The 72,089-nt window shown below is 38.7% G+C and overlaps 1 protein-coding gene across 1 annotated transcript; it reads right to left on the bottom strand.

Annotated features, from left to right (window-relative positions):
• Positions 1-44,606: 44,606 nt before the first annotated feature.
• LOC138077687 (killer cell lectin-like receptor subfamily B member 1B allele A) lies at positions 44,607-68,243 on the bottom strand. Its single transcript, XM_068969810.1, has 6 exons — positions 68,171-68,243; positions 60,768-60,854; positions 58,804-58,902; positions 50,348-50,523; positions 45,600-45,706; positions 44,607-44,715 (listed from the first exon to the last, which is right to left on the bottom strand). The coding sequence occupies exons 1-6, from the start codon at positions 68,241-68,243 to the stop codon at positions 44,607-44,609; spliced, it is 651 nt and encodes a 216-aa protein (XP_068825911.1).
• Positions 68,244-72,089: the final 3,846 nt, after the last annotated feature.

Genomic DNA, 72,089 nt, shown 5'->3' with positions numbered 1-72,089 from the left:
AAACTTTTAATCAGTCCTATTCTAAAGATTTTGACTCCTCGGAAGCTCCTACATTCCTAGGATGTTTTAAGCTTCCTGTGCCTCCTGTGGTCAGGAGGCCTCAAACAATCACATGCGCAGCTGTACGAGTCCTGCAGGCAGGCTAGAAAGCCATCAGAGGGTTTTTTGGATTGAAACACTCTTTCAAATGCAGAAGACTAAAGCCCTGAATTGACTTTTCCCAGAAAATGTCAGAAGAGTGGAAAAGCAGAGCACAAAAGCTGGCAGATTTTTGTTGGGGTACATGCTTAGCAATTTCCAGAGGGGACCCTGAAGTCTGAGCACGCCTTGCGTATGTCAGCTTCCTTCCTCATGAGCTTGTCACGGGCGGGATTCCTCACACTGCCTCCCGGCATATTTGGATTTATCAGTGTTGTGTTTTATTTATTTTTCATATTTATTTTTTACTAAATTCTGTTGGATTGGTATTTTTTATGTCTTTATTTCAACACCTTTTTAAAACATTTTTTATTCTTTCATGATTACCACTGAATTCTTTAAAAAAATGCCTATCTATATATATATATATTCTAATTTTTAGATTGCCTATGTCTAAACAATTCTTTAAATAACTGTTTGGACAATTATTCTTTTCTTCAAGGTCTTCTAACTGGGTGCCATAATTTTTTTACATCTCCATAGTTTGTAATTTTATTTCTTAGGCTGAGTAGTCTTTTCTGCTTTTCTGTAATCAATCTTGTCTATTCAGAGAACCAGTTTTCCTCCTGTATATCCTCACTTATTATTTTGTTCTACTCTTTTTCTCTTATGCTTAGTCCATTAATTTAACAAATAAATAACAAAGCTTTTGTTCTGTTTCCATATCCATCTGATATTTCTCATTTCCCCCCTGCTTTAATTTCATAATTTATTATTCTATGGAATATAATGTATAACTTTGGATTTTTCCACCATTCTAATGTATTCATTTAAATATTTTTACCAGAATTTTCTACAAAATTAATGTTAATGTGGGTCAATTCCTTTTCTGTCTATTCCTAGTAGAGCAAATTGTCAGCAAATGTTAAATATGTCCCTATGCTCCTTAAGGTCTTTATCATTCTATTGCTTATCACCTCTGAAATTCTACATCTCTACTGTTTCTGTTTCAAGGCATTTCATATAGTACACTTTTGAATTTTTCTACTTTAGACTTTTTTGTACCCCAGAATTCCTAGATCATCTTGACTATAACAACTCATGTACTAATTATCTCCAGCATCTCTGACAAACTGTTGTGATTCTGCTTATCATTGCTTTCATATAGTCCCACAAAAGCTAACTTTTATTTGATATAAAACAGGTAGATTAATATCAGTTCATACTGAGAGTTTTATTATAACTTTTCAATTCTGAATTGTGAAAATGGTTTTAGTTTTTCTGAGTTTCATTGCTATAAATCCTTTTGAAAATGCTGTTGTTCTTATTGTTATTTAGTCACTAATTGGTTTCCAACTCTTTGTGACCCCCATAGTCTGTTGCCCTCCAGCTCCTCTATCCATGGGATTTCCCAGGCAAGAATACTGGAGTGAGTTGCCACTTCCTTCTCCAGGGGATCTTTCCAACCCAGGCATTGAACCTATGTCTCCCACATTGGCAGGCGCATTCTTTACCACTGAGCCACTAAGGAAGCCCTTGAAAGATACAGCCTAGGTGCTTATGTGGTTGAACTTCTTTGAAGAACAGTTGTGGTCTTTCTCATGGGCAGTAGTACTTAAATTGCTTTACATGGGACCAAGGGAAAATGCCTCAGAGTGTAACTTGTTTCTAAATAGGAAGGGAAAGTCATCTCCTAAATGTTGCCTGATAACTTACCATGAGGGTTCATCTGTGGTGACCTGTGACATGAATGAGATCTGACTTGATATGAGCTCTTTCTACGGTTTGAGTAAATATGAAAGTAGGACGCCCCTCTCTGCTTATCAGAGGGTCTTTTCTGGACCATTCTTATTCTGCACACCAGCTATAGGCTCTGAAAATATAATTATGGTTCAAAAGCATTGGCTTACCAGTTCTTTCGTGGTGTTGAATACAGCAAGAACTGCAGCATGAGAGGCACAGAAGTTCTGGCTTGCTTCCCAGGTGGTTGTATTTTCAGAAAAATAGAAGCGCTTTCCTAGGAAACCAATCCAGCCTTCCAGGCATGATATGTGTTCAGTGGAAGATTTTTATTTTTCAAATAAAAATGATTGAATAATATATTAAGTACTGAAGGGGTGGAAATCCCTTAATTTCAAACAGTTGTTCATTTGAATAAAATTCACCAGGTTAGCTCTTCTGTCTGAAGGTGTTAGACTTCATCATGCCTAAATATCTATACTCCTATTTTGCTAGGTTGAAAGAAAATCTTGATGAATGCCCCTTAAGTAGATGCTGTTATTGCTCAAACTGGGGCTTGATGTACTTCTCAAGTGATATTTCTTTCTAGGAAGTCACTCTCATTTTCATGAACTTAACTATTATATATGTACTGATATTAGCAAACTGATATGTCCAACCCAGGCCTCTCATCAGGCATCTCCTCCATATAACAACCTAATAGATACTCATTCTCTCAACAACAAATATTCAGGAATACACATTATTTAGTATGGCTATTATATTAGATGCATATTTTTAAAAGCATATTAAAAGTGTATAAAAAAGCATATTAAAAAGCAGAGACATCACTTTGCCAAGTGGTGTCTACAAAGGTCTGTATAGCCAAAGCTATGGTTTTTCACTAGTCATGTAAGGATGTAACAGTTGGACCATCGAAAAGACTGAGCACCAAAGAACTGATGTTTCAAACTGCGGTGCTGGAGAAGACTCTTGAGAGTCCCTTGAATTGCAAGGAAGTCAAACCAGTCAATCCGAAAGGACATCAAACCTGAATATCAATTGGAAGGACTGTTGCTGAAGCTCCAATACTTTGACCACCTGATGTGAAGAGCTGACTCATTGAAAAGGACTCTGATGCCGGGAAAGACTGAAGGCAAAAGGAGAGGGGGTGGCAGAATATGAGATGATCAGATAGCATCAACAACTCAATGGACATGAATTTGAGCAAACAATGCCAAAGAATGCTCAAACTACCGCAGAATTGCACTCATCTCACATGCTAGTAAAGTAATGCTCAAAATTCTCCAAGCCAGGCTTCAGCAATACGTGAACCATGAACTCCCTGATGTTCAAGCTGGTTTTAGAAAAGGCACAGGAACCAGAGATCAAATTGCCAACATCTGCTGGATCATGGAAAAAGCAAGAGAGTTCCAGAAAAACATCTGTTTCTGCTTTATTGACTATGCCAAAGACTTTGTGTGGATCACAATAAACTGTGGAAAATTCTGAGAGAGATGGGAATACCCGACCACCTGACCTGCCTCTTGAGAAATCTGTATGCAGGTCAGGAAGCAACAGTTAGAACTGGACAAGGAAAAACAGACTGGTTCCAAATAGGAAAAGGTGTACATCAAGGCTATATATTGTCACCCTGCTTATTTAACTTCTATGCAGAGTACATCATGAGAAATGCTGGACTGGAAGAAACAAGCTGGAATGAAGATTGCCGGGAGAAATATCAATCACCTCCGATATGCAGATGACACCACCCTTATGGCAGAAAGTGAAGAGGAACTAAAAAGCCTCTTGATGAAAGTGAAAGAGGAGAGTGAAAACGTTGGCTTAAAGCTCAACATTCAGAAAACAAAGATCATGGCATCCGGTCCCGTCACTCCATGGGAAATAGATGGGGAAACAGTGGAAACAGTGTCAGATTTTATTTTGGGGGGCTCCAAAATCACTGCAGATGGTGACTGCATCCATGAAATTAAAAGACGTTTACTCCTTGGAAGGAAAGTTATGACCAACTTAGATAGTATATTCAAAAGCAGGGACATTACTTTGCCGACTAAGGTCCATCTAGTCAAGGCTATGGTTTTTCCTGTGGTCATGTATGGATGTGAGAGTTGGACTGTGAAGAAGGCTGAGCGCCGAAGAATTGATGCTTTTGAACTGTGGTGTTGGAGAAGACTCTTGAGAGTCCCTTGGACTGCAAGGAGATCTAACCAATCCATTCTGAAGGAGATCAGCCCTGGGATTTCTTTGGAAGGAATGATGCTAAAGCTGAAACTCCAGTACTTTGGCCACCTCATGCGAAGAGCTGACTCATTGGAAAAGACTCTGATGCTGGGAGGGATTGGGGGCAGGAGGACAAGGGGACAACCGAGGATGACATGGCTCGATGGCATCACGGACTCTATGAACGTGAGTCTGAGTGAACTCTGGGAGTTGCTGATGGACAGGGAGGCCTGGCGTGCTGCGATTCATGGGGTCACAAAGAGTCAGACACGACTGCACGACTGAACTGAACTGAACTGGGCAGATAGTGAAGGACAGAGGAACCTGGCATGCTACAGTCCATGGGGTTGCAAAGAGTCAGACATTACTTAGGGACTAAAAAATAGCATTAACAAAGTTATTCTCATGTTATATAGGAGGAAACATAGGATTATTTCATGTAAGATGTCTGAAATTACCCTTAATTCTGAGCTAAAGTGTGGAAGGCACAAGTACTATGAAACATTTTAGAGGAGAGTTAATATGAACATATTTGGGAAATGGACCACCGACCTGCTAAAATTGTGGCCAGTGTACTTATTAGGATCACCAGAAAGATGATGTCTGTGATCATTTTAGTGACCAAAATTTCTTTTTATTTTCTTTTGAGTGTTCTTGTGATTCTATAATAAGATTGGAACAGATAACAGCTCCTATAGAAAAATTAATCAGTTCTTTATTACTTAGAATTTGAGATTAATGTATACAAAGCAACCACATTTCTATATACTAGCATTTATCAATAGGATATTAAAATATAGTTTACCATTTACAATAGCATAAAATATTGAATGCTTATGGATTTATGTCTGACAGAAGACATATAAAACTTGTACAATAAAGATACAAAACATTACTGAAAGAAACTGAAGACATAAATAAATGGAAAGATACTGTCTTCATGATTCAGAACACACAGTAATGTTATGATGTCAATCTCCTCAAACTAATCTATACATTATCACAATCATACACAAAGTTCTCAGCTTTTTTTTTTTTTTGAGTAGAAGTAGGTAAGCTGTTGTTAAAATTCCTATTGAAATGTAAAAAAAACTAGAATAGCCACGTTTGAAAGAGAACTAAATTTGAGCACAAGTATTACCTGGCTTAAAGACTTATGATAAAAACTACAGTTGTCAATGTAGCAGGAGTAGCAGCAGAAATAGACCCACACATGTGCAGACACCAAATTTTTGGCAAAGATGCAAAGGAGGATAGTCATTTTGATAAAAAGTACTGGAAATATTGGATATCCACATACAACAAAAGACTTTTTAATTTGTACCACATCCCATATGTAAAAACTAATTCAAAAAGGATTATAGAAATAAATGTAAAAGCTGAAGCTATAAAAAGTTTCAGAGAAAACAGGAATTTTTGTTGTTGTTGTTGTTGTTATTTTGGACTAGAGAGAGATTCAATCCAACCAGAAAACATGATGTTAAAAAAATAATAAATAAATTAGACTTGTAGTAAAATTCTGCTCCTCAAAAAACAGTTTTAACAAAATGCAAAGTCAAATCAGAGACTGGAAGAAATATTTCATGAAATGTCTGTTACACCTTGTTTGTATTTTTGTTATGTTGTGTGTTTTCTCAAGTATCAAGTTCTTTATATAATCTGGACCCAAGACCTTTATCAGACTTTGAATTTGAAAATAAGAAATATATAGATGAAATATATAGATGGCAAATTACCACATAAAAAGATGTTCAGCATTATTAGTCATAAAGAAAGTGCAAATTAAAGCTAGATTCAGAAACTACTACATATCTATTAGAATAATTAAAGTTAAAATGTCCAACCGTAGCCAAGTATTAGTGAGAATATAGAAGAACTGGAACTCTCTCATTCATTGTTGGTGAAAACAGCAAGATCATTTTGGAAGGCACTGTAAAAATCTCTTAAAAAGCTAAATATATACCTAGGATATGATCCATTATTTCTGCACATAGGTACTCCCCCAAGAGAAATGGAAGAGTATGTCCATACAGAGATAGGCACCTAAATTTTTATAGAAGCTTCATTTTAATAACCCCAAACTGTGGCTGAATAAATAAATAGTGTTTTATCTATATGGGGAACACTAGTCAGCTACAAAAAAGAAATGAACTACTGATACAAACAATGACATGGGTGAATTTTATAATAGTTATACTGAACAAAACAAGCCAAATTGAAATGAGTATATACTGTGTGATTCCATCTATATAAAATTCCATAAAATGCAAATCTATCTATAGTGTCAGAAATTTGATGTGTGATTCTTTCAAGGAATGCATGCTGAAACTAGCAAGAGAAAAATATAATAACAGGAAATGAGAAAATTTTTGGTGTTAATAAATATTTCAGTATCTTGAATGCATTTATGGTTTCTTGGATATTGTCATGTACATCAAAATCTATCGGGTTGTACACTTTAAATATGTGCATTTTAATGTAATGTCAGTTTTCTCTCAATAAAGCTGTTAAAATAATATGAAAATCAGGTATCTTTAATTCACAGTATGTATGTGTTTATAGTGTTTATAAGCTCCCTTAGATACACAGCTGGAAAAAAATTGGCATAGGTAGGAGAAATGAAATGCTGACTCCCTCTGGAGGGTTAGGATTCAGAATTGAAAGCAGAAACTCACAAACTGTAAATTTGTTTATTTTACAAATAGAGCATAGCGCCTGTCACACCTGTGCTTCTTACCTGAAGATTGGAAATCTCCTACACTAGTTAGCCTTTCGTGGTCATTCATGTTTCTTTCTGAGTAAGACAAATATACACACACACACACACACACACACACACACGCACACACACACACACACACAGACAGGCTGGAGTGAACAGGATTCAAGATTCCAGCTCAGTATCTGAACTTGCTTCAGTAATCTGATGGAAGACAATCTCAAATGAGAATGCAAGTTAAGGCAATCTAAGATGAGAATATCATGTTAGGGAAATCTCAAATGAGAATACAACGGTAGTGTATCAGTTCAGTTCAGTTCAGTCAATCAGTCATGTCCGACACTTTGCAACCCCATGAACTGCAGCACGCCAGGGCTCCCTGTTCATCATCAACTCCCGGAGTTCACTCAGACTCACATCCATCGAGTCCATGATGCCATCGAGCCATGTCATCCTCGGTCATCCCCTTCTCCTCCTGCCCCCAATCCCTCCCAGCATCAGAGTCTTTTCCAGTGAGTCAACTCTTCGCATGATGTGACCAAAGTACTGGAGTTTCAGCTTTAGCATCATTTCTTCCAAAGAAATCCCAGGGCTGATCTCCTTCAGAATGGACTGGTTGGATCTCCTTGCTGTCCAAGTGACTCTCAAGAGTCTTCTCCAACACCACAGTTACAATGCATCAATTCTTCGGCACTCAGCCTTCTTCACAGTCCAACTCTCACATCCATACATAACCACAGGAAAAACCATAGCCTTGACTAGACGAACCTTAGTCGGCAAAGTAATGTCTCTGCTTTTGAATATACTATCTCGGTTGGTCATAACTTTTCTTCCAAGGAGTAATCGTCTTTAAATTTCATGGATGCAGTCACCATCTGCAGTGATTTTGGAGCCCAAAAAAATAAAATCTGACACTGTTTCCACTGTTTCCCCATCTATTTCCCATGAAGTGATGGGACTGGATGCCATGGTCTTCGTTTGCTGAATGTTGAGTTTTAAGCCAACTTTTTCGCTCTCCTCTTTCACTTTCACCAAGAGGCTTTTTAGTTCCTCTTCACTTTCTGCCATAAGGGTGGTGTCATCTGCATATCTGAGGTTATTGATATTTCTCCATTTCAGAAGAAATGTAGTAGCCATCATGGTCAAGAAAAGAGTCCGAAGTGCAGTACTTGGATGCAGTCTCAAAAATGACAGAATGATCTCTGTTCGTCTCCAAGGCAAACCATTCAATATCACAGTTACCCAAGTCTATGCCCCAACCAGTAATGCTGAAGAAGCTGAAGTTGAACGGTTTTATGAAGACCTACAAGACCTTTTAGAACTACCACCCAAAAAAGATGTCCATTTCATTATAGGGGACTGGAATGCAAAAGTAGGAAGTCAAGAAACACCTGGAGTAACAGGCAAATTTGGCCTTGGAATGAGGAATGAAGCAGGGCAAAGACTAATAGAGTTTTGCCAAGAAAATGCACTGGTCATAGCAAACACCCACTTCCAACAACACAAGAGAAGACTCTACACATGGTCAACACCGAAATCAGATTGATTCTATTCTCAGCAGCCAAAGATGGAACAGCTCTATACAGTCAACAAAAACAAGACCAGGAGCTGACTGTGGCTCAGATCATGAACTCCTTATTACCAAATTCAGACTGAAATTGAAGAAAGTAGGGAAAACTGCTAGACCATTCAGATATGACCTAAATCAAATCCCTTATGATTATACAGTGGAAGTGAGAAATAGATTTAAGGGACTAGATCTGATAGAGTGCCTGACGAACTATGGAATGAGGTTCATGACATTGTACAGGAGACAGGGATCAAGACCATCCCCATGGAAAAGAAATGCAAAAAAGCAAAATGCCTGTCTGGGGAGGCCTTACAAATAGCTGTGAAAAGGAGAGAGGCAAAAAGCAAAGGAGAAAAGGAAAGATATAAGCATCTGAATGCAGAGTTCCAAAGAATAGCAAGAAGAGATAAGAAAGCCTTTCTCAGCAATCAATGCAAAGGAATAGAGGAAAAGAACAGAATGGGAAAGACTAGAGATCTCTTCAAGAAAATTAGAGATACCAAGGGAACATTTCATGCAAAGGTGGGCTTGATAAAGGACAGGAATGGTATGGACCTAACAGAAGCAGAAGATATTAAGAAGAGGTGGCAAGAATACATGGAAGAACTGTACAAATATATATATATTCATGACGGTAGTGTATAAATTATTATAAAAGTTCCTCAGAATCAACTGCTTCATTTTTAGCACATTCTATCCACAAATCATTATCAGTGCAGCTTGAGAAGCTACTAGAGAGGGCTGGCAGCTGAAATAATTCTTCCAATGGCTGGATTCAGTGTGAAGGAAGTGAGGTTCACTGGTTTATGAAGCCAACAGGTTACGCCTTCATACCATGATCCTGACCTTCACATACTTTTAGTTAATTTGACCATTATAGCATATTAAAAAACAGAGACATTACTTTGCCAACAAAGGCCCGTCTAGTCAAAACTATGGTTTTTCCAGTAGTCATGTATGGATGTGAGAGTTGGACTATAAAGCTGAGCACTGAAGAATTGATGCTTTTGAACTGTGGTATTGGAGAAAACTCTTGAGAGCCCCTTGGACTGCAAGGAGATCCAACCTGTCCATCCTAAAGTAAATCAGTCCTGAATATTCATTGGAAGGATGCTGAAGCTGAAACTCCGATACTTTGGCCACCTATTGCAAGGAGCTGACTCATTTGAAAAGACCCTGATGCTGGAAAAGATTGAAGGCAGGAGGAGAAGGGGACAACAGAGGAGGAGATGGTTGGGTGGCCTCACCAACTCAATGGATATGAGTTAGAGTAAACTCCGGGATTTGGTGATGGATGGGGAGGCCTGGTGTGCTGCAGTCCATGGGGTCACAAAGAGTGGGACATGACTGAGCGACTGAACTGATTATGGATCCCAGCCACAGATCCAAGCCCCAAAGTTTTAAGGGCAAAATAGCAAGTTGTGAAACTGAAAGTTGCTCAGTCGTGTCTGATTCTTTGCGACACAATGGACTTAGTCCAAAGAATTCTCCAGGCCAGAATACTGGAGTGGGTAGCCTTTCCTTTCTCCAGGGGATCTTCTCAACCCAGGGATAAACCCAGGTCTCCCACATTACAGGTGGACTTTTTTACCAGCTGAGCCACAAAATAGCAACTCAGACTTCTTGAAAAGAACATGATTTTGCTTTAGTAATAATAATAATAACAGGAAAAAAATCATATCTAATATTTATTGTGTTTCCTTGACAGTAAGTCTAGTTCTAAGCTTTTAACTTTTATGAAGTAATTTAAACTCACAATAACATCAAATAAGAGCTTATTATTATTGTTAATTTATAGATAACTTCTTTAATGTAGCAGAGAGGTTAAAACGTTTTCTTGAACTAATATAGCCAATTCCAGTTGAGCTCTTTCAAATCCTGAAAGATGATGCTGTGAAGGTGCTGCACTCAATATGGCAGCAAATTTGGAAAACTCAGCAGTGGCCACAGGACTGGATAAGGTCAGTTTTCATTCCAATCCCAAAGGAAGGAAATGCAAAAGAATGCTCAAACTACCACACAATTGCACTCATCTCACATGCTAGTAAAGTAATGCTCAAAATTCTCCAAACCAGGCTTCAGCAATACGTGAACCGTGAAAGCCCTGATGTTCAAGCTGGTTTTAGAAAAGGCAGAGGAACCAGAGATCAAGTTGCCAACATCCACTGGATCATGGAAGAAGCAAGAGAGTTCCAGAAAAACATCTATTTCTGCTTTATTGACTATGTCAAAGCCTTTGACTTGTGGATCACAATAAACTGTGGAAAATTCTGAGAGAGATGGGAATACCAGACCACCTGACCTGCCTCTTGAGAAATCTGTATGCAGGTCAGGAAGCAACAGTTAGAACTGGACATGGAACAACAGACTGGTTCCAAATAGGAAAAGGAGTACATTAAGGCTGTATATTGTCATCCTGCTTATTTAACTTATATGCAGAGTACATCATGAGAAACGTTGGACTGGAAGAAACACAAGCTGGAATCAAGATTTCCAGGAGAAATATCAATAAACTCAGATATGCAGATGACACCACCCTCATGGCAGAAAGTGAAGAGGAGCTAAAAAGCCTCTTGATGAAAGTGAAAGAGGAGAGCAAAAAAGTTGGCTTAAAGCTCAGCATTCAGAAAACAAAGATCACGGCATCCAGTCCCATCACTTCATGGGAAATAGATGGGGAAACAGTGGAAACAGTGTCAGATTTTATTTTTTTGGGCTCCAAAATCACTGCAGATGGTGACTGCAGCCATGAAATTAAAAGACGCTTGCTCTTTGAAGGAAAAATTATGACCAACCTAGATAGCATATTCAAAAGCAGAGACATTACTTTGCCAAGAAAGGTCGTCTCGTCCACACTGTGGTTTTTTCTGTGGTCATGTATGGATGCGAGAGTTGGACTGTGAAGAAAGCTGAGCACTGAAGAATTGATGCTTTTGAACTGTGGTGTTGGAGAAGACTCTTGAGAGTCCCTTGGACTGCAAGGAGATCCAACCAGTCCATTCTGAAGGAGATCAGCCCTGGAATTTCTTTGGAAGGAATGATGCTAAAGCTGAAACTCCAGTACTTTGGCCACCTCATGTGAAGATTTGATTCATTGGAAAAGACTCTGATGCTGGGCGGGATTGGGGGCAGGAGGAGAAGGGGACGATCGAGGATGAGATGGCTGGGTGGCATCACATACTCGATGGACGTGAGTCTGAGTGAACTCTGGGAGTTGGTGATGGACAGGGAGGCCTGGTGTGCTGCAATTCGTGAGGTCACAAAGAGTCGGACACGACTGAGTGACTGAACTGAACTGAACATAGTATGGGGCAGAGGTTGGCTCTGATCATTTAACCATTTTGCTCTCTTCTACTGCTTCTCTCTGTTTAGGAGTTTGCCACGAATGCGCTGATGTGCTAAGCTTCTCCTTCCAGATTTAGAAAGCAGACCTCCCTCAGGTTCAACAACAACAAAAGTACTATGCTGTGAGCATTTTGCTCAGATAATGATCACCAAGTTATATTATTTGACAGAAGTGAGGATGAAACCATGGCAACCTGGATTTCAAAGTCACCTCCTGGAGAGGCAAGCAAACAGTAATGGGTTGACATTTTTTCAAAGTTGGATTGTAAGGCATAGAGATCCCTCTAATTTTGTATGTTAAACTTTTTAATGTGTGAACATTATTTTACATCCCCCAAACAATTATTTCAGGAACTGGGCAGACTTTGTGTTTGTGTGCACATGTATTTGCATTAAAGAGAGAGAGAGATTGGGGAAACTGATGGCTAGATTATTTCAATCAAGACTTTACCTGGAGCACAAATTATTCCTCAACTTTACATGCTGTCTTATAACTATATGTTTTGCTGGAGTACCACTCAGCTATTGCCACATTAGTGCTCTATTATAAATCACACCCTAAACCCTAAGCACTTAACAGCCTGCGCTGCCTTGGTTGAGTACTGTCCCACAGAAACTGGCAACTCTGCGGCTCTGCCTCACACTGCAGCTTGTCTCTTGTTATCTTTGTTATCCTCCTGTGCAGGTTGAGGCAGCAACAGCTGCTCCAGAAGCACTTCTCCTGGAGATGTCAGAGGTACAAGACACTAATCCTAGCTGCTCACCAAATTATAAGTCACTTGTTACTATCCCATTGGCTGGTGCTCCTTTCTGGCTGAGCACAAACCCATGAGAAATACCCTTGACTTCTAGTGAAAGCCATACCGCATGTTTACAAGGGCTTTTTTTGGGACATTTGTGCATGCTAGGTCGCTTCAGTTGTGCCTGACTCTGTGAGACCCTATGGCTCCTCTGTCCATGGGATTCTCCAGGCAGGAATACTAGGGTGGGTTACCATGCCCTCCTCCAGGGGATCTTCCCGACCCAGGGATCGAACCCATGTCTCTTACATCTCCTGCATTGTCAGACAGGTTCTTTACCACTAGCAATATCTAGGAAGCCCTTCTTGGGGACAGTGATCCACACAATGCAGCTCGCTGGAGCACTTACGGGGCTCTCCTGCTCAAATCTGCTTTATCTGCCATTGGTCTGCTCTTGTGTTTTAAATCAGTCTTGAAACTTTTTTGTTTGTTTTTTAATTAAGGAGTTTACCTAAAGGATGAGGTGGTTGGATGGCATCACTGACTCAATGGACATGAGTTTGCATAAACTCTGGGAGTTGGTGATGGACAGGGAGGCCTGGCATGCTGGTCCATGGGTTCACAGAGTTGGACACGACTGAGCAACTGAACTGAACTTACATAAGAAAGCTGTTTTCAGCCTGTTGGCATCCTTTAGGGACAATAGTTATAGGCAGTTACTTATATAAGGTAAGGTTCATCTTTTTTCAAAATGATTTGCATATAAACTTTTCACATTTCTCCTGTATATTATCAATTTCCTTTCAAATTTATCTTTTGTTAAACAAAGAGTGACCAGAAACACTTAATAATGGGCAGATCACAAGCTTAATTTTATCACAGAATCATCCCATTACATCCCTCTGGTTATATAATTTTGTGTATGCTCATTTTGGAGAAGGCAATGGCAACCCACTCTAGTACTCTTGCCGGGAAGGTCCCATGGATGGAGGAGCCTGGTAGGCTGCAGTCAACAGGATCGCTAGGAGTCGGACACGACTTCACTTTCACTTTCATGCATTGGAGAAGGAAATGGCAACCCACTCCAGTATTCTTGCCTGGAAAATCCCAGGGATGGGAGAGCCGGGTGGGCTGCCATCTATGGGGTCACACAGAGTCAGACACGACTGAAGGGACCTAGCAGCAGCAGTATGCTCATTTGCTTCAGTCATATCTAAGTCATTGTGACCCTATGGGCTGTAGCCTGCCAGGCTCCTCTGTCCCTGGGGATTCTCCAGACAGTGAGTTGCCATCCTCCAGGGGATCTTCCTGACCCAGGGATCAAACCTGAGTCTCCTAAGTCTCCTGCACTGTAGGCAGATTCTTTACCCTCTGAGCCATCAGGGAAGCCCATATAATTTTGAAATTACTCCTTATTTTAACTTTGAAATTGTTTGCTAAATTGTCTTTAAACTTATTCAATCAACTCGGCAATCACTATTCTACAGGCAATTTAGGAGAAAACTAAGGGAACTCTTTTCTTTCCAAGTCCATTTCTTGCCTTCTGGGCTCATATAGTCACAGATATTCTCTTTGTGGTCCTCTCAAGTTCTATTCAAACTATTTGTAGCTCAGTGATACTTTTACAGGTATTTGACATGTATTAGATAAGTTTCAGAGCACTCTCCCTACAGAGGCAGGATGAGGAATCATAAAAAATTATGTTAGCTCTCCAATTTAATTCTCAGGGTTTCCTGTGCTAACATCTTACTGAAGCAATAATTAACAACAACAACAACAACAAAAACCCTCCCATTTACAGCTGTATGAGGGAAAGAGAGGCTTGGGACAATTATGAGCAGCCAAGAACCTCAGAGCCTAAATGCAATCAAACCTAACCATGGGTCTATATACTTGAGGATAAACAAAAAAGCAAACACATAATCTCCCAAAGAAAAAAGGCAAATGCGTGGGTGAGAAGTGTGGACACCGTAGGGGCTGAGCAAACTGGAAATACCTGGAAAAGTCAAGCACAGACCTTAACTCTCTTCCATATCCTCAGGAATGTCTTTCTCCTTATTTGTTCACATTCTAATCTGCCTTTAAGATACTTATTATCCCTTCTCAAAGTGCTGATAAAACTTACTTTGTTGTTGTTATTTAGTCACTCAGTCTTGTCCAACTATTTGCCACATCATAGACTGTAGCCCGCCAGGCTTCTGTGTCCATGGGACTTCCCAAGGCAAGAATACCAGAGTGGGTTTCTGTTTCCTTCTCCAGGGGCTATTCTCCACCTAGGGGTCAAACTCGTGTCTCCTGCATTGGCAGGCAGATTCTTTACCACTGAGTCACCAGGGAAGCCCTAAAACTTATTTGGAACTTTTCATGTATACATTTTATGAGCTTTGTTTTTATATGCGTATTCCTTCTTTCTTTCAATAAATATTGTTAGAAAGAATCAATGTATAAAATCCTCCAGGATAAAGAATTTTGTTACATGACAAAAGAAATGAAAGACCAGTGCTTCTCAAGTTCTTCATTGCCACCCACCTTCCTCTTAATGTTAAATAAAGTGTACTTGCTACTGCAGATGAGATGTATATTATAAAATGATAGAGGGGGTAGTTTTGCCACTTAAATTACATCACTTTTCATATTTTTAAAATAAATAATGTGAAAACTCACCATGACCAGTCATTGTTATGTGAGATATCTTTTTTCTCATGGAGAAAAAGTATTATTTATTTTAATACTTCTTATTTATTGAATAAATTATTTCATTTGTGCTTTTCTTTACTTCTTCTTTTCCAAAAGGGAAAGTGAAGCGTGAGGTTAAAAGTGTGGTATATAACCCATGGCCTAAAATAATTTGTCCAAGTTTTGGAAAAAATACATTTAGCTTGTTTTTCTCTTTTTAGAAATTATTCTCTGGGGACTTCCCTAGTGGTCCAGGGGTTAAGACTTCGTCTTCCAATGCAGGAGGTGTGGGTTTGATCCTAGTCAGGGGCCTAAGATCTCATATGCCTCTCGAAGATCTCACATTCCTCTCACCAAAGAAACAAATATAAAACAGAAGCAAAGTTGTAACAGATTCAATAAAGGCCTTAAAAATGGTCTACATCAAAGTAGAAAGAAAGAGAACCACAACAAAAGAACAAAAGAAAAAGAAAAAATTATTCTCCAAGTCTCATATCATGGGCTTTCAGCTACTTTTTTTCTTTGTGGGCATAGAAAGACTAACTGTTACTCTTTGCTACATAGTAATTTTTCATGCACAATCTTTGAAGCCACTTCTTTAATTTCTCTCTGCCCCATCTACTTAATTTTCTTATTTTTTCACAAGCATGTTTTGTCTGGTAATAGCTTCCAGCATTTTAATTTTCCTTTGAAGCAAATTCTCTCCAAGATCTAATCTGCACTCATTGGAATTGCCACATATGGGGCTCCCCTACCTGCCAAGGGTTATGCATATAAACTAGACTGATCTGTTAGAGTTTTTCATCTCTCCTAAACAGAAACTATTTCAGACATAGATATTGTCCTAAACTAAGTTTTTCTTAATTAACTTTTGTGTGTGTGCTTAGTTGCTCAGTCATGTCCAGCTCTCTGGGACCCCACAGACTGTAGCCCTCCAGGCTCTTGAGTCAATGGAATTCTCCAGACAGGAATACTGGAGTGGGTTGCCACTTCCTCCTCCAGGGGATCTTTCAGACCCAGGAATCAAAGTTCTGTCTCCTGCGTTGCAGGCAGATTCTTCACTAGCCTTCTTAATTAACTTACCTGATATTTAACATATGAACTCTGGGAGAGGAAAGGCATCTCTCTTCCTCTAGGATTAGGAAGCATAAAGAGTTAAAATGCAGAAGTTATTTTCCAGTTTCATGGAGAAAGCAATGTATAAATGAAGTCCAGATACATGGGATAAAAAACAAAAATATAGCGGTAAGTGCAGATCCCTGGAGAAACCAGTTGAGTTCCCACATCCAGCCAGAAGACAGAGTGGTGAAACAATATGCTTTCTTAGGTATGGCAGAGTTGATGTAACTCCTATGTTTTATAGGTAGGCCATATTTTAGTATATGCATTTTACAAATCAGAAATCAAAAGACTGAATAAGTTAGTTTCATACAGCTAAAAATAGGATATCTGTACCCATCTTATGTGTAACGAAGTGAAGCCTCTTTTTCCAAATTAAAAAAAAAATGCACTTGTATGTTTATTATAGTAAGTGTGTACTGGATAGATATCTAGTTCCTGTTTTACTTAAGAAAGAAAATAATGTCTTTGTAGATTGATCTAACCATCCAACCCTAGAGCAGTAGAATATAGTAGTGGAAATTAGAGATTTTTGAAGGAAGTGACTTTATTTCTACCAAACCAGAAAGCTGATTCATAATGAAAACAAATAGTGAGAAGAGATGGAATATTTTGGAAATAGATTTCTAACCTCAATTCTCAATATTGAAAGACAAACTTCTGGTTTCACTTCTTACATGGAAATGTGTGAAACTGCAATTTTCTTTCTGGAAAGTCCCTGTTCTACTGCCAGAAAGGAGTTGGAGGTTTGACTGGTTTCTGAGCACCTTAACATTGAGGATATTCACTTTATTCATTGACTTATTAATTCATTTATTTGAATGCCTCCTCTGTTCATAGCTTTGTGCTTAGTGCTATAGGAGATGCAAAATATACAATTCCTCAGGGGAGAGTAATAAATCAGGCTTCTTGTATTCAGTAATCTACTGTCAAAACATTCTGGAAGTACTCAGGTATAAATCCCAATCTAGATATCTGCTAATAGGAGAAATATCCTGGAGCTGACTTAAAAAAAGAAATAAATCAATCCCCACATTTATAATCACAAAATTTTATTTTAAAAGTTTTTGAGTTGATTTGAAAAAACATATACACTTAGAGAAATAGTTATTAATTATCAGGACCAAAGAATGCAGTTTGGTATACTGCCATTTAAAAAGCTAAGCAAACTTATATTAGTAAGTAAGGATTAAGTTTCAAGCTTTCAGGTAGTCAGATCTGAGAGGAAAACATGATTATTTCTATAGCTCTCATTGAAAACATTGAATATGTCAATTCCTTAGGGTTGAGAAATTTATTTTTCTAATATCTGAAAGTATATTTCCTACATGGAATTTTCTGTATTGAGATATAATAACATTAGACCACAAACTTTTATTTTGTTGTCATTCTGTCAGCAAAATGCAAATGGTTCCTCTAGGACTAAAATAATTGTTAATAATTGATGCTGTTAAGATTTGTGGATTAAGATGTATATATGATACATGTGATGAATTTGTGCAATGCTGGTCCAAGGCAGACTGCATACCAAGAATGGCCAGGATGTTTGATTTACAGAAACAGGGGTTTTGTCCTACAGGGGTTCAAGTAGAAAACAGCAATATTGAGTTTGAATATCCTGCACAAGTTCACCACTGTTCCCCAAACTCTCATCTTCTCTCAACTAAATTTGCCGTCTGGCCATTAAGCACGATATAATCAAATAGCTAAGGATAGACTCTGAAACCAGGCAATCCGAGTTTAAATTTCAGTCTGGCACTTTCTAGATGTGAGACCTTATAAAGTTTACTCCAATTCTCCAGAATGTTTCCTTATCTTTAAAATGAAAATAATAGGAACTTTGCTGGTGGTCCAGTGGTTAAGACCCTGCACTTTCACTGCAGGGGAAGTGGGTTCAATCCCTGGTTGGGAAACTGAGATCCCATAAGCCTGGTAGCCAAAAAATTGAAAAAATAATTGAAAATGAGAATAATAACAATGTCCCCTTAGTAGTTCCCCCCCACCATGAGGTTCAAATATATTTAAGATTTTTAAAGCTCTTAGAACTATGCTAAACAAATACTAAGTGCTATTGTAAGTGGTGATTTTTCAGTATTTGAGCTTGGGACCCCAGAGAGTGAGTTGTTGACAGCAAATATGGGATTATTTGAGTATTAATCTTCTATTTGTTCAGTTAACATCTGAATTACTGTTTATTTCAACTCTTCCAAGTATTCTGTAAAAATGAATTTCTACTTCATATTTCTGTGGTCGATTCTTTTTCCAAAAAGCATCAGTTTCTAGTAGCCATGTTGATTTTGTAATATCCTGGTCTTTCTGTCCTTTAGTTGGCATAGCTCTGACTCTCAATCCTCTTTCTGCTGCCACGATTCTTATTATAACAACCTAATTCTCACCTTCTGTGTGTCAGTTTTATAGTCCATGTCTGTATTTAGAGTCAGGTAGTATAATTAATTTCTGGTTAATTATAACTGTAGAACTGTGATGAAAAACTATCTTACTTACATGTTTTCACCGCTTTTTTTTTTTTCCTTCAAAATTTAAGACTAATTCAACTGTTTGATAGGCCTGTACAAGGAGTTAGGAGATTGGGTAGATGGACAAATGGTAATCTAACTAGTGGCGAATGAGCTCTATGTTCTCAACACTTCTGCTATTTGGGAACTCAGGATTACCTCCCTCTGTAAATCCTTGACTTGAATTTTAAAACTTGTAAATTGGCCTCAAATTTACTGAGGGATTGATATGTATGGATGTCCATAGTGATGTACGTTGATGTATATGGATTACATATAAATGATAATGACACAAATGGTGACATTTGTACCAAATTTGAGAAAAAGATTCTAATCTAATTGAATGAAAATTCCTTCAGAACCTCAAATTTTGTTGCTTTTGATTTATTCCACTAGATATTTGATGAATGTTCACTTGATCGTTTCCTAACATAAAAATCACATTGCCACTGGGAGATTAAAATTTATAAGCTTCTATAAATGCTTGACTCCTTCCATACATTTATTTATTTTTCTACTCATTCTGCCAAGCATATTCAGTGTATACAGTACTTGAGATGAAATTCATAATATTTGATTAAGCAGATCCTATTCTAAAGCTAATCTTCAGTTCAGTCAGTTCGGTCACTCAGTCATGTCTGACTCTTTGTGACTCCATGGACTCTTCCCTGTCCAGAACCAACTCCTGAAACTTACTAAAACTCATGTCTTTTGAGTTGGTGATGCCATCTAACTATCTCATCCTCTGTCATCCACTCATCTTCCCGCCTTCAATCTTTCCCAGCATCAGGGTCTTTTCCAATGTGCCAGGTCTTCACATCAGGTGGCCAAAGTAATGGAGTTTCAGCTTCAGCATCAGTCCTCCCTATTAATATTTAGGACTTATTTCCTTTCGGATGGACTGGTTGGATCTCCTTGCAGTCCAAGGAATTCTCAAGGTTCTTCTCCAACACTACAGTTCAGAAGTATCAATTCTTCAGAGCTTAGCTTTCTTTACAGTCCAAATCTTACATCCATACATGACTACTGGGAAAACTATAGCTTTGACAAGATGGACCTTTGTTGCCAAAGTAGTGTCTCTGCTTTTTAATATGCTGTCTAGGTTGGTCATGATTTTCATTCAAGGAGCAAGTGTCTTTTAATTTCATGGCTGCAATTACCATCTGCAGTGATTTTGGAGCCCAGGAAAATAAAATCTGTCACTGTTTCCAGTGTTTCCCCATCTATTTGCCATGAAAGTGATGGGACCAGATGCCATGAGCTTAGTTTTCTGAATGTTGAGTTTTAAGTCAACTTTTTCACTCTCCTCTTTCACTTTCATCGAGAGGTTCTTTAATTCTTCTTCACTTTCTGCCATAAGGGTGGTGTCATCTGCATATCTGAGGTGATTGATATTTCTCCTGGCAAGCTTGATTCCAGCTTGTGCTTCATCCAGTCTGGCATTTCTCATGATATATTCTGCATATAAGTTAAATAAGCAGAGTGACAATATACAGCCTTGACGTACTCCTTTTCCTATTTGGAACCAGTCTGTTGTTCCATGTCCAGTTCTAACCGTTGCTTCCTGACCTGCATTCAGATTTCTTAAGAGGCAGGTCAGGTGATCTAGTGCTGCCATCAATTGTAGGATTTTACAGCTTGTTGTGATCCACATAGTCAAAGGCTTTAGCATAGTCAATACAGCAAAAGTAGATGTTTTTCAGGAACTCTCTTGCTTTTTCGATGATCCAATGGATGTTGGCAATTTGATCTCAGGTTCCTCTGCCATTTGTAAATCAAGCTTGACCATCCAGAATTTCACGGTTAACGTAATATTGAAGCCTGGCTTGGAGAATTTTGAGCGCTACTTTGCTAGTGTGTGAGATGAGTGCAACTGTGTGGTAGTTGGAACATTCTTTTGCATTGACTTCCTTTGGGATTGGAATGAAAACTGACTTTTTCCAGTCCTGTGGCCACTGCTCAGTTCAGTTCAGTTCAGTTCAGTCACTCCGTAATGTCCGACTCTGTGAACCCATGAATCGCAGCACGCCAGGCCTCCCTGTCCATCACCAACACCCAGAGTTCACCCAGACTCACGTCCATCGAGTCCGTGATGCCATCCAGCCATCTCATCCTCGGTCGTCCCCTTCTCGTCCTGCCCCCAATCCCTCCCAGCATCAGAGTCTTTTCCAATGAGTCAACTCCTCGCATGAGGTGGCCAAAGTACTGGAGTTAGTTTTCCAAATTTGCTGGCATATTGAGTGAAGCACTTTCACAGCATCATCTTCAGGATTTGAAATAGCTCAGCTGGAATTCCATTATCTTCATTAGCTCTGTTCATAGTGATTCTTCCTAAGACACATTTGACTTCACATTCCAAAATGTCTGGCTCTAGGTGAGTGATTATACCATCGTGGTTATCTGGGTCATGAAGATCTTTTTGTATAGTCCTTCTGTGTATTCTTGCCACCTCTTCTTAATATCTTCTGCTTCTGTTAGGTCCATACCATTTATGTCCTTTATCGAGCCCATCTTTGCATGAAATGTTCCATTGGTATCTCTAATTTTCTTAAAGAGATCTCTAATCTTTCACATTTTGTTGTTTTCTTATATTTCTTTGCACTGATCACCAAGGAAGGCTTTCTTATCTCTCCTTGCTATTCTTTGGAACTCTGCATTCAGACGGGTATATCTTTCCTTTTCTCCTTAGCCTTTTGCTTCTCTTCTTTTCACAGCTATCCGTAAGGCCTCCTCAGGCAAGCATTTTGCCTTTTTGCATTTCTTTTTCTTGGGGATGGTCTTGATCACTGCCTCCTGTACAATGTCACAAACCTCCATCCATAGTTCATCAGGCACTCTGTCTATCAGATCTAATCCCTTGAATCTATTTGTCACTTCCACTGTATAGTGGAGTGGATAAGGAGTTCATGATCTGAGCCACAGCCAGCTCCTGGTCTTGTTTTTCCTGACTGTGTAGATCCTCTCCATCTTTGGCTGCAAAAATATAATCAGTCTGATTTCGATATTGACCATCTGGTGATTTCCATGTGTAGAGTCTTCTCTTGTGTTGTTGGAAGAGGGTGTTTGCTATGACCAGTGTGTTCTCTTGGCAAAACTCTATTAGTCTTTGCCCTGCTTCATTCTGTACTCCAAGCCCAAATTTGCCTGTCACTCCAGGTATCTCTTGACTAATCTTACAATCTCTTTTTATCTCACAGACTCACGTGTCTGTTTAGGCCATAAAATCAAGTCAGTTTTCTTCTTGGAGGTATTGGATAGAAATCATTTATGTTAGAAAACATGAAATTGAGACATTAATAAACTCATTGTTGTTAATAATGGAGGGACATGTATTTTGTTTTAGTTTCAATTTTCTTTGTGGTACAAAAAATTAGTATCAAACAATGTATCCAAAATAAATAAAGGGTAATATAAAGTTTGATCATTGTTCAGATAAGTATCTGATCTGATCAATATTCACTAAATCATGTTTGATTCTTTTGCGACCTCATGGACTGTAGCCCATCAGGTCCTCTGTCCATGGGCTTTCCCAGTCAAGAATACCATGATGGGTAGCTATTTCCTTCTCCAGAGAATCTTCTCCCAGAGATCGAACCCAGGTCTCCTGCATTGGCATGCAGATTCTTTACTACTGAGCCACCAATGAAGCTCCCAGAGAATATAATATAGCTCTAAGATTGCAAATACTGACACTGTATTTTATAGCATGTATAGCAACATAGAATAGGTCTATGAAATGTTGGGAAGTAAAGCACAGAACACAGAATTGTGTAGAAACACTGTTATTCTTCCACTGCATTGTCTGGGTATCATGGTGAATCCTCATATTTCCCAGCTTTTACAGTTTCTGGATTTAGGTATTGTTTCAGCAATACCAACAGTTTGCCTGACTGCCCAGGCCTTAATATCCCCTCTGTCCCTCTCCCTTCCCCAGTCTCTGGAAAATCCAGATATACTTTCTTTATTTCTGGAAATCACCAGAGATGTTTTCCAGTGTGTGGAATCACACAGTGTATGGCCAAGCTCTGAAGACAGATTAGGGCACACTCTTATGCTCTTGTCTCCGTATCCATTTGCCTGTCTTGAGGTGAGAGTTTTTTTTAGTTTTTTTTTTTTTTTCTCTTATTTCTTAACCTTCTTATAGGGTGTCAACTCATTGCCTTTCCCCCCTTTTCCTTTCTTATTACTAAGCTCTAGTAAGGAAGTCAGTTACCGATTGTTTTTAAATTTTCTGTTTTTGAAAATCGAGGTATACTTGTTGTACAACAGGATATTAGTTTCAAGTATATAGCATAGTGATTTGTTATTCATATTGAGAGAGTCATTTCCTAGGCAGGTTGATAAGAAGTCTAAGGGTCCCCAAGGAGAGAGGGGTCTGGACTTCTCAAGGAGGAAGAAAGGACAAACGTTTTCTCCTCTACATTCCTTAGGATTATATAACAATAATGTATCCTGCCTGAGGACAGTCTCTGGATTAAACCTTCTGGCTAATCCTGTTATCTTAAAATGTAAATTATGGGAGTAGGTCTGGTCTTTAAAGTGAAGTCACTCAGTCGTGTCCGACTCTTTGCTACCCCATGGACTGTAGCCCACCAGACTCCTCTGTCCATGGGATTTACCAGGCAAGAATACGGGTGGGGTTGCCATTCCTTCTCCAGGGGATCTTCTCAACCCAGGGATCGAACCCGGGTCTCCTGCATTGCAGGCAGATGCTTTAACCTCTGCACCACCAGGGTCTTTACAAGGATTATATAATAATAATGTATCCTGTATGAGGACAGTCTCTGGATGAAACCTTCTGGCTAATTATGTTATCTTAAAGTGTAAATTATGGAAACAGGTCTAGTGAGGTCTTTACAACCTCCAGACATTCTTTGGATTCATTGGAGAGTATATGACTCCATTGCTAACACTAGCGAGGGGGTACTCTTTCTACCCCTTTCTGATGACTATGTCAGAAGCTTTCTCTGTCTCCTTTAAACTTTAATAAAAGTTTATTACACAAAAGCTCTGAGCAATCAAGCCTCGTCTCTGGACCCGGATTGAATTCTCCTCTAGAGGCCAAGAATCTCAGCGTTTTTGCATGGTTCAGCAACAACCTTTCAATATGCACCATGAAACAATCACAAGTCTAGCTCACATCTGTCAGCACACAGAGTACTTTCTCTTGTGATGAGAAATTTTAAGATCCACTCTCTCAGCAACTTTCAAATATGCAACACAGTGTTATTAACTAGAGTTTCTATGCTTTATATGACAGCTACGGGATTTACAGAATGTATTTGCTTTATAACTGGAAGTTTGTATCCTTGACTTCTTTTACCCTTCAACTTCTTTTGCCCACCTTCCACCCTCTGCCCATGGTAGCCACCAATGTGATTTCTCTATCCGTATCCAGGAAATTTTGTTTTTTAGATTTTACATATGAGTGAGATCATATGGTATTTGTCTTTCTCTGCTCTGTCTAATTCATTTCACTTAGCACGATACTCTCAAGGTCCATCCAGTTTGTCACAAATGGTAGTTTCATCCCTTTTTATGGCTGAATTATATTCTATTGTGTATACGCTGCATTTTCTTTATCCATTCAGACATCAGTGGACACTTAGGTCATCTCCATATCTTGGCTGTTGCAAATAATTCAGCAGTGAGTATGAAGGTGCATATATCTTTTCAAGTTTCTGTTTTCTTTTTTTTTTTCAGTTGCACTGCAAGGCTTGAGGGATCTTAGTTTCTTGATCAAACATGGGCCTGTGGCAATGAACATGCAGAGTCCTAACTACTGGACCACCAGGGAGTTCCCTCAAATCAGTGTTTTCATTTTCTTTGAAGTGGGGTTGCAGGATGGCATGGCAGTTCTATTTTTAACTTTTTTAAAAAAGGGTTCTCTCGACTCTTTGATTTTATTTTTAATTTTTTATCTCAGTGTTCTAAGCCTTAGGAAACTAATTTCTGATATTAAAATTCTAGGAATTTTTTTTTTCCCCTGAAGGATAGTTGCTTTGCAGAATTTTGTTGCTTTCTGTCAAATCTCAGCATGAATCAGCCATAGGTATATGTATATATATCCCCTCCCTTTTGAACCTCCCTCCCATCTCCCTCCCCATCCCATTCCTCTAGGTTGATACAGATCCCCTGTTTGAGTTTCCTAAGCCATATAGCAAATTCCCATTGCCAGTCTGTTATACACATGGTAATGTAAGTTTCCATGTTACTCTTTCCATACAACCCACTCTCTTCTCCCCTCCCCATATCCATAAGTCAATTCTCTATGTCTGTTTCTCCATTGCTGTAAATAAATTCTACAGTACCATTTTTGTAGATTCCATATATGTGTGTTAGAATACGATATTTATCTTTCTCTTTCTGACTCACTTCATGCTGTATAATAGGTTCTAGGTTCATCTACCTCATCAAAACTGACTCAGTTGTGTTCCTTTTTATGGCTGAGTTAATATTCCATTTTGTATATGTACCATAATTTCTTTATCCACTCATCTGTCCATGGATATCTAGATTGCTTCCATGTTCTAGCTATTATAAATAGCGCTGCAATGAACAGTGGGTACGTGTGTCTGTTTCAACCCTAGTTTCCTCAGGGAATATGCCTAGGAGTGAGATTGCTGGGTCATATGGTGCTTTTATTCCTAGTTTTTTAAGGAATCTCCATACTGTCTTCCATAGTGGTTGTATCAATTTACATTTCCACCAACAGTGCAAGAGCATTTCCTTTTCTCCACACCATCTCCAGCATTTATTTGTTTGTAGACTTTTTGATGATGGCCATTCTGACTGGTATGAGGTGATACCGCATTGTGGTTTTGATTTGCATTTGTCTAACAATGAGCAATGTTGGGCATCTTTTCATGTGTTTGTTAGCCATCTGTATGTTTTCTTTGGAGAAACGTCTGTTTAGGTCTTTTCCCCACTTTTTGATTGGGTTGTTTGTTTTTCTGACATTGAGTTGTATGAGCTGCTTGTATATTTTGGAAATTCATCCTTTGTCAGTTGTTTTATTAGCTATTATTTTCTCCCATTCAGTGGGTTGTCTTTTCACTTTGCTTATAGTTTCCTTTGCTGTGCAAAAGCTTTTAAGTTTAATCAGGTCCCACTTGTTTACTTTTGTTTTTATTTTTGTTACTCTAGGAAGTGGGTCATAGAGGATCTTGCTTTGATTTATATAATCGAGTGTTCTGCCTATGTTTTCCTCTAAGAGTTTCATAGTTTCTGGTCTTACATTTAGGTCTTTAATCCATTTTGAGTTTATCCTTGTGTGTGGTGTTAGGAAGTGTTCTAGTTTCATTCTTTTATGTATAGCTGTCCAGTTTTCCCAGCACCATTTATTGAAGAGGCTGTCTTTCCCTGGTGGCTCAGACGGTAAAGCGTCTGTCTACAGTGCGGGAGACCCAGGTTCAATCCCTGGGTTGGGACGATCCCCTGGAGAAGGAAATGGCAATCCACTCCAGGACTATTGCCTGGAAAATCCCATGGACAGAGGAGTCTGGTAGGCTACAGTCCATGAGGTCGCAAAGAGTCAGACACAACTGAGCGACTTCACTTTGTCTTTGCCCCATTGTATATTCTTGTCTTCTTTGTCAAAAACAGGCTACCCATAGGTGCATGGATTTATTTCTGGGCTTTCTATCTTGTTCCATTGTTCCATATTTCTGTTTTTATGCCAGTACCATACTGTCTTGATGACTGTAGCTTTGTAGTATAATCTGAAGTCAGGAAGGTTGATTCCTCCAGCTCCATTCTACTTTCTCAAGACTGCTTTGGCTATTCAGGGTCTTTTCTGTTTCCATATGAATTGTGAAACTTTTTGTTCTAGTTCTGTGAAAAAATGCCATTGGTAATTTGATAGGGACCAAATTGAATCAGTGGATTGCATTTGATAGTATAGTCATTTTCACAATATTGATTCTTCCTACCCAGGACCATGGAATATCTCTCCATCTGTTTATATTGTCTATGATTTCTTTCATGAGTGTCTTATAATTTTCTGTGTGCAGTTCTCTTGTCTCCTTAGGTAAGTTTATTCCTAGATATTTAATTCTTTTTGTTGCAATGGTGAATGGGATTGATTCTTTAATTTTTCTTTCTGATTTTCCATTGTTAGTATATAGAAATGCAAGTGATTTCTGTGTATTGATTTTGCATCCTGCAAATTTGCTAAATTCACTGTTTGGCTTTAGTAATTTTCTGATAATATCTTTAGGATATTCTATGTACAGTAGCATGTCATGTGCAAACAGTGAGAGCTTTACTTCTTCTTTTTCTATCTGGATTCCTTTTATTTCTTTTTCTTTTCTCATTGCTATAGCTAGGACTTCTAGGACTATGTTGAATAATAGTGATGAAAGTGGACACCCATATCTTGTTCCTGATCTTAGGTGGAATGGTTTCAGTTTTTCACCATTGAGAATAATGTTTGCTAGAGGCTTATCATATATGGCCTTTACAATGTTGAGGTAGGTTCCTTCTTTTTTTTTTTTTTTTCAAATTTTATTTTTTTACTTTACAATACTGTATTGGTTTTGCCATACATTGACATGAATCCACCACAGGTGTACATGAGTTCCCAACCCTGAACCCCCCTCCCACAACCCTCCCCATATCATCTCTCTGGGTCAGCCCAGTCCACCAGCCCCAAGCATCCTGTATCCTGTATCGAACCTAGACTAGCGATTCGTTTCTTACATGATAGTATAAATGTTTCAATGCCATTCTCCCGAATCATCCCACCCTCTCCCTTTCCCACAGAGTCCAACAGTCTATTCTATAGATCTGTGTCTCTTTTGCTGTCTCGCATATAGGGTTATTATTACCATCTTTCTAAATTCCATATATATGTGTTAGTATACTGTATTGGTGTTTTTCTTTCTGGCTTACTTCACTCTGTATAATCGGCTCCAGTTTCATCCACCTCATTAGAACTGATTCAAATGTATTCTTTTTAATGGCTGAGTAATATTCCATAGTGTATATGTACCACAGCTTTCTTATCCATTCATCTGTTGATGGACATCTAGGTTGCTTCCATGTCCTGGCTATTGTAAACAGTGCTGCGATGAACATTGGGGTACACGTGTCTCTTTCAGTTCTGGTTTCCTCGGTGTGTATGCCCAGCAGTGGGATTGCTGGGTCATAAGGCAGTTCTATTTGCAATTTTTAAAGGAATCTCCACACTGTTCTCCATAGTGGCTGTACTAGTTTGCATTCCCACCAACAGTGTAAGAAGATTCCCTTTTCTCCACACCCTCTCCAGCATTTATTGCTTGTGGACTTTTGGATCACAGCCACTCTGACTGGTGTGAAATAGTACCTCATTGTGGTCTTGATTTGCATTTCTCTGATAATGAATGATGTTGAGCATCTTTTCATGTGTTTGTTAGCCATCCGTATGTCTTCTTTGGAGAAATGTCTATTTAGTTCTTTGGCCCATTTTTTGATTGGGTCGTTTATTTTTCTGGAATTGAGTTGCATGAGTTGCTTGTATATTTTTGAGATTCGTTGTTTGTCAGTTGCTTCATTTGCTATTATTTTCTCCCGTTCCAAAGGCTGTCTTTTCACGTTGGTTATCGTTTCCTTTGTTGTGCAGAAGCTTTTAATTTTAATTAGATCCCATTTGTTTATTTTTGCTTTTATTTCCAGTATTCTGGGAGGTGGACCATAGAGGATCCTGCTGTGATGTATGTCGGAGAGTGTTTTACCTATGTTCTCCTATAGGAGTTTTATAGTTTCTGGTCTTACATGCAGATCTTTAATCTATTTTGAGTTTGTTTTTGTGACTCCACCAGAAAATTACTAGGACTAATCAATGAATATAGTAAAGTTGCGGGATACAAAATCAGCACACAGAAATCCCTTGCATTCCTATACACTAATAATGAGAAAGTAGAAAAAGAAATTAAGGAAACAATTTCATTCACCATTGCAACGAAAAGAATAAAATAATCTACCTAAAGAAACTAAAGACCTATATAGAGAAAACTATAAAACACTGATGAAAGAAATCAAAGAGGAGACTAATAGATAGAGAATTATACCATGTTCGTGGATCGGAAGAATCAATATAGTGAACATGAGTATACTACCCCAAAGCAATCTACAGATTCAATGCAATCCCTATCAATCTACCAGCAGTATTTTTCACAGAGCTAGAACAAATAATTTCACAATATGTATGGAAATACAAAAAAAAACTCAAATAGCCAAAGCAATCTTGAGAAAGAAGAATGGAACTGGAGGAATCAACCTGCCTGACTTCAGGCTCTACTACAAAGACACAATCATCAAGACAGTATGGTACTGGCACAAAGACAGAAATATAGATCAATGGAACAAAATAGAAAGCCCAGAGATAAATCCACACACCTATGGACACCTTATCTTCGACAAAGGAGGCAAGAATATACAATGGAGTAAAGACAATCTCTTTAACAAGTGGTCCTGGGAAAACTGGTCAACCACTTGTAAAAGAATGAAACTGAGGTAGGTTCCTTCTATGCTCGTTTTTTGAAGAGTTTTAATCATAAATGGGTGCTAGCTTTGTCAAGGGCTTTTTCTGCATCTATTGAGATTATCATATGGTTTTTAATCTTTCAGTTTGTTAATGTGGTGTATCACATTGATTGATTTGCATATCTTGAAGAATCCTTGCATTCCTGGAATAAACCCAACTTAATCATGGTGTATGAGCTTTTGATGTGTTGCTGAATTCTGTTTGCTAAAATTTTATTGAGGATTTTTGCATCTATGTTCATCAGTGATATTGGCCTATAGTTTCCTTTTTTTGTATTGTCTTTGTCTGATCTTGGTATCAGGGTGATGGTGGCCTCTTGGAAGGAGTTTGGAAGTGTTCCTTCCTCTGCAATTTTTTGAAATACTTTTAGAAAGATAGGCCTTAAATCTTTTGATAGAATTCTCCTGTAAACCCATCTGGTCTTGGGTTTTTGTTTTTGGGGAGATTCTTGATCACAGCTTCAATTTCAGTGCTTATAGTTGGGTTGTTCATAATTTCTATTTCTTACTGGTTCAGTCCTGGAAGATTGAACTTTTCTAAGAATCTGTCCATTACTTCTAGGTTATCTATTTTATTGCCATATAGTTGTTCATAATAGTCTCATAATCCTTCGTATTTCTGCATTGTCTGATGTAACCTCTCCTTTTTCATTTCTTATTTTGTTGATTTGATTCTTCTCTCTTTTTTCCTCAATGAGTCTGGCTAAACGTTTGCAAATTTTATCTTCTCAAAGAACCAGCTTTTAGTTTTATTAATCTTTACTATTTTTTCTGTCATTTCTTTTCCATTTATATCTGCTCAGAGCTTTATGATTTCTTTCCTTCTACTATTTTTTTTTTGTTGTTGTTGTTCTTTTTCCAGTTGTTTTAGGTGTAAAGTTAGGTTGTCTATTCAATGTTTTTCTTATTTCTTGAGGTAGGATTGTGTGGTTATAAACTTCCCTCTTAGGACTGCTTTGCTGCATCCCATAGGTTTTGAGTTGTCATGGTTTCATTGTCATCTGTTTCTAGAATTTTTTTTAAATTTCCCTTTTGATTTCATCAGTAACCTGTTGGTTATTTAGAAACATGTTGTTTAATCGCCATGTGTTTGTGTTTCTTACAGTGTTTTTCTTGTAATTGATATCTAGTCTCATAGGGTTGTGGTTGAAGAAAATGCTTGATATGATTTCAATTTTCTTAAATTTACTGAGGTTTGATTTGTGACCCAATGTGGTCTATCCTAGAGAAGGTTCCATGTGTATTTGAGAAGAAGGTGTATTCTTCTGCATTTGGATGGAATGTCCTGAAGATATCAATGAGATCCATCTCATCTAATGTATCATTTAAGACTTGCATTTCCTTATTAATTTTATGTTTTTATGATCTGTCTATTGGTGTGAGTGGGGTGTTAAAGCCTCCTACTATTATTGTGTTACTGTCAATTTCTCCTCTTATGTCTGTTATTGTTTGTCTTATGTATTGAGGTGCTCCTATGTTGGGTGCATAGATATTTACAATTGTTATATCCTCCTCTTGGATTGATCCTTTGATCACTATGTAGTGTCCTTTCTTATCTCTTATAATCTTCTTTATTTTAAGGTCTATTTTGTCTGATATGAGGATTCCTATTCCAGCTTTTTTTTGCTTCCCACTTGCATGGAGTACATTTTTCCATCCTTCACTTTCCATCTATATGTGTCTTTAGGTCTGAGGTGGGTTTCTTGTAGACAGCATATATAGGGTTCTTGTTTTTGTATCCATTCAGCTAGTCTGTGTATTTTGGTTGGAATATTTAATAAATTTACATTTAAAGTAATTATTGATATATATGTTCCTATTGCCATTTTCTTAATTGTTTGGGGTCAATTTTGTAGATCTTTTTTCTTCTCTTGTATTTCTTGACTATATAAATTCATTTAACATTTGTTGTAAAGCTGGTTTGGTGGTACTGAATTCTCTTAACTTTCGCTTGTTTGAAAAGCTTTTTATTTTTCCATCAATTTTGAAGGAGATCCTTGCCAGGTACAGTAAGTAATCTTGGTTGTAGATTTCTCCCTTTCAGTACTTTAAATATATCCTGCCATTCCCGTCTGGCCTGCAGAGTTTCTGGTGAAAGATCAGCTGTTAAGTGTATGGGGTCTCCCTTGTATGTTACGTGTTCCTTCTCCCTTGCTGCTTCTTATATTCTTTCATTGTGTTTAGTCTTTGTTAGTTTGATTAGTATGTGTCTTCTTGCGTTTCTCCTTGGGTTTTGCCTGTACGGGACTCTTTGTGCCTCTTGAACTTGATTGACTATTTCCTTTTCCATGTTGGGGAAATTTTCAACTATAATCTTTTCAAAAATTTTCTCATACCTTTTCTTTTTCTCTTCTCCTTCTGGGACCCCTATTATTCGAATATTGGTGCATTTGATATTGTCCCAGAGGTCTCTGAGACTATCCTTGTGGAGGAGCTGGAAGGCTTTGAGCAAATACTGAAAATGTATTTGCTCCACTCATGACGAAGGTTGGAAGCTGGAACGAGCATAACAGAGGGTTATGAGCGTTCACCAAGTGCCTGAGGCTGCGAATGGATAACGAAGGGTTATACACCTGGCCGTGAAGTGTTCGAAGTCTTCCTTCTGACCACCTGTTTCTGAGAGCAAGGACTGCTGTTTCATGATAAGAGTCCCTTCAGAGTTTCGCCAAAGCTATGTTATGTCTTGGGCGATGGGAACTGTGTTTTATGCTTGAATACTTTAATGTTTATCTGGAATGGCTATATGCAAGTCTGCCTTATGCTCTATTCCCTGAGAATTATAAAACTGCACAGTTAGATAATCAACTTTGTCAGTCCACTAGAGGCTGTCCCTGAGTGTCCTTTTCAGAGTGCGATTCTCCAAGCCTTACATATCCTCAGTTCTTTTCACTCTTTTTACTTTATTCTGCACCTCAGAAGTTATTTCCACCATTTTTTCTTTCATCTCACTGATTCGTTCTTCTGCTTCAGATATTTTGCTTTTGATTCCAGCAATTGTGTTGTTTGTCTCTGCCTGTGTATTCTTTAATTCTTCTAGGCTTTGTTAATGGATTCTTGCATTTTCTCCATTTTGCTTTCAAATTTTTGATCATCTTTACTATCATTATTCTGAATTCTTTTTCAGGTAGTTTGTCTATTTCCTTTTCATTTATTTGTATTTCTGTGTTTCTAGTTTGTTCCTTCCTTTTTGTAGTATTTCTCTGCCTTTTCATTATTTTTTTAAACTTACTGTGTTTGAGATATCTTTCTTCCAGGCTTCAAGGTTGTATTCTTTCTTCTTTTGGTTTCTGCCCTCTAAGATTGGTCCAGTGCTTTGTGTAAGCTTCCGTCAGGGTGAGATTTTTGCTGAATTTTGTTTGTTTGTTTGTTTGTTTTTCCTCTGATGGGCAAGGCTGAGTGAGGTGGTGATCCTGTCTGCTGATGATTGAGTTTGTATTTTTGTTTTACTTGTTGTTTAGATGAGGTGTCCTGCACCAGGATGGTATTGGTGGTTGGGTGATTCTGGGTCTTGTATTCTAGTGGTTTCCTTTGTGTGAGTTCTTACTATTTGATACCCCCAAGGGTTAGTTCTCTGGAGTCAGTGCTCCCACTCCAAAGGCTCAGGGGCTGATCGCTGGTAAGGAACGAAGATTTCACAACTGGCTTCTTATGATATTAAGTGAGATTAAAACAAATATCCAAAAATGATAAACCAAATATGAACCCCAGAAAAATGGCAGTTACAAAATGCAAATAATAATTAAATTAATGGAATATACACATATACATAAACACCAATAAGCAAAATCAAAACAGTTCAACAAAAATAAAGTGCAATAGATTGACCCAGTGAACAAAGGAAAGCAAAAATTATATTTACTAGTTAAGAACAAAACTAACTAAAGCACAAACTGGAAAACAATACTAAAGCAAGGTACCAAATGGGGAATAAAGCAATGAAAACAAAACTAACAAATATATTGAGAGGAAAGGAAAGAAAGAAAAGAAAGAATGGATATGCAAAGCTAATAGAGGTAGATGAAGAAGATTTACATACATTAAAGATTAACTGCAAAGGGGAAAGAATATTAGGAAAGGCAAACAAAGGAATAAATGTAGAAAAAATATAACAGGTTAAAAAAAACTAGAACCTAAAATTATGAAAAAGAGAAAAGAAAAGAAAAATAAACAGAAGAAGATAGAAGAAAGGAAAAAAAAGGGAAACACAACAGAACTGCAAAAGTCCAACATAGAGGCAGAGGTTTATAACAACAATAAAAAATGTGACTGAATAAACACATATATACCCATAAGCAAAATCAAAACAGTCCAACAACAAAAAAAAGTACAATAGAATGACCTGGCGAACAAGGGGGACCAAAAATTATGTTTACCAGAACAAAAATAGCTAAAGTACAAACTGGAAAACAAAACTAAAGCAAGGTGCCAATAGTGGAATAAAGCAATGAAAATAAAACTAACAAATATGTTGAGAGGAAAGGAAAGAAAGAAAAGAAATAAAAAATAGATATGCAAAGTTAAACAGAGGTAGATAAAGAAGATTTATATACATTAATGATTAACTGCAAGGGGAACAAAATTGTAGGAAAAGCAAACAAAGGAATAAATGTAGAAAAAATAATAATAGGTTTAAAAACTTATAATTAAAAAAGAGAGGGGGAAAAAAAAAAAAAAAAGGGAAAACTCCCCAGAGCTGCAAAAGCCCAATGTAGAGGCAAAGGTTTATAACAGCAATAAACATGTGATTGAGAAAAAAAAGAAAAAGAAAAAAAAATCTCAAAAGCTTAATTAGATTTCATAGTGCCAATAAAATCAATAACTATAATGGAGGGGAGTTTGGGAGAGGGAAAAATAAAAGAAAAAAAATCCAAAAGAATCTACAGAACAAGTCAAAACATAAGAATAATGAATGTTTTTCTTGAGTCACAGCTGTCAGAGTCCTTTCCCTCACGGGGAGTCACAGTCCACCTCACCTCCCTAGGATGCCCTCCAACACTGTCCTTGATCTCTGAACCTGCTGTAGGGGCAGCTCAGATTCTAATCTGGTCCTACTCCTGTGTGTTCTTGCCTCCATGTCCACAGCTATCAGAACTAGTGCATTTTCTTTTGTGGGAGTTCTCAATGACCTTTTATGTATTCCATAGACACAGGGTCTGCCTAGTTGATCATGTGGATTTAATGTGCAACTTGTACAGCTGGTGGGAAGGTTTTTGGGTCTTCTTCCTTAGCCACACTGCCCCTGGGTTTCAATTGTGGCTTTATTTCCACCTCTGCATGTGGGTCGTCCACTGGGGTTTGCTCCTGAGGCTGCCCTGGAGGACTCGGGCTTGCCTCTGTGAGGGCCAGGTGTAGAGGTGGTGCAGCTGCTTGGGTCACAGGGGTTCTGGCAGCGCCAGGTACTCAGGGGAGTTGGCAGCTAAGGCAGCAGGAAACACAGTGCTTTAGAAGGGTATGGCAACCAGAATTGGCCAATGCACTCCAGTATTTTTGCCTGGAGAACCCCCCTCCCTGACAGAGAAGCCTAGCAGGTGACAGTCTACAGGGTCACAAAGGATTGGACACAACCTAAGTGACCCTGCGTGAATAGGCACAATACTTTTTTGCCTGTGGCAGCTCTGCCCCAGTGAGAGTTGAGCCTGAAGGTGGCACAGTTGCTTAGCTTGCAGGGGTTCTGGCAATGAGAAGAGTACAGGGACACGGGCTGCCTCCACCACGGGAGTTATGGCCCTATCACTGTCTTTTATCTGAGCCTCTTGTGGCTGGCTATCAGAAGGCCTCTTTGGCTAGTCTTTCTCTGTAGCTCAACCCATTTAGGCACCTAGAAGTTTTCCTTACCTGGGGTCCTTTTTTGTTGTTTGGCGAGTCAGGCACATAGAGGGTCCCCCCCTGGCTGGGGTCCTACTCTGCAGACTGGCAAGTCAGGCACTTAAGGGGCACCCAGGGTGGGGTCCTACTCTGTAGTACAGTGCATCAGGTGTTTGATGGGCCTGCCTCTCTATTGGTCAGCTGCTGATGCTGGTGTGTGGGGGAAGAGAGGCTATGGTGATGGCTCCACCCCCTATGATTGACTCAGCGGTATTGTCTTGCTTCCATGGCTGCCCGGCTTTCCTCCACAGGCATTTCCCACACATTTCCCACCACAACCTCCTCCCTCACATCGCCTCCATCCATTTCTCAGCTGCTACGGCAGTCCTCACCCTGGAATTGCTCCACGATCCCTAAACTCCAGCTCCCAGCCACCGCACCTCCCAGGGGATCTGCGGCCCTGTCTGCAGCAAGGACTGTCTGATTCTCATTCTATTTAGGCTGCCACAGATCAGCTGTTTCACTCTCGGCCTTAAATGTTTTTCCTCTGACTCAGACAATTGCCCCAGTGTAGAGATTGGACCCCCTGCTTCAGTTCCCCCACCTGCTGAGGGCAGGTCCAGTCCTACTAACACTCCTGTCCGCCCCCCCCCACCCCCCCGCCCCGCCACTTTCTTAGTCCTACTGAGTTTTGTGTGGTTCTATATATTCTTTTCCCCTGGTCAGGTACTCCTGTCCACTTTCAGCTGGTGTTCTGCATACACTTCCATGTCTGAAGGTGTATTCCTAATATATCCGTGGAGAGAGATGTACTCCATGTCTACCTTCTCCTCTGCCATCTTGCTCTCTCCTATTTTTAATTTTTTTGGGAACTTCTATAGTGTTTTCCACAGTGACTGCAATCATGTACATTCCCACCAATAGTGCACAAGGATTTTCTTTTCTCTACAGCCTTTCCTGCACTTGTCAGTTCTTGTCTTTTTGATAATAGTCAGTCTAACATGTGTAGATGATATTTCCTCATGGTATTGATTTGCCTTTTCCCTGATGATTAGTGATGTTGAACATCTTCTATTGTACCCATTGACTATCTATCTGTATATCTTTCTTGAAAGATGTCTATGTAGATTCTCTGCCCATTTTAAAATCAGATTTGAATTTTTATTTTATTTTTTTACTATTCAATTGTATGTATTCTTTATATATTTTAGATATTAACCTCATATAAGACACATAATTTGAAAATATTTTCTCCCATTCAGTAGGTTGCCTTTTAATTTTGTTGATGGTTTTCTTTGCTGTTCAGAGGCTTTTTAGTTTGATGTAGTCTTACTTGTTTATTTTTCACTTTTACCTTCTTTGCTTTGGGTGTCAAATCCAAGAAATCATCACCAAGACTGATGCTAAGGAAATTATTACTTATTTTTTCTTTTAAGAGATTTTTGGTTTCAGGTCTTACACTCACATCTTTAATTCACTTCACACTAACTTTGTTTATGAAGTAAGGCAGTGGTTCAGCTTCACTACCTTTCATGTGGCTGTCCACTTATCCCCACACCATTTGCTGAAGAGATTGTCCCTTCCTTTTGGGTATTCCTCGTTCCTCTGTCATGAATTAGTTGACCATATACATGTGGCTTTATTTCTGAGATCTCTATTGTGTTCCATTGATCTATATGTCTGTTTTTATGCCAGTATGATACTATTTTGATTACTATAACTTTGTAATGCATTTTGAAATCAGAGAGCATCATGCCTTCAGTTCTGTTCTTTCTCAGTTTCTTTGGCTAAACTACGTCTTCTGTGTTTCCATACCAATTTTAGGATTTTTTGGTTCTATTTCTGAAAAATACCATTGCAATTTTAACAGAAGTTACATTGAATCTCCAGATGGCTTTGAGTAGGAGGGACATTTTAACAATATTTATTCTTTCAATGTATAAGCATGGAATGTCTTTCCTTTTATTTGTGTTATTTTATTTCTTTCATCAGTGTCTTATAGTTTTCAGTGTATAGGTCTTTCAGCTCCTTGGTTAAATTTATTCCTAGGTATTTTATTCTTTATGATACAATTATAAATGTGATTGTTTTCTTAATTTCTCTTCCTGATTGTTATTAGCATATAGAAATGCAACATATTTCTGTATATTGATATTATGTCCTGCAACTGTACTGAATTCATTTATTAGTCCTACAGCTTTTTTGGTGGAATCTTTAGGGTTTTCTGTATATAATATCATGTCATCTGCAATAGTGTAAGTTTTACTTCTTCCTTTCCAATATTAACGCATTTTCTTTCTTATCAGTTGGGCTTTCCAGATGGCTCAGTGGTAAAGAGTCTGCCCACCAAAGCAGGAAGCATGGGTTTGATCCCTGGTGGGGAAGATCCCCTAAAGAAGGAAATAGTAACCTACTCCAATATTCTTGCCTAGGAAATCCCGTGGACAGAGGAGTCTGGTGGGCTACAGTACATGGGGTTGCAAAAAGAGTTGGACATGACTTAGCAACTAAACAATAACAACACATTTATTAGTTATTAATGTTGAGTTGCTCTCCATATCCTGAAAACGATAGAGAAACTGGAAACCTTTCTTAATAACACCCAATACCTTTGTTGAATGGGCCCCTCTGCTGGACAAAATCTGCACTGCTTATTGTTGTCAGACAATGCTGGGACAATCTAGGCACAGCATAAGCAAGGTCCTAAAAATATCTGGAATTTTCTGAGAAATAAGATTTCCTGAAACCACTGTTAGCTGTGTTGTGAGGGGGAGTGGAGGGAGGGTTGTTCTGTATTCCAAACACTGCAGACCTCTTCTGTTAACATTTCAACAGTAATTAGAAAGGAATGAGGTCTTGAAAACTAGAATGGGGACATATGGGAAGATTTCAAACAAACTAGGGATATGGAACTCTAACTCCTATCGAGCGCTTTTACCATTAGAAGTATCCCTGTGGCCCGTGTGTCAGAAGGTTAACCTTATTTTGCCTGAAGAGACTGTAAATGGCCTCCCTTAAGTGGAAGAGTCCTGGGTGAGTGAACAGAATGATAACTTGAACCAACAAAACATCGTCCCCTCAGTCAACGCCTAGACACCAGCCGGTTTATAGAGCCAGAACGTCCTTAATTAAGAGTGAGAGGCATGTCCCTTGAGGAAGTGCCCTGCTAAACTGACAGACTTCTTATAGTTACTCTTTTCCCCATGTTTCCCCAAAGGGATCTGTGACCATTTACCTATGTGACTATGATTTGAAGAATCAGACTTTGGGAGAGTTATGGAAACACCGACTCTGACTGACGTTAATTTCAGGAGACCCAAGACATCACTAGCCAGAGTAAGTCAGTAGGTCCGTATAAGAAGTGAGTTCTGTGACCGACTAGACATTGAGTCCAACGGCTTGTAGAATCAATCATGTGGTTTTTCCTGGTTCTCAGTAGGGACCTGAGAGAGAGGGACCAGAAAAGTGTGGGATCCGGCATGGACGCAGAGGGGAGACTTGAGACCATCAAAGGCATTGTCCAAAAGAGCCTTGGGCAAGAGAAAAATCACACCTGGAGTGTGATGCACATTTATTTCTCTAGACGTTACCATTCCAGTATCAGTTTTTGCTAATATTCACGAAAGACATCAATTAGATACGGGAAATCTAGGCTCAGCCTCTAGCAGATTCTCTATTGGTCCTGCAGTCTTCACACTTTTCTACCTCTATTATGTAAACTCAGAGAGACAACGAAGATGGGAACTCTTAGAAAATAGTAGGATATCATTCTTCTCAGAGGACAGATTGCACAAAAAAGGAGCAGTATGGATAGAAGCTCTCAGACCTTTAAGCTAGGTATGGTTTTGAGCTCCAGAATAAAATCCTAAACACAGTGACTCAATGGCTATTATTTATTATAAGGATTCAAAATACTTGAAGAATGAGAGGACTTTATCAATGTTAATCAGTCACTCACCCATATCAAGTATAATCAAAAGTAGAATGTTGGCTTGGAATATTGACTTGGAATATTGGCACAAGTGGTTTAATTTTATTATATCTTTGATTCCTAATTGAGAAAAAACAAAAACTGGACTCCATACAGAATTATTGTGAGTTTCACATAGGATACTAGATATGTGTATGATTTCTTTGTGTATTACTAAGCAACTCATACACACATTGTATACACATCTTACTATTTTGATGTGGATCATTTGACCTTGTATACTAAAGACTGGAGATACTAAAGTCTAATCTCTCAAGGGTTTTCCCCTAGGACTATGTTCTACTCAGCCTCACATAAGACAGTCTTGAACACTTGTAATAGATTCTCCTCATTTCCAGTCTTTGAGAGCTTGACCCAAGATTGGCTTTCTTTTCTGAGAAGGTAACGAACTGACTTTCATTCTTTCCTGTATCCTTCTTTAACACACAAGGTATGAAGTTCCAGAGGCCCAGCACAATTTGCATTGACACTGAGTAGGGGAAACCACAGGCAAGGCCATATGAAGAAAGTCCTCAGTTGAGAGTAAAAGGGGTGAGGGAATCGGGGATATGGGGCAAATGACCAGATCCTGCTGATCCTGTTCTGCTTCTGGCTGGAGCCTGTATCTTCTGTTTCTTGCAGCCACCAGAACAAACTCTATCTTAAGGGACACTGTCAGCAACTCTGCTGTAGCAATGGTGGCAGCTGGCTGCTGTGTGAGGAACTTGTGGGGAATGTGTCTTCCTCTTTGTCCTCTTCAGTTTCCTTAGCTCCGTGGTTTTAGCCTTCTGTAGCTCTGGTGTCCTCTTTTTTTGGCAAACACCCCATAGTCACCTTTCCAATCATTAACCACAAGTCCACTAACTCCAATCACTAACCATGCCCTGCTGAGCACTGTCTAGTTCTGGTCTTTTTGTCCCCTCTTTCCCTGAGAGCTCCGAAAAAGCTCTTCTTATTGGTTCTGATCTATTCTCCCTCACATCTCCCATCTTCTTATTTTTTTCACAGCTTCACACTGGGTTCCAGTGATGTGAGCAAAAGGACCCATTGTCCCTTCTTTCTCTGAGACGTCTATACAGGCTCTTCTCATTGGTTCCTATCTCAGTTCTGATCTATCCTTTATCACATCTCCCATCTATTTATTTTGTCATAGCTTCACACTGGATCCTTTTACTCACATCATTGACTGTCTCCCTGCTACCAGACACCATTCTGACATTGGTCAACATGTGTTAACACATCAATTTCTTCACGTCCAACCAACGGTCTTATATCCTGTCTTGAGTCTTCTTGGCCACTGGGTTCTGCTAATCTTTCAAGTGTTCTTTGTTGACTTTTATCCTTGTCTTATGAACACTATTGTGTCCCTAAAATGAAACAATTTTTTGTTGTTGTTGGGATGTAGTGCCAACATGTTATTGTTAAGTCATGTCTGACCCTTTGCGACCTCATGAACTGCAGCACACAAGGCTTCTCTTCCTTTACTATCTCCCTTAGTTTGCTCAAACTCATGTCCATTGAGTGAGTGATGCCATCCAACCATCTCATCCTCTGTTGCCCCCTTTTCCTCTTGCCTCAGTTTTTCCCAGTATCAGTGCCAACATGCCACATGTTTAAATGCTTTGCTCACCAGTTTATACACAATGTTCAACTCAGCACATACAAGGTGATTTGTGTTACACATGATATGCAAGAAAACTTGTACAGATATCATCACCTCTGAGCATAAACATCACAAGAAAGTTTGTCTCTGAAGCACTTAAAGTCCTTTGGTATTTATAAGATTCTCTTTCCATATCAGTCATACAAGCAGACAAATACTTGGATTTTCAGTTGGCTTTTAATGATGTAGCAATTAAACTTCTGTTATCTCAGTCTGCTTCTTTTACACCCCTTCCCCCCAACCACCTATCAGCATTTTTACTTCTGTGGTCTCTTAGGGAAAACTCAATGCAAAAAAAATTTTTTGTAGTTATTATGTAGTAGGTAATTTAAGAGGCAGTAGAAATATAAAAACAGCGATTGGACCCTCGTGTTATTTACAGTCAAGTGAGGGCAGAGGATAGTAATCAAATATTCACTCAAAAAACTGGTATAATTAAGAGTAAAAATGTAATATGTGCTGGGGAGGGGAATGTAATGTCAGGATATTCAACCTTATCCTGGAGCTAAAGGGAAAACTCTTAAAAACTGAGCAGAGATGCAGAGAATGTTTGGGAGGTAACTTGATGGTGAAGAGAGGAAAGATTCCAGGTCGAGAGAGCCACTTCTGTTAAGGCAAAGTGGTGAAATGTATTATGAGTTCCAAATGCTAGTTAGATGAAGTTGTGGTCCTGAGAGTTTGGGTAAGTTTGGTGTGCATGCTCAGTCATGTTTAAATCTTTGAGACCCCATGGACTGTAGCCCACCAGGCTCCTCTGTCCATGGAATTTTCCAGGCAAGAATACTGGGGTGTGCCGGGGGCTAGTGTGAGGAACTCTGCCCATGCCAAAGGTCATGAGGAAGGAGGCTTGGCATACGCAAAGGCGTTATCAAGCCTCAGGAAACCCCCTGTTCCCGAGCATCTAACCCCAAAACCAGAGTCTGTTGTATGCTCTCACCGACACCTCTGACTTTACGGGGGGCTCTCCCTCATAGCCATTTCTCTCGGAGAAGGAGTAAATGTGCAGCTCCAAGGCAATAAAAATTCCTGGGCGTGACGAGAGTGTTTCAGTTTACAGACTCCTCTGAAGGTTATCTAGCTCACCTGTATAGGTTCGTCCAGCCACATGTGATTGTTTACAGCCTCCTAATCTGAGAGGCACGAGATATTTTAGACTTACTAAAGGCAAATTCTTTTGGGGAGTTAGAAATTATTAGTATAGTGGGTTGGTTAGGAATTATACTGGTGAAGGGTTTTTCATTTGTTGTGTCAATAATTGCTGCTAATTCCCTGCTCTGGGTGGGACCAGGATGTCTCAGGTCAAACCTCTCTGCTGACAGACTAGCTTGTGTGACAGGATTATCCATACTGCTGCCACATGATTGTTTACTACCTCTCAACCATAAACAGCACAGAGAGTTTTGGAAGTCTTAATTAGCATAGGGCTTTTCTTCTTGTTGAGTCAATGATTGCCGCCAGACCTCCATATCCTTAGGCACCTGGGAATATATTAATCAATGTATTTGGAATATAGAAAAGGAAATATAGTAGTTTTTGATGTTAGCAATACTAGACTTTTTGAGTTAATGAATTTTCTCTTTTGTAATAGATCACTGTACTTTGTTATAAATCACTGTGTCCTTGCTATGTAAAAATGTAACTTTATCACTATCTTAAGACCAAATAGATCTTAAGGGGAGCATTGGTGAAAGGATTTTCATTTGTTGGGCTGATGTTTGCTGCTAAATCTCCATATTCCCTGCCCTTATAATGAATATAACTAGCATATAGGAGAAATAAGTATTAACCTTTAAGATTAATCATGTTAACCTTGGGTTAAATAAATCTTTCTTGATTGTAACTCACTACACCCTCACCCTATAGGAATGTAACTTTATTTGGAGGGTGGTGCCTGGTTTAAGAAAAAACACCCTTGGAAAAAATAAGTTTTTGGTTATCAGAAAGAAAGCATCATAAAATCCCTAAGACCTTTTTATGTGAAGTACCTGATTTTGATAAAGGTCAGGACTGCTGACCCCCACGTGACTCTGTATTCATCCCTATGTATATAAGCAAACCCAAAAATAAAGAAATTGGATCAGTTTCCGGAAAGACTGATTCCCCCATGTCGTTTCTTTCTTGCTCCCTGTTTTTCTGGCTGAATTCCCATCTGGAGCATGGATGCTATTCCATGTAATCCAAGTTATTCAGCCCCTATTTCTCCACTAATCTTCCTACTACACTATCCATTTCTAATCTCTCTTTATATCTGTAATTAAATATGTATTTTTCCAAGGACGCTGACACCGTCCTCACCTTCGAATTCCCTGGATTCACCGGGGCTGGACCCCAGCAGGGGTGGGCTGCCGTTTCCTACTCCAAGGAATCTTCCTGACCCAAGAATCAAACCCACGTCTTTTGCATCTCCCCTATTGTGAGGCAGATTCTTTACCACTGGGCTACCTGGGAAGCCCAAGTGGAGAAAGAGACAATAAAGATTAGATCTGATAGGGATTGCTAGGCATTGTTATGGAATTTTGTATTATTATAAGGAAAATAGAGGTGTTTTTTAAAGGGAAAAATTGCATTGTCAGTATTTATTTTTAAAATGTCACAGAATTAATGGCAGAGAATGATTGAAATGGAGTGAAGATGTTGTTATTACAGCTATTTAATATTTTAGTGTCTTTGTGTTAAGATCGTGAAAGTGGTGATAAAGAGAGGAGGACATGTTTGAGAGATATTTCTGCTGTTTTTCAGTGGCTCAGTAGTGTCCCACTCTTTGTGACCCCATTGACTGCAGCATGACAGGCATTCCTGTACTTCACCAGAGATATTTAGTTAAAAATAAATAAAACCTGGAATTTTCCCTGGTGGCTCAGAGGGTAAAGAGTCTGTCTGCAATGCGGGACACCTGGGTTCAATCCCTGGGTTGGGGAGAGCCTCTGGAGAAGGAAATGACAACCCACTCCAATATTCTTGCCTGGAAAATCCCATGGACAGAAGAGCCTCATGGGCAATGATCCATGGGGTCGCAAAGAGTCAGACATGACTGAGCGACTAACACACACACAAATAAAACTTGGTGATATGAGGTGAAGGTGGAAAGCAGCCTAGAGGTATGCATGTGAGAGAGTAATATCAAGATGAGATGGTTGGATAGCATCACTGATTCAAGAGACATGATTTTGAACAAACTCCAGGAGATAGTGAAGGGCAGGGATGCCTGGTATGCTGCAGTTCATGGGGTTGCAGATTCGGACATGATTTAGTAACTGAACAACAACAACAACTGGTTTATAGATGGCATAATTGTCTTGTATGGCATATCCTTTACTGAGATATGGAGTGCTGGAAGATGGTTCCTTTTATGTTGAATTTAGTAGACTATTTTTGTAAGTTGGGTTGGAAGTACCTTTGAGGTTTTAGACCTGCTGTGTTAAATGGCCAGTAGGGTATATAGGTCTGGTGATCAGAGAATGATCTGAATGGCAGATATGACTTTGTTATGCATTGCTTTGTATGTGGTAGTTGAAACTATGAGAATGTAAGAAATTAACTAAGGATATCAAGTTAAGCTAAGTGAAAGTGTGAATCACTCAGTCTGAAGATACAGAAAAGATAAAGGCTAAAGTTCAAAAAATACTGGTAAGATGAGATGGGTGATTGAATCACCACATCATTCAGAGGTAAAAATATATTCATCATATACACTCATTTTCTAAAACATTTTATTTTGTGTATCTCCCTTTCTACACTTCTGAGAATAGTACTATAAAAAACTCACACACACAGCCCTCTGAGCTTTCTTATGATCTGAGCTCAAACTTCATGTGGTGTCTCTTAGTCAGACAAATAGAGACTTATTTTCTGCCAAGTGGATTATAGTTGACAAATCCATGGATAATTTTTCTGACAACTTTCTTTGGTTATCTTGGTAGAAGACACCCAGGCACATTTCATACTCCGGGTCTCTCGTTCATTTGAAAACCTACAGAAAGAAAGCAGATTGTTTTCTTCACATCAGCCATGAGTATATGCATATGGCCAGAGGCTTACAAGGACTTCAGAAAATGTTTTCTATTTTTTTTAAATGAAGAATAAACTCATTAAAACTATTTAAATGCACAACAATATGATAGGCAAAGCAATTCTTCTCACTTTATGTTTTATTTCTCAAACGTGTCTCCAGAGAAGTTAATAGTTCATTTTTGTTGTTTAGTCTCTTAGTTGTGTCTGACTCTTTGTGACCATATATACCATAACCTGCCAGACTCCTCTGTCCATAGATTCTCCAGGCAAGAATACTGGAGTAGGTTGGCATTTCATTCTCCAGGAAGCCCTAATAGTTCATTAAAGAGAGCTAAAATATCACCTCTGACTGTTTTTTAGTCCACTCTGAGCAGTGTATGGGATCCTAGTTCTCTGTGATAGGAGATGGGTTTGAATCCATGTCCCCTGAATTGGGAATGTGGAGTCTTAGCCACTAGAACGTCAGGGAAGTCCCTCAGCTCTGAAATTTTTATTGCTTAAAAACTGGTCACTGTAAGAAGTGAGCAGAAAGTTATGCTCTGTAAAACAAACATGTGCACTCATAAAAGAATTTACACCTGCTAATTTACCTTTTATATAAAAAGGTAAAATCAGGCAACAGGGCAATCTTGTTTAATACATAAGTTTTCTGAGCGGATGGAGGGAGATTTCTTTCTCAACTTTCTGTGTGAACCATTTTATAGAAATATTTATCAAACTGTAGCAGTCAGGAAAATAATACTCATTAGATCACTTCAAAGCCAATGATGTCATATGTCTCTTTCTTGTCACATACAACATGGGATTAAAAACCACAAAAAGAAAAAAATGCAAAAGACTTACAGCTGAGTGTCAAAAGTGCTGTTGTCCAACCAGGTCCATAATTTCCCTCCAGGAGGAATCCTCAAACCAACCCAAAATGAATCATGTATATTTTGCCATATGAAAGTCTAAAAAGAATAGGAAATGTTGTATGAAATCAAGTGATTCTTACAGATGCAAGATAAAATACGACAGGAGCACCTTCTATGTGGCTGGCACTGCACTAGAAGCTAGGAATGAACAGGTAAGACATGCTTCGTGTTTGCAAATAGATCACAGTGGAGGGGAAATCCACAGTAATGCAATGGGACAAAAGCTAAAGAAAAATTACTAAATGTCTATCGACAAATGAATGGATAAAGATGTGCCACATATGTACAGTGGAATATTACTCAGCCACAAAAAGAATGAAATTTTATCATGTGTCATAAAGAGTGAAGTAAGGCAGAAAGAGAAAAACAAATACCATATGTTAACACACATATATATATAAGGGATCTAAACATAAATTTAAAAAAAATCTAAATGTACCTATTTGCAAGGCAGGAATGCAGACATAGAGAAAGCACATGTGGACACAAGAAGACAGGGAGAGTGGGAAAAACTGGGAGATTGGGATATATATATATATATATATATATATATATATATATATATCATCATGTGCAAAATAGATAGCTAACCGGAAGCTGTTGTATAGCACAGGGAGCTCAGCTCAGTGCTCTGTGATGACCTAAAGGGGTATTATGGCAGAGTGGGAGGGAGGTTCAAGAGGGAGGGAATATATGTATACCAATTATACTCCAATATGAAAACATAAACTGAGACTTTGAAGAAAAAAAAAGAAACTATTATGGACAGTGTTAGTAGACGCCAAGGCTGTGGAATCAGGCTGCAGCTACTATTACTACTACACATCTTTGCACAGTTATTCATTCTCTTTCTGTATTTTTCTAGTCACTAAAACTCTGACTGTGATAATAGTCATACCTATCTCAAAGAACTGTTATTGTTTTGTTAATAAGTAATATTAAACACTATTTAGCACATAATGAATGCTTCTTGCCTAAATAATAGTGATTACTACTAAATACAAGTATTAAACAATAACCTAGAAGCATTACAGGAAGAGTTACAGAAAGAAAACAATCTCTGAGCTGATGGAGCACATATTGTTCAAAAGTTTTTGTTTTGTTTTGTTTTTAATTGGAGGACAATTGCTTTACAATATTGTGTTGGTTTCTGCTATATATCAACATGAATCACCCATAGGTATACATGTGTCCCCTCCCTCTTTAATCTCCCTCCCACCTCCTATCCTATCCCACCTCTCTAGGTTGTCAAAGAACACCTGATTTGAGCTCCTTCCATCACATATAGCAAATTTCCACTGGACATGGTAATCTATGTGCGTGCATGCTACTCTCTCAATTCCTCCCACCCACTCCTTTCCCGACTATGTCCACCAGTCTGTTCTGTATGTCTGCGTCTCCATTGCTGAAAATAGGATCATCAGTACCATCTTTCTAGATTCCATATATATGCATTAATATATGATATTTATTTTTCTCTTTCTGCCTTAACTTTACTTTGTGTAACAGGCTCTAGGTTCATCCACCTTATTAGAACCGACTCAAATGTGTTCTATTTATGGCTGAGTAATATTCCATTGTATATATGTACCATAACTTCTTTATCCATTTATCTACTGATGGCCATCTAGGTTGCTTCCTTATCTTAGCTATTGTAAATAGTGCTGCAACAAACATTGAGGTACATATGTCTCTTTCAATTATGGTTTTCTCAAAGTATATGCCCAGTAGTGGGATTGTTGGGTTATATGGTAGTTTTATTCCTAGTTTTTTAAAGTAATTTTCATACTGTTCTCCACAGTGGCTGTATTAATTAACATTTCCACCAACAGTGAAAGAGCATTCCCTTTTCTCCACACCCTCTCCAGCATTTATTGTTTATAGAGATTTTAATGATGGCCATTCTGACTCTTGTGAGTTGATACCTTATTGTAGTTTTGATTTGCATTTCTCTAATGATGAGCGATGCTGAGCACCTCTTCATGTGTTTATTAGCCATCTGTATGTCTTTGGAGAAATGTCTGATTAGGTCCTCTGCCCATTTTTTTCTTTGGGCTCTTTGTTTTCCTGATATTGAGCTGCATGAGCTGCTTATATATCCTGGAGATTAATCCTTTGTCAGTTTTTTCCTTTGCAATTATTTTCTCCTATTCTGAAGGTTGTCTTTTAATCTTGTTTCTTTTGCTGTGCAAAAGCTTTTAAGTCCCATTTGTTTATTTTTGTTTTTATGTCCATTACTCTAGGAGGTGGGTAATATCTTCTTTTTGTACAATACCATAACCCCTGAGACAAAGTATATGGCTGGCCATAATGTGCTAAGTTGCTGAAGTTTTGTCCAACTCTTTGTGACTGTAGCCTGCAAGACTCCTCTGTCCATGGGATTTCCAAGACAAGAATACTGGAGTGAGTTGCCATCTCCTCCTCCAGGAGGTCTTCCCAGCCCAGGTATCGACCCCATGTCTCTTGTATCTCCTGCATTGGTAGGTAGATTCTTTACCACTCCCCAGTTCACATGTATGCCATGCCATGCTCAGTTGCTTCACATGTACAATTGACCCCTATTACAGGCTTCAGGGGCCAGAGGATAGAATATTATGGGCTCAACTATGTCCCTTCAAAATGTATGCATTTGAAGCTCTAACCCCTAGTGCTTCAAAATGTGGCTGCCTTTGGAGACACAGCTTTTAGAGAGGTGACTAAGCAGAAATGAGGCTGTTAGGGTAGATCTTAATCCACTCTGATTATTGTCCTTATAAGAAGCAGAAATTTGGACATACAGAGAGACACAGTTTCATGCATACAGAGGAAAGACCATGTGAGGACAGAGCAAGCAGGTGGCCATCTAGAAACTAAGGAGCAAGGCCTTGGAAGAAACCACATCTGCCAACACCTTGATCTTGAACTTCTAGCCTTCAGAGCAGTGAGTAAGAAATTTCTGATGCTTAAGTCACCGAGTCCATGGTACTTTGTTATGTTAGCTCTGACAAACTCATACAACCCCTTTAAGTGCTTGCATGCTAAGTCACTTCAGTTGTGTCTGACTCTTTGTAACCTCATGGACTGTAGCTGCCCAGCTCCTCTATCCATAGGATTTTCCAGGCCAGAATTCTGGAGGAGCTGCCATGCCCTCCTTCAGGAGATCTTCCTGACCCAAGGATCAAACTTGCATGTCCTGCATCAGCAGGCAGGTTCTTTACCACTAGCACCACCTGGAAAGCCTTACAGCCCCTTTATTATTCTGTTGGTGGCTCAGATGGTAAAAAAACTGCTTGCAATGCGAGAGATCTGGGTTCAATTCCTGGGTAGAAACAGACAATAAATCACTGCATGGAGAAACAGTACAATGAAGACTTCCCTAAAAACCTTATCTGTTTCCTGCTCATCATCAAATGGAAAAATGCTGAAATGCAGAAAATACATGTTTTCTGAGCAATAAGAAACCTAACCCATCACTTAAAAATGAACTGAAACTCCACATTAAAGACCTAGGAGGAACTGCATGTTCATTTCCAACCACAAAGCTATGTAACTCAGTCTCTTCTTATTAGATGCTTTCTTATTAGATCCTTTCAAGTTGATACCTTCTTCCCCTTTTTTGTCTTAAGCTGACTTCTAAGAGAAGAAAAAAGTCTCTTTTTAGTTCTTCACCCTTTCTGGATTTGGTTCATATTCAAACCAATTTGGACTGGATCTGACAAAGAGTTTTACAGTTTAATATTTGGGGTTACATTGCTTACACTGAAGATAACTTACTTTCCATTTTGATTTTCTTGTTGTTGTGGATTTCTATGAAACTCAGAGGAGTTTTTTCTTCCCCCTACAAAAGTTTCAACAGCTGCCCTTATATAAGCACTCCAGACTTAACCAGGCTTGTAAAGCCCTGTTTGTCATTGAGTTTTCTAAAACTGAGCCTTTGACATCGCTTGTAATTTCAACATACTAATTCTTATGCTTAGAATCCTTATTTGATGTTGCCAACTAATATCTATACTGGCCTTATTAAGGTTTAGTGTCCAACCTTTGTGTAAGAAAATTTCAATTTAAATTAAGCCAGAGTTAGAAAAATATTGGCTTTCTTCAACAGAAAACAAAGTTTAATAAGAAGGGCTATACTGTATTTCCTTTCTCGGAACATTGTTTTTAATTTCAGCTGCCATGCTGTCTGACTAAAAACTTTCTGGGCAATGATGGATTAAATATGGGTGATGAGACTGATGTCATACTTTTAAAATGCAGTCTTGGAAATGTATCCCTTATATAGAAGAACTTAGGTATATATTACTAAAAGGATTTCTCCTATCTCTAGCTAAGCGAATGTGAAAGTAAATGTTGTTCAGTCGTGTTTGACTCTTTGCAACCCCATGGGCTATATAGTTCATGAAATTCTCCAGGCCAGAATACTGGAGTGGGTAGCCTTTCCCTTTTCCAGGGGATCTTCCCAACCCAGGGATCAAACCCAGATCTCCCGCATTGCAGGCAGATTCTTTACCAGCTGAACCACAGAGGAAGAAAAAGAAGCTTAAAATAATATTATAGTTTCAAGTATTCATTCAACCAATAATTGTGCAGTTAATACCAATGAGGTTTAATTTTTTTTCACCGAAATTTTCAAATTTGTAGCACAAAGAAGTACTGAAGTTGTGAAGGATGTTATAATCTTAAAATTTTATACCTTACCATATCACTGAAGTCTCGGACCACCATGAGATGTGATTCTTTCATGACACAGTCATTTTTACTTTCATTCCAAGATTTCTTATTTTCATGTTCAGCAATCCAGTAGCATTTCCCCCCATGTAGCTTCCAATCTTTGCTGGGGCATGATGTATAAACAGTGGAAGAATTGAAAGGAACTGGAAAGAAAAATGACAAGAAATTAAAAGAAACATGAGAATGCACCCCTAATATTGTATAATAATTAAAGCCTCTCAAAATTTGTAAAATCAGGGCCTAAGCTGTGGTCATGTATGGATGTTAGAGTTGGACTGTGAAGAAGGCTGAGCGCCAAAGAATTGATGCTTTTGAACTGTGGTGTTGGAGAAGACCCTTGAGAGTCCCTTGGACTGCAAGGATATCCAACGAGTCCATTCTGAAGGAGATCAACCCTGGGATTTCTTTGGAAGGAATGATGCTAAAGCTGAAGCTCCAGTACTTTGGCCACCTCATGAGAAGAGCTGACTCATTGGAAAAGACTCTGATGCTGGGAGGAATTGGGGGCAGGAGGAGAAGGGGACGACCCAGGATGAGATGGCTGGATGGCATCACGGACTCGATGGACGTGAGTCTGAGTGAACTCTGGGAGATGGTGATGGACAGGGAGGCCTGGTGTGCTGCAATTCAAGGGGTCGCAAAGAGTCGGACACGACTGAGCAACTGAACTGAACTGAACTGAACTGAAGCTTTCTTTAACAAAAGTATGGGCTTTTCACAGGATGGATTTTGAAAAAAATAAAACCTAACAGAATTTCAATTGTGTATTTATTTCTTTCTCTCTTTTCTTCTTTCTCCCATTTAATTTATTCTCTTTGAAATATGTTATGTTTTCCATAAACTAGGCAATGCACAGACACTAGGATAAAGTGATCAACATCCAAACTTCACGAAGATAAAACTTTTGGAGGAAAACTAGAAATTAAAGATTTCAACTAGTGACCCATCAAAAAACCAGACATTTTGAGAATTATATATCACTATAATTTTGAGAATTATAAAATCATGAGAAGAATTTTCACTGGGCAAAATTTGTATGATAGGTGGTCTCTAAAACTCAGGTAGATTGATCTTTCTATGTATAAAAGGATCTGGACAGAATTTAAAGCAATTTTATTCAATACCATGTTATCACCTCTATCAAGGGTAGGAGGACTATTATGTGCTTTTGTATTGGGAATAATGTCCCAGAAAATTTGCTATCATAGTCTCACTAGTTTAAAAAAATTAAAGTTTTTGGAAAGAGGTTGAGGAGACTTTGAAAAATTAAAATCCATTTTAAAGTTTTAATGATTTCCCAGAAGCCAAAATCACTCTATAACATGGACTGGTAAGTCTTAATAATAACATTATATATGCAGGTTCAAAAAAAGAAAGGAATATAGTTTTTCAATATAGAATACAAACTTAAATCAACAGAGTTAGTTCAGTTCAGCACAGTTCAGTGCAGTCGCTCAGTTGTGTCCGACTCTTTGTGACCCCAAGAATCGCAGCATGCCAGGCCTCCCTGTCCATCACCAACTCCCGGAGTTCACTCAGACTCACATCCATTGAGTCAGTGATGCCACCAACCATCTCATTCTCCATTGCCCCCTTCTCTTCCTGCCCCGAATTGCTCCCAGCATCAGAGTCTTTTCCAATGAGTCAACTTATCACATGAGGTGGCCAAAGTACTGGAATTTCAGCTTCAGCATCATTCCTTGCAAAGAAATCCCAGGGCTGATCTCCTTCAGAATAAGCTGGTTGGATCTCCTTGTAGTCCAAGGGACTCTTAAAAGTCTTCTCCAACACCACAGTTCAAAAGCATCAATTCTTCGGTGCTCAGCCTTCTTCACAGTCCAACTCTCACATCCATATATGACCACTGGAAAAAACCATAGCCTTGACTACATGGACATTTGTTGGCAAAGTAATGTCTCTGCTTTTCAATATGCTATCTAGGTTGGTCATAATTTTTCTTCCAAGGAGTAAGTATCTTTTAATTTCATGGCTGCAATCACCATCTGCAGTGATTTTGGAGCCCCCCAAAAATAAAGTCTGACACTGTTTCCACTGTTTGCCCATCTATTTCTTATGAAGTGATGGGACCAGATGCCATGATCTTAATTTTCTGAATGTTGAGCTTTAAGCTAACTTTTTCACTTTCCACTTTAAAATAATAAAGAAAACAGAAAGAAAAATAAAACCGAAAATCTAAATAATTGTGTTTTCTTGACTTTTAAAAGTATATAAATACATTCATATGTAAAAGATAGAAACACATAAAATGATCATTTATAATATTTTTCATTTCAGTTCAGTTGCTCAGTCGTGTCCGACTCTTTGCGACCCCATGAATCGCAGCACGCCAAGCCTCCCTGTCCATCACTGTCTCACAGAGTTCACCCAGACTCACGTCCATCTAGTCGGTGATGCCATCCAGCCATCTCATCCTCTGTCGTCCCCTTCTCCTCCTGCCCCCAATCCCTCCAAGCATCAGAACTTTATCCAATGAGTCAACTCTTCTCATGAGGTGGCCAAAGTATTGGAGTTTCAGCTTTAGCATCATTCCTTCCAAAGAAATCCCAGGGTTGATCTCCTTCAAAATGGACTGGTTGGATCTCCTTGCAGTCCAAGGGACTCTCAAGAGTCTTCTCCAACACCACAGTTCAAAAGCATCAATTCTTCAGTGCTCAGCCTTCTTCACAGTCCAACTCTCACATCCATACATGACCACAGGAAAAACCATAGCCTTGACTAGACGGACCTTAGTTGGCAAAGTAATGTCGCTGCTTTTGAATACGCTATCTAGGTTGATCAAAACTTTTCTTCCAAGAAGTAAGCGTCTTTTAATTTCATGGCTGCAGTCACCATCTGCAGTGATTCTGGATCCCAAAAAAATAAAGTCTGACACTGTTTCTACTGTGATGGTACTGGATGCCATGATCTTCGTTTTTCTGAATGTTGAGCTTTAGGCCAACTTTTTTGCTCTCCTCTTTACTTCCATCAAGAGGCTTTGAATCATTTAGTACCATTAAAAATTCACCCATTCCAGTCCATTTTAGTTCACTGATTCCTAGAATGTCGACGTTCACTCTTGCCGTCTCTTGTTTGAACACTTCCAATTTGCCTTGATTCATGGACCTGACATTCCAGGTTCCTATGCAATATTGCTCTTTACAGCATCAGACCTTGGTTCTATCACCAATCACATCCACAGCTGGCTATTGTTTTTGCTTTGGCTCCATCCCTTCATTCTTTCTAGAGTTATTTCTCCACTGATCTCCAGTAGCATATTGGGCACCTACTGACCTGGGGAGTTCCTCATTCAGTATGCTATCATTTTGCCTTTTCATACTGTTCATGGGGCTCTCAAGGCAAGAATACTGAAGTGGTTTGCCATTCCCTTCTCCAGTGGACCACATTCTGTCAGACATCTCCACCATGACCCGCCTGTCTTGAGTTGCCCCACGGGCATGGCTTGGTTTCATTGAGTTAGACAAGGCTGTGGTCCCAGTGTGATTAGATTGACTAGTTTTCTGTGAGTATGGTTTCAGTGTGTCTGCCCTCTGATGCCCTCTTGCAACACCTACCATCTTACTTGGGTTTCTCATTCCTTGGGCATGGGGTATTGCTTCACGGTTGCCCCAGCAAAGCGCAGCTGCTGCTTCTGACCTTGGATAAGGGGTATCTCCTCACCACTGCCAGATGACCATTATATCTACTACTGTGGGCAGGAATCCCTCAGAAGAAATGAAGTAGCCATCATGGTCAACAAAAGATTCTGAAATGCAGTACTTGGATGCAATCTCAAAAACTACAGAATGATCTCTGTTCATCTCCAAGGCAAACTATTCAATGTCATGATAATCCAAGTCTATGCCCCAACCACTAACGCTGAAGAAACTGAAGTTCAATGGTTCTATGAAGATGTACAAGACCTTTTAGAACTAACACCCCAAAAAATATGTTCTTTTCATTATAGGGGACTGGAATGCAAAAGTAGGAAGTCAAGAAACACCTGGAGTAACAGGCAAATTTGGCCTTGGAATGCGGAATGAAGTAGGGCAAAGACTAATAGAGTTTTGCCAAGAAAATGCACTGGTCATAGCAAAAACCCTCTTCCAACAACATAAGAAAAGACTCTGCACATGGACATCACCATATGGTCAACACTGAAATCAGATTGATTATATTCTTTACAACCAAAGATGGAGAAGCCCTATACAGTCAACAAAAACAAGACCAGAAACTGACTGTGGCTCAGATCATGAACTCCTTATTACCAAATTCAGACTGAAATTGAAGAAAGCAGGGAAAACCACTAGACCATTCAGGTATGACCTAAATCAAATCCCTTATGATTATACAGTGGAAGTGAGAAATATATTTAAGGGCTTAGATCTGATAGATAGAGTGCCTGATGAACTATGGAATGAAGTTCATGACATTGTACAGGAGACAGGGATCAAGACCACCCCATGGAAAAGAAATGCAAGAAAGCAAAATGGCTCTCTGGGGAGGCCTTACAAATAGCTGTGAAATGAAGATAAGTGAAAAGCCAAGGAGAAAAGGAAAGATATAAGCATCTGAATGCAGAGTTCCAAAGAATAGCAAGAAGAGGTAAGGACATTTTTCAGTGATCAATGCAAAGAAATAGAGGAAAACAACAGAATGGGAAAGACTAGAGATCTCTTCAAGAAAATTAGAGATAGCAAGGGAACATTTCATTCAAAGATGGGCTCAATAAAGGACAGAAATGGTCTGGACCTAACAGAAGAAGAAGATATTAAGAAGAGATGGCAATAATACACAGAAGAACTGTACAAAAAAGATCTTCACAACCCAGATAATCAAAATGGTGTGATCACTCACATAGAGCCAGATATCCTGAAATGTGAAGTCAAGTGGGCCTTAGAAAGCATCACTACAAACAAAGTTAGTGGAGGTGATGGAATTCCAGTTGAGCTGTTTCAAATCCTGAAAGATGATGCTGTGAAAGTGCTGCACTCAATATGCCAGCAAATTTGGACAACTCAGCAGTGGCGACAGGACTGGAAAATGTCAGTTTTCATTCCAATCCCAAAGAAAGACAATGTCAAAGAATGCTCAAACTACCACACAATTGCACTCATCTCACATGCTAGTAATGTAATGCTCAAAATTCTCCAAGCCAGACTTCAGCAATATGTGAATCATGAACTTCCTGATGTTCAAGCTGGTTTTAGAAAAGGCAGAGGAACCAGAGATCAAATTGCCAACATCCGCTGGATCATCCAAAAAGCAAGAGAGTTCCAGAAAAGCATCTGCTTTATTGACTATACCAAAGCCTTTGGCTGTGTGGATCACAATAAACTGTGGAAAATTCTGAAAGAGATGGGAATATCAGACCACCTGACCTGCCTCTTGAGAAATCTGTATGCAGGCCAGGAAGCAACTGTTAGAACTGGACATGGAACAACAGACTGGTTCCAAATAGGAAAAGGAGTACATCAAGGCTGTATATTGTCACCCTGCTTATTTAACTTCTATGCAGAATACATCATGAGAAATGCTGGACTGTAAGATACACAAGCTGGAATCAAGTTTGCTGGGAGAGATATCAATAACCTCAGATATGCAGATGACACTACTCTTATGGCAGAAAGTGAAGAGGAACTAAAAGCCTCTTGATGAAAGTGAAAGAGGAGAGTGAAATAGTTGGCTTAAAGCTCAGCACTCAGAAAATGAAAATCATAGCATTCGGTCTGATCACTTCATGGGAAATAGATGGGGAAACAGTGGAAACAGTGGCAGACTTTATTTTTGGGGGCTCCAAAATCACTGCAGATGGTGACTGCAGCCATGAAATTAAAAGACACTTACTCCTTGGAAGAAAAGGTATGACCAACTTAGTTAGTATATTCAAAAGCAGAGACATTACTTTGCCAACTAAGGTCCATCTAGTCAAGGCTATGGTTTTTCCTGTGGTCATGTATGGATGTAAGAGTTGGACTGTGAAGAAGGCTGAGCACTCAAGAAGTGATGCTTTTGAACTGTGGTTTTAGAGAAGACTCTTGAGAGTCCCTTGGACTTCAAAGAGATCCAACTAGTCCATTCTGAAGGAGATCAACCCTGGGATGTCTTTGGAAGTAATGATGCTAAAGCTGAAACTCCAGTAATTTGGCCACCTCATGTGAAGTGTTGACTCATTGGAAAAAACTCTGATGCTGGGAGGGATTGGGGCAGGAGGAGAAGGGGACGACAGAGGATGAGATGGCTGGATGGCATCACGGACTCAATGGACGTGAGTCTGAGTGAACTCTGGGAGTTGGTGCTGGGCAGGGATGCCTGGTATGCTGCGATTCATGGGGTCACAAAGAGTCGGACACGACTGAGTGACTGAACTGAACTGAACTGAACCATTAAAAAACTGACAAAAACTATGTGGTGTTGATCATGAATTTTAGGAAAGGAAATATTTGACCGGCATTCTACACCTGCACATGTCCCAGTAGAATTAAAAATACTAATAAAATGCAATGATTTCAACACAGTACCTTTAAATTCATTTAAAACACAGACAAGTTTATTTTTCTCATTTGTCTTCAATCTTTAAATACTTTTGTCAAGGACTGTAATAGGCCCATGAAAAATAATTGTCTAAACCATCCCTCTGTACAGGTAGAGGAATTTCCCCTTTATTCAGATATACCCAAGTAAAATACATGCTACTGTCCACACTTGCTTTTTCAGGAATTCAGTTCAGTTCAGTTCAGTCATTCAGTCATGTCTGACTTTGCAATCCCATGGACTACAACACGCTAGGCTTGCCTGTCCATTACCAACACCTGGAGTTGACTCAAACTCATGTCCATTGAATTGGTGATGTCATCCAACCATCTTATCCTCTATTGTCCCCTTCTTCTCCTGCCTTCAATCTTTCCCAGCATCAGAGGTTTTTTTTCCAGTGAGTCAGTTCTTCACATCAGGTGGGCAAAATATTGGAGTTTCAGCTTCAGTATTAGTCCTTTCAATGAATATTCAGAACTGATTTCCTTTAGGATAGACTGGTTGGATCTTGCCGTCCAAGGGACTCTCAAGAGTCTTCTCCAACACCACAGTTCGAAAGCATCAGTTCTTTGGCGCTTAGCTTTCTTTATGGTCCAACTCTCATATCCATACATGACTACTGGAAAAACAATAGCTTTGACTAGATGGATCTTTGATGGCAAAGTAATGTCTCTGCTTTTTAATATGCTCTCTAGATTGGCCATAACTTTTCTTCCAAGGAGCAAGCGTCTGTCAATTTCAGGGCTGCAGTCACCCTATGCAGTGATTTTGGAGACCGAAATAATAAAGTCTGTCACTGTTTCCATTGTTTCCCCATCTATTTGCCATGAAGTGATGGGACGGGATGCCATGATGTTAGTTTTCTGAACGTTGAGCTTTAAGCTAACTTTTTCACTCTCCTCTTTCACTTTTATCAAGAGGCTCTTTAGTTCTTCTTCACTTTCTACTATAAGGGTGGTGTCATCTGCATATCTGAGGCTATTGATATTTCTCCCGGGAATCTTGATTCCAGCTTGTGCTTCATTCAGCCTGGCGTTTCTCATGATGCACTCTGCATATAAGGTAAATAAGCAGGGTGACAATATACAGCCTTGACATACTCCTTTCCCTATTTGGAACCAGTCTGTTGTTTCAATAGAAAATTGGATTAAAGATTTAGTGCACATGGCCCCGCCCATCAGAACAATACGCAGTTTCCCCCTCAGTCAGTCTCTCCCATAGGGAAGCTTCCATAAGCCTCTTATCCTTCTCCATTAGAGGGAAGACAGAATGAAAACCACAATCACAGAAAAGTAACCCATCTGATCATATGGACCTCAGCCTTGTCTAACTCAGTGAAACTATGAGCCATGCTGTGTAGGGCCACCCAGCACGGATGGGTGAGAGTGGAGAGTCCTGACAAAATGTGGTCCACTGGAGAAAGGAATGGCAGACCACTTCAGTATTCTTGCCTTGAGAGTCCCATGAACAGTATGAAAAGGCAAAAAGGACACCGAAAGATGAACTCCCCTGGTCGGTAGGTGCCCAATATGCTACTGGAGATCAGTGGACAAATAACTCCAGACAGTATGAAGAGACAGAGCCAAAGCAAAAACAACACCCAGTTGTGGATGTGACTGGTGATAGAAGCAAGGTCCGATGCTGTAAAGAGCAATATTGCATAGGATCCTGGAATGTTAGGTCCATGAATCAAGGCAAATTGGAAGGGATCAAACAGGAGATGGCAAGAGTGAACATCTACATTTCAGTCATCAGCAAACTAAAATGGACTCGAATGGGTGACTTTAACTCAGATGACCATTATGTCTACTACTGTGAGCAAGAATCCCTTACAAGAAATGGAGTAGCCATCACAGTCAACTCAGGAATTAGGCAATATAAAATAACATTACCTATTGAGCTACTTGCTTCAGATTTACCTTGCTCAGTACAATATTTCTTCTTTGATTCATTATCCACTTCAGTTTGTCTTGCAGATTTGAACTGAATAACTAGTGAAAGAAGACACATCTTTTCTTAATTAAATATAAAGCAGAAAATGGTCAGGTTGTAGTGACTCAGTGAAGTTGATTAATGTGGAAACTCCAGAGCAATTAAAGTGATTAAAATTTATGGGAAAAAAATCCCTTTTTCCAAGATTGGACCTTCTTTTGCACATAGTCCTGTTAATTTTATTAATATCAAATTTAGGGAAATTGGTAAAATATGATCTGGGGCCAGAAGGAAACTCACTTGATTTTTTCTGGAGTTTTCATATTTATCTTAATAAACACAAAATAACCAGCTTTGAATGTAAGCTTCATTTGGAGAATTTGTGTTTGGTAAGTTCCTATTAACTGTACCAGGTGTCACCTGATTCATGGAAAGAGCTTTATGCGTTTTGATTTCAGTTCATGATTCTGTTCCTTTTGAGATTGTCCATTTAAAGTCTACATATGGAAGGACAGGGTGAGCCCAGAGTATTTTTCTACCATGAGGAAGACATTTGTCTTTCTGATGGCCATTTCACTGAAATTACTTGGGTTATTTATAATCTCACAATAGTGTGTATTAATCAGTTAAGTCTTTAAAATCTATTGTAGTAACAAATCTGTTACTAACAAACTACTGGTTTGATAACAAGCAAATTGATTAGCCTATACCAAAAAGAAACATAGCAGAGAGGGTACTTTTTTTTTTTTTTAATGGTCATGCCCCATGGCATGTGGGATAATAGTTCCCTGACCATGAATCAAACCTTGACCCTCTGCGGTGGAAATGCAGAGTCGTTTTAACCATTGGACTGCCAGGGAAGTCCCAGCAGAGGTGTTGAATGTTAAGTATTTTTTGCTTCATCCCCTCAATGTTAAAGTCCCAATTTGGCCACTGCCTAGTTATATTAAACTAGTCAAACCACTTATCACTCTGGGCTGTAGACAGTTCACCTCAACTGGAGGCTTGACCTTGTTGATTTCTAGGGCCCCATCCAGTTCTAGAATTCTGATTCTGCCCATTGACCTCTAGTAACTAATGACATGCATAATTACTAATATCCCTCACAAGGACAATACAGGCAGATATTGCCTTGATCTGTTCTAGGGTTTGGTTCAATCTGGAAACCTGAATTCCTTAGAGTATACATCATCTGGAAGTTTTTCTCCAAGCATTTACTTAATGAACTATTAAAATAATTGCCATATAAAGTTGGACTATATTTCACTACATCCATGGCATATGAGTATAATTTTAAAATGGCTGAGTGAATTGATTGGTTTTAGACAAAATTTTCACCCATGGATGCAAAATTGAGGATGCCCCTGAGTAGTTAATGGGGCTTCCTTTGTGGCTCAGCTGGTAAAGAAACCACATGCAATGCAGGAAGCCCGGTTCAATTCCTGGGTTGGGAAGATCCCCTGGAGAAGGGAAAGGCTACCCACTCCAGTATTCTGGCCTGGAGAATTCCACAGACTGTATAGTCTATGGGGTAACAAAGAGCTGGACACGACTGAGTGACTTTCACTTCACTTTCAGGATGCCGTGATTTTAGTAAGCTTGAATAAGATCTTGAATAAACTTAAACAGAAATATACTTCATAGTTTAGTTTGCTTTCCAGAACATGGTTCAGAAAAGCTGATTTTGATCATAAAATATAAATCTAGTGTCCTTCATATATCAATGAAATGAATCCATAATATATGTAATATCACATGATGAAGTTCTATGGAAAATCTCTAATTTTATTTGTGTATCAAATTTCTTTCTTTTTGTGAAATTGTACTGAACTGTGTAGAAACCACTTTAACAGCAAACACAATTACAACAGGTCATGATAAAATAATACTTTGGGGTAAATAAAGGTTATTGGTAATTACTTACCAAGCATGCTCAGCACAATTACTATTACAAGAAGAATGATAATCATTGCACATCCAACTTTCAGGAAAATTCCATGGCGGTGAGAATCTATAAAATTGGATAAATTTCACTAGTAAGCCCAGTAAGTACTTCCTTAGGTGGTAAGGAAGGGCTGAATAAACTTTGTCAGTTATGCTCTTGAGGTACTTTTCTTTGAAATATGCAGACCTAACTTCCTCTTACATACAAATTTGGTCCCCTGATTTGTGAAGAAGGTTGAATTTATAAAACTGAATGAATATATTTTTTTTCTTTTTGATTCACAATTCATAATCTTAAATTATGATCTACTCTGCATCCCTAAGTTTTTATGTAAGACTGAAATTCTCAAGATTCTCTAATAAACATACTGACAGCCCTCACTCATTTGGGTCGATCCATTCTTTTATGAAAAACGCAGAGGAACCAGAGATCAAATTGCCAACATCCACTGGATCATTGAAAAAGCAAGAGAGTTCCAGAAAAAACATGTATTTCTGCTTTATTGGCTATGCCAAGGCCTTTGACTGTGTGGATCACAAGAAACTGTGGAAAATTCTGAAAGAGACGGGAATACCAGACCACCTGACCTGCCTCTTGAGAAACTTATATGCAGGTCAGGAAGCAACAGTTAGAACTGGACATGGAACAACAGACTAGTTCCAAACAGGAAAAGGAGTACGACAAGCCTGTATATTGTCACCCTGCTTATTTAACATCTATGCAGAGTACATCATGAGAAATGCTGGACTGGAAGAAACACAAGCTGGAATCAAGATTGCTGGGAAATATATCAATAACCTCAGATATGCAGATGACATCATCCTTATGGCAGAAAGTGAAGAGGAACTAAAAAGCCTCTTGATGAAAGTGAAAGAGGAGAGTGAAAAAGTTGACTTAAAGTTCAGCATTCAGAAAACGAAGATCATGGCATCCAGTCCCATCACTTCATGGGAAATAGATGGGGAAAAAGTGGAAACAGTGGCAGACTTTATTTTTTTGAGCTCCAAAATCACTGCAGATGGTGACTGCAGCCATGAAATTAAAAGATGCTTACTCCTTGGAAGAAAAGTTATGACCTACTTAGATAGCATATTGAAAAGCAGAGACATTACTTTACCAAAAAAGGTCCATCTTGTCAAGGCTACGGTTTTTCCTGTGGTCATGTAGGATGCGAGAGTTGGACTGTGAAGAACACTGAAGCCGAAGAATTGATGCTTTTAAACTGTGGTGTTGGAGAAGACTCTTGAGAGTCCCTTGGACTGCAAGGAGATCCAACCAGTTCATCCTGAAGGATATCAGCCCTGGGATTTCTTTGGAAGGAATGATGCTAAAGCTGAAACTCCAATACTTTGGCCACCTCATGCGAAGAGTTGACTCATTGGAAAAGACTCTGATGCTGGGAGGGGTTGGGGTCAGGAGAAGAAGGGGACAACAGAGGATGAGATGGCTGGATGGCATCACGGACTCAATGGACGTGAGTCTTAGTGAACTCCGGGAGTTGGTGATGGACAGGGAGGCCTGGCTTGCCGCCCTGTCCATGGGGTCGCAAAGAGTCAGACACGACTGAGCAACTGAACTTACTGATTCTTTTATGCTTTCTTATACAATAAATCTATTTCCTGTTATATGTAATTGCAGTTTCATAAAATTATACGTTTTAAAATAAAAGTAATTTAGAGATAATCTTGTGCAACACTTGAATGTTAAAATGGGGATTTTAAGTCCACAAAACTCAGTTACTTGATAGTAGAGTTGACATCATACCTCAGGTTTCTTGACTACCAAATTAGACCTTTGTTCACTATCCATTCTATCACTTGTAATCAGATAAATAGGTCATAAAAAGAAAATGACATTTTTAGCTCTGGGATGATTGATGACTAAAACCAAGAGGCTCTTATCCAAAGTAGTTCAGTTCAGTTCAGTCGCTCAGGCGTGTCCGACTCTTTGAGACCCCATGAATCGCAGCACGCCAGGCCTCCCTATCTCCCGCAGTTCACTCAGACTCACGTCCATTGAGTCCGTGATGCCATCCAGCCATCTCATCCTCTGTCGTCCCCTTCTCCTCCTGCCCCCAATCCTTCCCAGCATCAAAGTCTTTTCCAATGACTCAACTCTTTGCATGAGGTGGCCAAAGTACTGGAGTTTCAGCTTCAGCATCATTCCTTCCAAAGAAATCCCAGGGCTGATCTCCTTCAGAATGAACTGATTGGATCTCCTTGCAGTCCAAGGGACTCTCAAGAGTCTTCTCTAACACCACGCTTCAAAAGCATCAATTCTTCGGCGCTCAGCTTTCTTCACAGTCCAACTCTCGCATCCATACATGACCACAGGAAAAACTATAGCCTTGACTAGATGGACCTTAGTCGGCCAAGTAATGTCTCTGCTTTTGAATATGCTATCTAGGTTGGTCATAACTTTTCTTCCAAGGAGTAAGCATCTTTTAATTTTATGGCTGCAGTCACTACCTGCAGTGATTTTGGAGCCCCAAAAAATAAAGTCTGCCACTGTTTTCACTGTTTCCCCATTTCCCATGAAGTGATGGGACTGGATGCCATGATCTTCGTTTTCTGAATGCTGAGCTTTAAGCCAACTTTTTCACTCTCCTCTTTCACTTTCATCAAGAGGCTTTTTAGTTCCTTTTCACTTTCTGCCATAAGGATGATGTCATCTGCATATCTGACGTTATTGATATCTCTCCCAGCAATCCTGATTCCAGCTTGTGTTTCTTCCATTCCAGCATTTCTCATGATGTACTCTGCATAGAAGTTAAATAAGCAGGGCGACAATATACAGCCTTGATGTACTCCTTTTTCTATTTGGAAACAGTCTGTTATTCCATGTCCAGTTCTAACTGTTGCTTCCTGACCTGCATATAAGTTTCTCAAGAGGCAGGTCAGGTGGTCTGATATTCCCATTTCTTTCAGAATTTTCCACAGTTGATTGTGATACACACAGTCAAAGGATTTGGCATAGTCAATAAAGCAGAAATAGATGTTTTCCTGGAACTCTCCTGTTTTTTTGATGATCCAGCAGATGTTGGCAATTTGATCTCTGGTTCCTCTGCCTTTTCTAAAACCAGCTTGAACATCAGAAGTTCACGGTCCACATATTGCTGAAGCCTGGTTTGGAGAATTTTGAGTCTTACATTACTAGCATGTGAGATGAGTGTAACTGTGTGGTAGTTTGAGCATTCTTTGGCATTGCCTTTCTTTGGGATTGGAATGAAAACTGACCTTTTCCAGTCCTGTGGCCACTGTTACAATATATCAGTTCCACTAGATATGTGATATATACACATCTACATGGGACTTTCCTGGTGGCTCAGGCAGTAAAACATCTGCCTACAGTGCAGTTGACCCAGGTTCATTCCCTGGATCGGGAAGATTCTCTGGAGAAGGGAATAGCCCACTCCACCATTCTTGCCTGGAGAATTCCACGGATAGGGGAGCCTGGTGGGCTACAGTCCATGGGGTCGCAAAGAGTCAGACACAACTGATACTTTCACAAACTGAGAGCCTACTACTATAACTGATGTGAAAATACAACCAATTACAAAATCAAATGTCAAGAATGATTAACATGAATGCTTATTTAGTGGAATACTATTAGAGAGTGCTTGTTCAAATTATTAGTGTTTAAGTAAAATGTCTTTAATGAGAATTTATTAAATTCCCAAAACACTAAAAGAAGTCCATGCATTTCCTTTTATCAGGCAAGCAATGCAAATTGTGCCTGACTAGGCAATAGTGAGAAGAATCTGATAATATCCCAACACACATTTCTAGGGTGAAGAACTGAGATTTCAAACCTAAAAAGTTGGAGAATAAATCATCAGAGTTCATGAATGGAATTAATACAAGGAGTACTACATCATTTCTTTAGGCCCCTTAAGTAAAGTTTAAGAGAATCATGAATTTCTGAGTCTTAGTCTGGGATATTCTCAATTGTATTACCTTTTCTCACTGATATTTCACTCAATTTCATTGGAGTACCCTCTTGTTTTATAACTTGGAGAATCAATGAACCTATAATATTTAAAATATTTAAAATAAATGAGATCTATTGATTTAAAATCCATTTGTACATTTATCTGCCTACCAAGCATCTATTAATTGCTTACTGAGGACTTAGTACTGTGAGAGGCAGTGGAAATTCAAAGATTAAGATTAGGGAGAGTGTTTCAACACAAATGAAGCTCTGAAATAGGAAGGAATATGATAATTCTAAGAAGCAAAGAGAAAGTCAACAATCAGAGTTAAACAAGTGAAATTTAGCAACTTCAAAGAGAAAGCTCGGGGAAAATTGTGTAGGGCTCTGTGGGACATTACAATCCAATGTAGCGATTTTCTTGTAGCATCTTTCTTTTCCTCTTGAATATGACACATGGAAACAGAAGTTGCATTTATCCACAGCAGAGATATGCAGTGAAAGAGTAATAAAATATTTGACTTCTAGTCATGACTATACGTAGGTAATTTAATTTTTATGCATTCATATTTCCTCATTTTTAACATTACAATAAAATTGGACTAGATAGCATTAAAGACAGTGTCCCCAAATCTCTTTTCCTTCTTCAGTTCAGTTCAGTTGCTCAGTCGTGTCCGACTCTTCGCAACCCCATGAATCGCAACACGCCAAGCTTCCCTGTCCATCACCAACTCCTGGAGTTCACCCAGACACCTCCATCAAGTCAGTGATGCCATCCAGCCATCTCATCCTCTGTCGTCCCCTTCTCCTCCTGCCCCCAATCCCTCCCAGCATCAAAGTCTTTTCCAATGACTCAACTCTTCGCATGAGGTGGCCAAAGTACTGGAGTTTCAGCTTTAGCATCATTCCTTCCAAAGAAATCCCATGGTTGATCTCCTTCAGGAAGGACTGGTTGGATCTCCTTGCAGTCCAAGGGACTCTCAAGAGTCTTCTCCAACACCACAGTTCAAACGCATCAATTCTTCGGCACTCAGCCTTCTTCACAGTCCAACTCTCACATCCATACATGACCACAGGAAAAACCATAGCCTTGACTAGGCGGACCTTAGTCAGCAAAGTAATGTCTCTGCTTTTGAATATACTATCCAGGTTGGTCATAACTTTTCTTCCAAGGAGTAAGCGTCTTTTAATTTCATGGCTGCAGTCACCATCTGCAGTGATTTTGGAGCCCCAAAAAGTAAAGTCTGACAGTGTTTCTACTGTTTCCCCATCTATTTCCCATGAAGTGATGGGACCGGATGCCATGATCTTCATTTTCTGAATGCTGAGCTTTAAGCCAACTTTTTCACTCTCCTCTTTCACTTTCATCAAGAGGCTTTTTAGTTCCTCTTCACTTTCTGCCATAAGGGTGGTGTCCTCTGCATATCTGAGGTTATTGATATTTCTCCCAGCAATCTTGATTCCAACTTGTGTTTCTTCCAGTCCAGCATTCGTCATGATGTACTCTACATATTCTTCTTTAAATTAATTTTTATTGGAGTATAGCTGATTTGCATGCTTAGTCACTTAGTTGTGTCCGACCCTTCATGACCCTTTGGACTGTAGCCTGACAGCCTCCTCTGTCCATGGGATTCTCCAGGCAAGAATACTGGAGTGGGTTGCCATTTCCTTCTCCAGGGGATCTTCCCAACCCAAGATCAAACCCATGTCTCCTGCACTGGTAGGCTGATTCTTTGCCACTGAGCTTCCAGAGAAGTCCATTTGATAAATTTGTATGTCAATCCCAATCTCCCAATTTTTCCCTTCCTTCATTTCCCCTTGGTAACCATAAATTTGTTTACTAAGTCTGTGACTCTGTATCTGTTTTGTAAATGGGTTCATTTATACCATTTTCTTTCTTTCTTTTTTTGACCAGGAAAAAAGTAATGTTCTTTCCATGAACAGAAAAAATTAAATCCTGGTATGCAGAATCAAAAATATTGATCTTGTAGCTTGAAGTGAGTTAAAATAACCTCAAGAAAAATCGACCAATTATATGAGATTTGTGGGAAACAGAGGAATAAGAATACAGGTTTCATCCATATTACTTCTCAAACTAAGTTCCATTAGCTCACACAAAATGAAAGCTCCCAGTCTGTCACGAAAAGAAAGCAGATAAGCCCATATTGAGCAAGTTGTGCTGTGCTGTGTTAAGTCGCTTCAGTCATGTCTGACTCTTTATGATGCTATGGACTGTAGCCCACCAGGTTCCTCTGTCTATGGGATTCTCTAGACAGGAATACTGGAGGGGTTTGCCATGCCCTCTTCTAGATCTGCCTGACCCAGGGACCAAACCCACGTCTCTTACATCTCCTGCATTGGCAGGTGGGTTCTTTATTACTAATACCACCTGGGAAGCCCCATTGAGAAAGTTAGAGAGAGAGCATTTAAACACAGGAAATTTCTTTCAACTGGAGAAAACCATACATAAGATCCACTTGAAAACTGCAAACTTAAAGATATGAAAGAAGAAATGGATTCTTGGGAATAAAAGGAAAGTAAGACATCAGTTTTACTCCACAAGGACAAGCTTGTGGAGACTTTAAACATTTTATGTAACCTTTACAATACAAAAATTCTTACCCTAGAGGAGATAATATAAATGCAACATGGAATTTTCCCTAAAGCTTCATTTGTATAGAATGTATGTAGAACATACGTTGGATTTGAAAAAGCTATTGGTTTTGAGGTGATTTGTGATTAAGGTACAATCTTATCTTTAGCTGTATGCCTATCTACTTGTGCTCCAAAAATATTCTATTACTCAGATAATCATTAATTCTAAACTTCAGGAAATAAGATATTAACACTTTATGTCTTTTTATTTTAGTTTAACATTTTTATCCTACCGATACACAACTTCCAAAAGGCTAGATAACAATGTGAATAATTGCGAGAGATATTTTCCTCAGTGTGAATGAGTTTATTATATTATTTTCAAAGGGCAGATTCGGATGAGTAAAATTATAGAACAGAAAGAGGTTATGAGTATCAGTGTTACCACATGAATATAATAAATGTCCGCCACAAGAAATATAAGGAATAGAGTTCATGGAAACCAAAAGCAAAGGTCTACATATTAAGACTAAAGTTACAGTTAACTTCACAAACACTTTGTGTCATTAAAATCCTTCACTTTCTCCCTGGCATTCAGTAGATTTTGCTTTGAATCCAGTCTCCTATTTCCAGTAAATCTCCTGGAGAAGGAAGTGGCAACCAAACTCCAGGATTCTTGCCTAGAGAATCCCACGGACAGAGGAGACTGGTGGGCTACAGTCCACAGGGTCGCAAAGAGTTGGACACGATGAAGTGACTTAGCACATTTTTAGTAAGACAGATGTAAACACAGGACAGAAACAAGGGAGATTTAAAGTAAAGCATTAATTTTAACAGGAGTTCTAGATCCAGCTTACCAGATCTCTGAAGTGAAGATGAATGTTCTGAAGATGTATGTTTGATATCAGCATAGACTATCTCTTCAGCCATTGCATAAATTAAAAAGAATCCTATATTTTTGCAAACTTCCTATAAATGAGATATATTGAGACAGATAATTTCCTTCCTCTCTCCCAAGTTTGGTAGATTCCCTCAATGAATAAATAAAAACAATGTACTCAGCCTTATCAATCAAGGCAATAGATTACTGAATACTTGCATGATCTGGAAGAAAACTACTATCCATGCAGTAGTTTCTTGCACTTCAGTTAGTTTTCTGCCCTCAGTTGGAATGATTTTGACCTTTATTAGTACCAGAAAAGAGATTGCATCACTTTCTTCTATAAACCACTTCCTCTTTTAGGTTAGACATATTTTCAGGCAGAAACACTTTGACCTTCTAGCATTTTCTCCAAAGTGGAATAGCCACTTGGAAGGATGGACAAGAAAAAGAGGATTTTTTTTTTTTTTAATGAAAGTAGTAGAAAGAATTGACAGAATCCTAATCTTTGAAATGCATTGTAATTACTTAGGCAATACTTTAAAATGCCCTTAAAGCTATTTCTTCTCTTGTATACTTTATAATATTAACAGCAAGCTAAGTTGAAGCATAGATTATGCAGAGGATTTCCAAACTGAAAAATAATCTATATGAAATAGAAATAACTCTATGTCAAAATATCTCAAGGTTTTGTCATAAAAGAAAATAAATCTTATTTTTTAAGTGAAGTTCACAGAAATTTATCACTGAATGCAGTGTATTAAGCATAGATTTTAATTTCCCATTTCTTCTATGCTGTGCTGTGCTCAGTCTCTCAGTTGTGTTCAACTCTTTTGTGAACCCCATGGATTGTAATCTATCAGGCTCCTCTGTTCATGGGATTTCCCAGGCAAAAATACCAGAGTGGGTTGTTGTTATCTTCTCCAGGAACCACAAATTTTTTAATTGATTATGTCTAATTCTTGTTATTCCATTGTGGCTGATAGTGTTTACATTTTAAACACATTTTCATTCATACTGTATTCTATAAACAAAAGTTAGAAAAGTTGAATATTATAAGGCTAAATTGTTTTAGTTTCATTTTTTTCTATATTATTTGATTATAAATTTCCATCACAGTCTATTGTAAGCTAGATTTGGAACTTTAAAAGCTTGGGCCTAAATCTTGACTTCAAAATGTAACAGCTAAACACCTTTGGACAAATTTATCTTTTCAATGCCAAAGTTCTAATCTATAACAGATATAATGAGAGTACTATTATATTATTGAACATTGCAATCTATAATAAACTATATGATATAGTTTAATAAACTATAAATAAAGTATACAAATATTCCCACTTTTTCTTGTACACCACTGGCTTCCTTTGCCAGTATTTTTCTAACTTCTTCCTTATCCTTTTGTGGTACTTTACTTTTCCTCTACTTACCTCTGAAAGAGGTACCTTTGTGTTTAGAAAAAGAGACTAAAAATAGTAATGCTTAAGGAAGACTGATTATTTAACAATAGCTTGCATGCATCCTTAAGAATTTAGGAAAGTCCCTTTTTCTACCAACATTGTTAAAGTGCAGTGAAGAAAAATAAGATGCAACAGCATGATAAAAAAAATGAAGGTCTGTAATGGTTAACGTCCAAGACATAGATAATACAGTGGGTTGAGTAATTAACCACATTTTGGGGAGTTGTAAGAAAAGGAAAGTGTGCAAATCAAGAATGTGAGATGGTTACAAAAACAGGAAATACGTTCTAAGATGAAGAGTGAAATTTTACATTAAAAGAAAAAGATAGAATCTTTAACTTCAAGTACACGAAATGAGATTAAGGTTTAAACAAAAATGAAGGGACCAGTAGTCTCTAACTAGTAATTGATTTAAAATACCTAAGACATCTTTTATTTATCAGCACAGAAATTTGTACAAAATAGTGAAAGATTGTTGCTGAACCACAAAAGATGCCAGGATTCTTGGCCTCTGGAGAAGGATTCAATCCAGGTTCAGAGATGAGGCTTGATTGCTCAGAGCTTTTGTGTAATAAAGTTTTATGAAAGTATAAAAGAGATAGAGAAAGCTTCTGACATAGACATCAGAAGGGGGCAGAAAGAGTGCCCCCTCACCAGTGTTAGAAATGGAGTTATATACTTTCAATTAGTTATTACAGTGAATCAAAAGAATATCTGGAGGTTGTAAAGACCTTACTAGACCCACTCCCATAATTTACATTTTAAGATAACAGGATTAGCCAGAAGGTTTTTTTTCCCCAGAAACTGTCTTCAAGCAGGAATCATTATTATTATGTAATCCTAAGGAATGTAGAGGGGAAAAAAAAAATGTTCTTTTTCTCTTCCTTGAGAATTCCAGACCCCTCTCTCCTTGAGGACCCCCAGACTTCTTATCAACCTACCTAGGAATTGACTCTCTCAATAGAATAAAAAGATTTTTGTCAACAAATACAACATAAATATTGTCAGAGAAATGACAATTTTCAGTAATTTGTCTGAATAGGTTTTTATATTGTGAACTTAAAATGTAGTTTGAAAGTTTAGATGGATTGTCACAATTCCCCTGTATTTTAGTGGCACTTTCTGTCAGATGACACATTGTTGTTAAAATATACAGAATCATTCCAATTTATGTTCCTCTGCCTGCCTGGATTTATTTATATGTTGTGAGGTATACATCAAAAGAGAAAGAGCTCTCCAAATATTTTCTGTTCAGGGAAACATTGGGTGTATTTCCATTAGTAGATCAATTTTCATGAAATATATATATAAAACTTATAATATTTATATAAAATTTTCACAAGTTTAATCTAAAGATATTCTCATAAAGACAGTAAAGTCAATTTGCATTAAATCTGTAAATATATACTGGAGATTGCACTAGCTAAAAATTAACATTTATTAAGATCATCATGTGTTTCAGATATTAGCTCATTTAAACCTCACATATTGCAACAAATATAAAAAGCTAGGTGACTTATTATCCCTATTTATTGATGAGGAAGCAAAGTAACTTACCTAAAATCACACAGAAGGATAGGAGCTGATCAGAAATCTGACAGATTATTTGACACAAACGCATATAAACTCACTGGCTATACTCAATGGCTTCTCTTGGAACCAGAAGCTGAGATTCAAAAGAATATCCTCTCCCCAGGGAGCTGAGTTTTTAGTGGGTTAGACAAACCATTTACTTAATATATGAATAAAAAAATTATCCAGCAGAGCAAGCATGAGGTTCTACTGCAGCCTAGCAGTTCATCAGAGAGAAACTTGAAATGAGACGTGAATATCAAAGAGAAAAAACGAATTTAGTTTTAGTAACAAATAAGGCTGATGAACAAATGGACCAGCCAGACAGAAAGGTACCTTAAAGAAGTACCTTCAGGATTTGGAGCAATCCTTGTCACTCCAGGGTTTCAAAGAGCTTCATAAAAATAGAATCGCACAGTTTGTAGTCTTTTTATAAAGTAATTAGCCTCCAATTAAAATGAATAAATTTATATTAAAAAAATAGAATTGCACAGTTTGTAGTCTTTTATTTCAAGCTACTCCGCTCATCAGATTTTCAGTCCTTATTTGTGCTGTCACAGATACAGAGCATCACAGTACCATTGCACCACAACTGATCTGTTTTACAGCTGCTGGACATCTGTGTTGTTTCCAGTTCAGGGCTGTGATGAATAAAACTGCTGTGAATTTTTTTTGCACCATTCTTCATGTGGAGAAGGAAATGGCAACCCATGCCAGTATTCTTGCCTGGAGAATCCCATGGACGGAGGAGCCTGGTGGGCTACAGTCCATGGGGTTGCAAGGAGTCGGACACGACTGAGCGACTTCACTTAGCCTCATATGCATACCACATTTATTTTTGTTAGCAAATAAGTCAAATTTCTG

This window comes from Capricornis sumatraensis, chromosome 4, assembly GCF_032405125.1.
Source record: "Capricornis sumatraensis isolate serow.1 chromosome 4, serow.2, whole genome shotgun sequence".
NCBI lineage: Eukaryota > Metazoa > Chordata > Mammalia > Artiodactyla > Bovidae > Capricornis > Capricornis sumatraensis.
Note: the sequence above shows the minus strand (reverse complement) of the source record. Positions and strands in the feature narration are given on the sequence as shown.

Bases quoted from the DNA above. Each gene is read 5' to 3' on its own strand.
- LOC138077687 (XM_068969810.1), bottom strand. From the start codon at position 68,243: ATGGCTGAAGAGATAGTCTATGCTGATATCAAACATACATCTTCAGAA. The intron at 60,855-68,170 runs GTAAGCTGGATC...CCAATTTTATAG, and splicing joins ATCTTCACTTCAGAGATCTG to ATTCTCACCGCCATGGAATT. The intron at 50,524-58,803 runs GTAATGTTATTT...TTTTCTTTCCAG, and splicing joins TGAAGCAAGTAGCTCAATAG to TTCCTTTCAATTCTTCCACT.